Source organism: Lithobates pipiens, unplaced genomic scaffold (assembly GCF_037356315.1).
Source record: "Lithobates pipiens isolate NorthernLeopardFrog02 unplaced genomic scaffold, aLitPip1_a1.2 Scaffold_13, whole genome shotgun sequence".
NCBI classification, from domain to species: Eukaryota; Metazoa; Chordata; class Amphibia; order Anura; family Ranidae; genus Lithobates; species Lithobates pipiens.
In genome coordinates, this window is record NW_027507718.1 from 423,001,621 (window position 1) to 423,073,709 (window position 72,089).

Here is a 72,089-nt window from a genome sequence, read left to right on the forward strand (position 1 = left end):
ACTAGTATTCGTGCAGTTACGCCTAAGCCTGAGGAATTGTCCACGTGGAATGGATCTAAGCCATTGACGATGGTGACAACTATCAACGGGAATATATCCGTTTCGGTCTGTTGGCTTAAAAAAAGTTCTCAGGACTAGGCGTTTCTGCACCACTGTGACTTCTAAATCAAGAAAATGGATGTTAGTTGTGCTGGCCTCGAAGGTGAGCTGAATACCACGATCATTACTATTGAGGGTTGCCATGAAGGCATCTAAGGATGGTCGACTGCCCCTCCACAGGAGGAGGATGTCGTCTATATACCTGGCCCACAGCACCAATTCCGGCCTGTCAAGGGCATAGACGACATCCTCCTCCCACTGGGCCATAAACAAATTGGCCAGGCTGGGTGCATATTTTGCCCCCATGGCAACCCCTCTGGTCTGGGTATAGAAGGTGCCCTGAAACCAAAAGTAATTGTGAGACATGGCAAATTCTAATAATTGCATGAGGAAATTTCTATGTATCACAGGGAGTGTGGGATCCCTGGAAAGAAATGATTCAACAGCTCCTAGACCTAAATCCTGTGGAATAGAAGTATACAACGCAGATACATCCGCTGTGACTAGGATAAGGTCGTCATGATATTGTATATTCTCTAATAGTCGAATTGTATCACCTGTATCCTGTAAATAAGATGGTATATTCCTTACCAAGGGCTGGAGGTAAGTGTCTATGTATTTACCTATTCGCGAGGTAATGGAATCTATACCACTAACAATTGGACGGCCTGGTGGATTCACCAAATCCTTGTGAATCTTGGGGAGTTGGTATATTGTCGGAATGCGTGGTGCCAGTGGAATCATGAATTCCCTCTCTTTTTTGTTTAAGATATTCAGAGAGAAGCCTTCGTCTATAATCTGTGTGAGTTCTTTTTTATATTTGGAGGTAGGATCACCTGGTAAAAGGCTATAGGTAGTAGCATCATTCAGTAACCTGTTCATTTCATTAATGTAACATATTTTGTCTAATACCACTAAACCACCCCCCTTATCTGCAGGGCGGATGATAAGATTTTTTCTTTCACATAAAGATTTAAGACCCTGGGCTATAGAGGGGTCTTGATGTACCTTTTTAATAGGTAACTTGTCCAAATCATTTAAAATGAGGTTTTTGAAAACATTGATCGATGGAGGTAGAATACCTGGGTTGAACAAAGAGGGATTGCTCAATCCGGAATGTCTAACTGATGTAGAGTCAGGAATCGTGTTAATACTGCTAGGTGAGGACAAAAAATGTCTCTGAATGTGTAACTTCCGAATGAATTTCTGCACGTCAATAAATGTATTGAATTTGTTAAGTTTTCTTGGTGGAACAAATTTAAGGCCCTTATCTAAAATGCGTTTTTCACTCGCTGATAATGTTGCTGTACTAAGGTTAAATATACCAGCGCCTACTGTGTCCTCTTTCTTTTTGTGCTGGATGCGCCTCCCCCCTCTGGTGCCTCGTTTGGTTTTAGGTTTCCTCCACGGATAGGGGTATCCCTGTGAAAATCCTGATGGTAAGGGGGCCCTGGTGGATAATTACGGTTATATGGAGGTCTAAATGGAGGCTCATCATTATATGTCATATAGGGAGGAGGGTCGCGTTGGAAATCAAAGTTATCATCATCCCTAAGAGGTAGATAACGATTATAGGTACGGATAGGGGTACTGTGTGAATGGTCATCCCTCCTGTGACTGTATTTATCGTCTCGTCGGGTTCTACTATAATCACGGGGAGTGTATTGATAGCCACCATTGGTATCTCCATGGTGTCTTTCTTGGCCGTGACGCTGATTGTTTCTGCCTCTACCCTTGTTTCGGGGTTTTGAACCTTTACCTTGATGGTTAGGGTATTGTGCTTGGACAGGAGATCTAAATTCATAGTCATTTGTTCTAAGAGAACCCGTGGGCCTGGGCTGGGGTGGAGGGGGTTCATAAATCAACCTTCTTTCCATCTCCATAGCCTCAGGCTGTATATTATCCAATGTTGGATTGTTACCTAGTTCAGAGGCAATTTTTTTCTGCCAATTGAAGACAGAGTTAGATTTATAATCATTAACGTCGCGATTATACTTCTTTTGTTTTTTGGTACGTTGGTCTTTTTCCTCTTTCTCTAGATGATTTTTTAAATTAGAGGATAACGTATTATATTCCGGTGTACCTAATGCTGGTGTGAGTTTTTCTTTGATGTCTTTGATTTCTTTGTCAATGAGGGGTAACCTAACCTGTTTTCTATCTATCAAGAAGTTCAACAGTTTAGTACCCATATCATTAAAATAGTTGAACCAAACATCAAACTTCACCTCTCCTTGTTGGGGATGTATATCCCAACGCAATCCCCGTGGGACCATCTTTTCTTTAATATATTGCCTCAAAAAGGCGATGTCCCATTGGAGATGGATCTCCGAGACCATCACATTTTTGAGTCTAATAAAGAGACCACTGACTTCGGTGTTAGTGGAGTTAGATGTAAAAACACCATCTGTGTTGAGGGATCTAGAAGTTCTATATTCAAAAATATCCATTTCAGAATAAAACAATAAGAAAAAAGCTGCAGTGAATAGTGAGTCACAAAATAGAAAAAATAGGGGGAAAAACACTGCGCTAGAATCAAGTGTATACAAAAAACACAGCAGCCAACACTTAAACAAACAAAGTTGAACAGGCAAAAAGTAAAAAATAGTGTAGCGCTTCTTAAGTGATAAATGTAATCAACATGTGTTAGGAGAATGATCATATAACAAAGATCGTATAAATAATAAATATGAGCAAATTAAAGTCCAAGAAATGGGTGTAAGCTTCCGTGATAAAGCTGGCACGAAGATGGTCAGACCGTATCAAAGTAAGAGGCAAATCCTACTAAACGAATATGTCCATGTACATCAGCTTGTCTGGAAAACATTTAAGAAAAGTAGATAGATACTTCTTACCAACTATGTTGGACTCACACAGTCGTATGACAGTTGAGTCAGTAAGGCTTGGGGTCTCAATCTGGGACCGAGGAGTAGATCAGGAAGGTCCGTCAACTTGGTGGGGAAACTCCAAAAGACTGTATGCCCAATGATGAGTCTCACCGATGGAACTTCAGAATGGTTTGGAAATCCAGCTCAGATGCGGCCCATTACACACCGATACTCCAAATACCCCAAGATGAAGGGGAAAGTATTTTGGGGGTTTTTAAACCAAAAAAGAAAAAAGGAAGAAAGAGCTCCACATGGTGCGGGTCAGGCGGTAAAAATGATAATTTATTAAAAGTCAAAAGAATTAATAATGACTTAGTGATCACAAAGCGAATAGAATAAAAATGAAAATAAAAGCAATGTGGGGTGCCAACAGCTAGCCCGACGCGTTTCGACACATATGTTTTCGACAGGGGCATGTTGGGACCCACCACATTGCTAACACATATATAGGGTGTCTGAAAACGGTTCCACCTATAAGGGGGCAGGAACTCGTATCTCAGACAACCCCTTACAAATAAGATAAACAGTCTAATCAAATCAGGGTAGACATGTTCAAACATAGTAAACAAATACAAATATCGTGCAGAATGTACGTCACCCGCCACAAAGCGTGGCGAGCGGCATAACAGCCAATCAGGACGATCGGAGGCGTGACGGCAATGCGCATGCGTCATAGCCCACGATGTAGGCACGTCGCGTCATGCGCCATAAGAGACTCGCTATACCCGGAACAGGCAGAAGAGGAGACATAGCCACGTCACGCCGCAACGAACGTCAAGTTGCAACGTGACCATGGCAACCGCAACTCATCACCTTAAGTTAGAAAAACAAAACATCAAAAGGGGAAGACAAAGGAGGGGGGGGGAAACTTGGACACCCCTCCAAAGCTGACACTTAGGGAATTGTTACTAGGAAAATGGTCTCAAAAACAAAAAATAAGATAAATAAAATAATCAAATCCTGTGCGTTCCAATTACGCACCGACTAGCAAAAAAGGGCCCTAGGGCTCTTAGGGCTTAAAAATAAGTCTATGTATATTTCCCAAGGAACATCTGTCCAAGGTCACAAAAGGTTATAAAAAATAACCATGTAGTCACACATGTCTGAATTATAACATGGGACAGGGATTGGAAATAAACATGAACAATACTGAAAATAAATAAGTGACGTGCAGAAACGGGGGCACCCGAGCAGTATAAAGTGTGTACCGTGAGCATAGAAAGATACGTAATTGATATGTAAACAAGACAATGGATGAAAAATAAAAGTGAATAGGGAAACATAGCGAAAGTGGGGTGTGATTGTGATGATCTGAGGCTGAATAAATTAGGCCTGGTTAATGAAACTGTTAATGTCCCAGTCTGTGTTCATGCCAAAGGGGGAGTAGCACCTCAATTCATAAATCCAAAACGTCTCGAGGCGCGACACCCCCCGTAGGCATGAATCTCCCCTCCAGCTCGGGACAAATTTGTCAATGATTTGGAAGCGTGTACCCGTGGGGTCCCTATTATGTTTTTCAAGGTAGTGTCTCGGGACTGTGTGCTTGTCACAGCCTTTTTTGATTTTACTGAGGTGTTCGTTGACTCTAATTGAGAAGTTACGAATAGTGCGGCCAACATATTGTTGATTGCACGGACAGGTGATCAAATAAACAATATACCTGGTGGTACAGGTGGTAAAGTGTTTCATCAAGTACCTACGTGAGGTGGCTGTAGATGTAAAAGAGTCACTTTTCCCCCTACCCAACGTGTTATGTATGCATACGTTGCATTTTCTACAGGGAAAATATCCCTTACTCTGTGGGAAAAATTGTATAGGTCTAGGGATGTCAATTACATTGGGGGAGATATCGTTTTGTATCGATCGGGCTCCCCTGTAAATAATTCCGGCTTTCTCAGGAATTATTCCACCTAGGATTTTGTCACTAGATAACACCTTCCAATGCCTATTAATGATTCTCTTTATCTCAGTGTGTTGTGTAGAGAAGGTGGTAAAGAAAGACCATTTGAATTTATCATTTGTTCTTGATTTGACTTTCTTCTGAATAAGGGAAGCCCTATCTGTATGTAGGGCTGCTTGGATGTCGGCATCAAGGGCGCATGGATCATAGCCCTTGTCTAGGAACCTCTTACGGATGGTATAGGATTGGGAGATGAAGTCACTAGTATTCGTGCAGTTACGCCTAAGCCTGAGGAATTGTCCACGTGGAATGGATCTAAGCCATTGACGATGGTGACAACTATCAACGGGAATATATCCGTTTCGGTCTGTTGGCTTAAAAAAAGTTCTCAGGACTAGGCGTTTCTGCACCACTGTGACTTCTAAATCAAGAAAATGGATGTTAGTTGTGCTGGCCTCGAAGGTGAGCTGAATACCACGATCATTACTATTGAGGGTTGCCATGAAGGCATCTAAGGATGGTCGACTGCCCCTCCACAGGAGGAGGATGTCGTCTATATACCTGGCCCACAGCACCAATTCTGGCCTGTCAAGGGCATAGACGACATCCTCCTCCCACTGGGCCATAAACAAATTGGCCAGGCTGGGTGCATATTTTGCCCCCATGGCAACCCCTCTGGTCTGGGTATAGAAGGTGCCCTGAAACCAAAAGTAATTGTGAGACATGGCAAATTCTAATAATTGCATGAGGAAATTTCTATGTATCACAGGGAGTGTGGGATCCCTGGAAAGAAATGATTCAACAGCTCCTAGACCTAAATCCTGTGGAATAGAAGTATACAACGCAGATACATCCGCTGTGACTAGGATAAGGTCGTCATGATATTGTATATTCTCTAATAGTCGAATTGTATCACCTGTATCCTGTAAATAAGATGGTATATTCCTTACCAAGGGCTGGAGGTAAGTGTCTATGTATTTACCTATTCGCGAGGTAATGGAATCTATACCACTAACAATTGGCCTTTTTTGCTAGTCGGTGCGTAATTGGAACGCACAGGATTTGATTATTTTATTTATCTTATTTTTTGTTTTTGAGACCATTTTCCTAGTAACAATTCCCCAAGTGTCAGCTTTGGAGGGGTGTCCAAGTTTCCCCCCCCCTCCTTTGTCTTCCCCTTTTGATGTTTTGTTTTTCTAACTTAAGGTGATGAGTTGCGGTTGCCATGGTCACGTTGCAACTTGACGTTCGTTGCGGCGTGACGTGGCTATGTCTCCTCTTCTGCCTGTTCCGGGTATAGCGAGTCTCTTATGGCGCATGACTCGACGTGCCTACATCGTGGGCTATGACGCATGCGCATTGCCGTCACGCCTCCGATCGTCCTGATTGGCTGTTATGCCGCTCGCCACGCTTTGTGGCGGGTGACGTACATCGTGCGGCAAATGGCGCCAAACTCTGACGCCCCTCCCCTTTCCTACACCCGTACGTCCATGCATGCACCTTTCTCCCTCGTGGACGCACGCCCTTCTCAACCCCTCCCATGTTTGGTCATGTGACGCACATGTTTGGTGATTGGTGGAGGTTTCCCTGTCATACTATACGTCACCACGTTTTTTAGTCACCTGATCGTACTTTCGTACAATAGGATAACATGTAGCAACAGTTACCATGACTATATAGACACATCTTTCGGCTGTATAACGCCAGTAAATCAATAATGAACATCCAACCTGCACAATGACCGATCGCCATCAGACATTACCATCCTGACCTGTTAAGATCTACTGTGACACAATACAAAAGGGAACAAGTCTCTTCAGGTGATGGCTTTACAATACACTTTACATGTTATTATTATTACATGGTTGATTATCCTACATGAGTGTTAGATGCAATCTTACATATGTTCTATCTGTTGATTGGTCATCCCTGGAGGTTTGAGGAGGTCCAGATTAACATATGTGATCTATCTATGTTTACGGCTGTTTATCCATTTTTTACTGTTACCAAATTCAACTTAACTGCTCTTATCAGTAGTAAGGTCATATTCTGCACGATATTTGTATTTGTTTACTATGTTTGAACATGTCTACCCTGATTTGATTAGACTGTTTATCTTATTTGTAAGGGGTTGTCTGAGATACGAGTTCCCGCCCCCTTATAGGTGGAACCGTTTTCAGACACCCTATATATTTGTTAGCAATGTGGTGGGTCCCAACATGCCCCTGTCGAAGACATATGTGTCAAAACGCGTCGGGCTAGCTGTTGGCACCCCACATTGCTTTTATTTTCATTTTTATTCTATTCGCTTTGTGATCACTAAGTCATTATTAATTCTTTTGACTTTTAATAAATTATCATTTTTACCGCCTGACCCGCACCATGTGGAGCTCTTTCTTCCTTTTTTCTTTTTTGGTTTAAAAACCCCCAAAATACTTTCCCCTTCATCTTGGGGTATTTGGAGTATCGGTGTGTAATGGGCCGCATCTGAGCTGGATTTCCAAACCATTCTGAAGTTCCATCGGTGAGACTCATCATTGGGCATACAGTCTTTTGGAGTTTCCCCACCAAGTTGACGGACCTTCCTGATCTACTCCTCGGTCCCAGATTGAGACCCCAAGCCTTACTGACTCAACTGCCATACGACTGTGTGAGTCCAACATAGTTGGTAAGAAGTATCTATCTACTTTTCTTAAATGTTTTCCAGACAAGCTGATGTACATGGACATATTCGTTTAGTAGGATTTGCCTCTTACTTTGATACGGTCTGACCATCTTCGTGCCAGCTTTATCACGGAAGCTTACACCCATTTCTTGGACTTTAATTTGCTCATATTTATTATTTATACGATCTTTGTTATATGCGAGTCTCTTATGGCGCATGACTCGACGTGCCTACATTGTGGGCTATGACGCATGCGCATTGCCGTCACGCCTCCGATCGTCCTGATTGGCTGTTATGCCGCTCGCCACGCTTTGTGGCGGGTGACGTACATCGTGCGGCAAATGGCGCCAAACTCTGACGCCCCTCCCCTTTCCTACACCCGTACGTCCATGCATGCACCTTTCTCCCTCGTGGACGCACGCCCTTCTCAACCCCTCCCATGTTTGGTCATGTGACGCACATGTTTGGTGATTGGTGGAGGTTTCCCTGTCATACTATACGTCACCACGTTTTTTAGTCACCTGATCGTACTTTCGTACAATAGGATAACATGTAGCAACAGTTACCATGACTATATAGACACATCTTTCGGCTGTATAACGCCAGTAAATCAATAATGAACATCCAACCTGCACAATGACCGATCGCCATCAGACATTACCATCCTGACCTGTTAAGATCTACTGTGACACAATACAAAAGGGAACAAGTCTCTTCAGGTGATGGCTTTACAATACACTTTACATGTTATTATTATTACATGGTTGATTATCCTACATGAGTGTTAGATGCAATCTTACATATGTTCTATCTGTTGATTGGTCCTCCCTGGAGGTTTGAGGAGGTCCAGATTAACATATGTGATCTATCTATGTTTACGGCTGTTTATCCATTTTTTACTGTTACCAAATTCAACTTAACTGCTCTTATCAGTAGTAAGGTCATATTCTGCACGATATTTGTATTTGTTTACTATGTTTGAACATGTCTACCCTGATTTGATTAGACTGTTTATCTTATTTGTAAGGGGTTGTCTGAGATACGAGTTCCCGCCCCCTTATAGGTGGAACCGTTTTCAGACACCCTATATATTTGTTAGCAATGTGGTGGGTCCCAACATGCCCCTGTCGAAGACATATGTGTCAAAACGCGTCGGGCTAGCTGTTGGCACCCCACATTGCTTTTATTTTCATTTTTATTCTATTCGCTTTGTGATCACTAAGTCATTATTAATTCTTTTGACTTTTAATAAATTATCATTTTTACCGCCTGACCCGCACCATGTGGAGCTCTTTCTTCCTTTTTTCTTTTTTGGTTTAAAAACCCCCAAAATACTTTCCCCTTCATCTTGGGGTATTTGGAGTATCGGTGTGTAATGGGCCGCATCTGAGCTGGATTTCCAAACCATTCTGAAGTTCCATCGGTGAGACTCATCATTGGGCATACAGTCTTTTGGAGTTTCCCCACCAAGTTGACGGACCTTCCTGATCTACTCCTCGGTCCCAGATTGAGACCCCAAGCCTTACTGACTCAACTGTCATACGACTGTGTGAGTCCAACATAGTTGGTAAGAAGTATCTATCTACTTTTCTTAAATGTTTTCCAGACAAGCTGATGTACATGGACATATTCGTTTAGTAGGATTTGCCTCTTACTTTGATACGGCCTGACCATCTTCGTGCCAGCTTTATCACGGAAGCTTACACCCATTTCTTGGACTTTAATTTGCTCATATTTATTATTTATACGATCTTTGTTATATGATCATTCTCCTAACACATGTTGATTACATTTATCACTTAAGAAGCGCTACACTATTTTTTACTTTTTGCCTGTTCAACTTTGTTTGTTTAAGTGTTGGCTGCTGTGTTTTTTGTATACACTTGATTCTAGCGCAGTGTTTTTCCCCCTATTTTTTCTATGATTTTGAAAGACAGCTCTGTCTCTAGCAATGACCAATATAGTTCACAGTGACTCTGGCAGTGATCATTGTAATGTCACTGAGTCCCAAAAATGTATCCGTGAGGATGACTATAGCCTACTGTAACCTCAGTCTCCCCAGCTGAGATAGGAAAAGGTCATCCAGTACCCAACTGTGCCTGCTCCCCCCTCTCACGTGGGGATTTTGGGAAAATAGTGGCATGCAAAGCAAAATACTGTATCTGTATATGCATATACTGTATATTTGCAATATGTAAGAGTTTAAAACTGGTGCACACATAAGGGGCTATCAGTAGTAAGGAAGAAAAATAACCCTGCATTGGTGGTGTCACTGGATGGAAAAAATGACCCTGTATCATGGTGTCATTAGCTGGAAAAAATTTCCCTGTGTCAACGGTGTAGCTAATAGGAAAACGGTGCTGCATCAGTGTCAGTGGGGATAAACTACAGCCAATCAGTGAAGGGGAGATATCGGCGCGTGCATGTACATTGTAGTACACACGCACAGATTACTTTATAGTGCAGAGCCCAGGGCCATGAGACATGGTGGTTATCATGCAGCTTCCAGGGGCAGTCTCCTGAAATTGAGAACTGGCCCCATGTCACCAAAATCATCCTAATATATACACAGATTTTGAAAAAAATCCCTACTCTCTAATTTAAGCCCCTTTCACACTGGGGCAGTGGGTGTGTCGGCAGTAAAACCCTGCTAGTTTTAGCGGCGCTTAACCACCAATTTCGTGGCGCTATTCGGCTGCTAGCAAGGAGCTTTTACCCCCTAGCGCCCGAGGAAGGGTTAAAACCTGCAGCGCTTTGCCAGCGGTATAGCTGTGCTGCCTCATTGATTTCAATGGGCAGGAGCGGTGTATACACCACTCCTTCACCGCTCCAAAGATGCTGCTAGCAGGACTTTTTGTAGTGTCCTGCAAGCGCACCACTATGTTTAATATGAGATTAATTCTCAGTGAAACCACTGTACTAGTCCAGACAAGCAATTGCTATGATCCATCTGTTATGACCAGTCTCCTGAAATTGTGAACCGCCCCCGGGGAAACTGAAGATGACACCCTAATGCTCCCATCTGATCACCCTAATATATACACCGTTTTTTCTTCTAAATCTCTACTCTCTAATTTATAGTAGCCAGCATATACTACAACTTTGTATGCTCAATATATCAGTGTGTCTTTGTTAATATGCCTTGAAATCAATTTGGATATATTGATAAAATACAATTTAAGCCCTCACTATCTCATATTTAAAAAAAATAAATATACATATACACTGTCACCTGGATTAGAACCTTTAACTTCACATATATAAGCCTACTTCTCTAACCACTATACTCTCAGTTAAAGTGGTTGTAAACCCTTACAACACACTTTGACCTACAGGTAAGCCTAGATTAACCTACATGGTTTAGGAGATATTTACTGAAAGACAGACACCGATGTCTACGGCGCAGGGGCACTGAGTGTGGCACTGTCAACGGCGAATATGCCACGCGTGGCGGCTACCGTGGGCATGCGCTGGAGTGACGTCATCGCGGCTTCGCTGAATGACAGTGGCGGAGCAGCGAAGACCCACCGAGAAGATGGATGCGCCGGACTACACGGGACAGCAGTGACATCGCTGGCTCCTGTGTTAGGTAAGTGACACATAATGGACTACTATGCGAGGCATAGTAGTCCATTATGCTTTACCTTTGCAGGGAATGAAAGAGGAAGTAAACTCATCAGGGTTTACTTCCTCTTTAATTGAGCTTGCTTTTATGTTCAATATGAGGTTAATTGTTTGTGAAACAACTCTGTTAGTTCACACAAGTAATTGCCATTATCAATCCGTTATGACCATAAAACACATTGTCCTGCTGCCTTCTAGCCTTTCACAATTCCCTCATGTAGGGACAATAGTGCAATGTTTCCTACAAGTTGGGGTGCAGAGCTGTGCTGGCCATTGTGTTTTGTTATCTATGGAAGCTGTGTCGCCCCACTCACACACAATACACACGTTTTCAGCATGGCTCTTCTTGTTGGAGCAGATGACAGAGAAGGAGGATAAGACAGCAAAAAGAGGAAACTATTCAGTGGCGGCCCGTCCATAGTGTGAGGATCAAGGTATAAGAAACCAAGATGGTTGACAGTATGTTTCACTAAATGCTTATATCGTCTGTTTTATTTTCAGTAACTTAAAGACACATCATCCTTAAGTCCGGATGGGTGCAGTCACGTACACATAAGAGGAAACCATGTCGTAAGGGTCATCTGCCACATCAACTCTAAAAGCAGAAGACACTTAGAAATTGCCTTTTATGGAAGTTGTTTTGTTTCAACATTTTTAACGCCTGTCTTTTTTAGTGTATAAAAAGAGCTGTGTTAATAAAGGACCTCAGAGTTGGGTGCGATCTTCTGAGCAGATATACTGAGAACTTCTTTCCGTGTCTCATTGCTTAGATAAGAACTCTAATAACAATTGGGAAACGGTAACATAACTTGATGAATAGGTGACTTGCAGTAGTCACACCTAACATTCTGGCGCACGAACAGGGACATCGCTAAAGAAACTACAAGAGGCGAACGAACATAAGGACGGAACGAAGAGGTCGGGCACATCAGGAACCACAGACAAAACCTGCGCAGGTAAGAAAAGCTTTATTTTCTTATAAACTCTGTGCTTCTTAGATTTGTGCCTACCCGATCTGTCTGTATTGTTCTTCAGGTAATACCAACCTCTGTAGTAAGCGAGTCTTGAATTTAATATTTGACTTATGTTACCGTTGTTTCTTGTCTGTCTCCTTGTCATCTGTCTGTTGTGACTGAGATAAGCCCTGTTTGTATGGTGTGAATTGAAACATATATCATCCCAATGAGTAACGGAATGCGCCCTTAACTCGTAAGAGTACTTGGGGGGTCCGACACTTAAGTTTGATATACGCTTTTTGATTCATGAGCCTAAAAACGGGTTGAAAGTATAAGTCCTGACTGCCTCAATAAAGCAGGAATAAGAAACGATTGCTGAGAAATTCCATGTTAAAGGGAAGGGAATAAGGTCTCCACAAAGTCCCGGAGATCTAGTCATATGTGTTTGGCCACCTACAGGTGATGATTGTGATTATTGTTTCTGTTGTATTAGTAGTCGCATTTATCTGGTTGGGGTGTAAAAGTAGTTCGGTTTCAGAATAAGTACCCCAGACAAAGTTTTAGTATTTTGGCACCCTAGGAGGAGAAGGCAACGAGACACTTAGTAAGTGATCCAAACGCCACCTAGGCAGGACTGTCAAAATGGGCCAGACACATGGTAAACCCCAGGAGGAATCTCAGAAATGTTATGCTGTTAAAGACATAATTACAATGTTGTATGGGAAGGACAAGGCACAGGGCACGAATAGGGTTCTCAAGAAATTTGGAATGGATGGAGAAAATGGGCTAAGTGTAGAAGGTTGGGAGAATATAAAGAGAGACAGACAGGGAGAGGTCCTGCAGAACAGATGGGTATCACAAATACAATGTTTAATTAAGGTTTCCAACAGGGCTAAAGAGGAGGGATGGAAGTATTGTCATGAACAGGGTGGATGGGACATGAAGGTCCGACGCAAGAGTCTCCCTTCTGCTCCCGAGGATGGAGTAAAAACGGAAGGTACTCCACCTCCTTATACCACTACCACACCGGGTAACGAAAGACCAAAACTTTATCCTTACTTAAGAGGAAGAGGATGGGTATGCCGAGTATGCGGTACCCAAAATACAGACTGGGCACAGGAATGTGTACATTGCGGAGCTCAAAGACCAGAGTCCGTAGCTCCAGTCCACAGTCGGACTAGGGTAATACAAGTAAATAATCCAAATGCGGGTCAAGCAGGACAGCCACCTACAGTGACTCAACAAGTCGTTCTGAGGACATGGACACCTTGGTCGGCTGACACTCTTATGGCATTAATACAGAATGCTCCTGATCCCGTAGCAAAACCTGCCGCATTCTGTAGATTCGTGACACAATTACTAGACACACATGAAGCAGCTTGGCAAGATGGGGAAGATTTGTGTAGACATAAAATGACACTAACAATGTTTAATCAATTTATGAATGAAATTGCTCCACATAGACCACAAGGGGATCCAGCGACAAATCCACCAGGAGTACACCCCCGTCATATAGACTCTAGACCCCTGTTTATTAATCAGTTACGAGAATTTTGCCAAAGGAAACAGCAGGAAAGGGGTTCGACAGCGCCCATAAAACAGGCCCCAGGTCAGACTGTTACAGAATTTTACCTCAACATGGAAAGCATGATGGCTGACGAAGGTCTAGATTTAGCCTTACCCGTCACCATTAGGGCTTTCAATCGACAGTTTATGGAAGGACTAGTACCCCAAATAGGTGACAAACTGAAGGCATGTACTCCCGAATGGAGAGCCATACGGGACAGAGGAACATTGTTGCAGAAAGCACAAGGCATAGAGGCTGATTTAGCAGAAACTAAACCCAGAAGGACACCGGGAATTAACACTGTTGCCCGGGTCAATGAAGGAGGGAATTCCTCCCGTAAACCTCTTACCTGTTATTACTGCAACAAGGTGGGACATATAAAAAGAGACTGTAGGAAAAGAATAAAAGACGAACAGGAAGGAAACACGGACAGAGACACGAGGGACAACAGACAGAGGCGTACCAACGATAGGGACGATCCGACCGCATGACTTGCCCCAGTCCTAGCTGAATCAGAGAATAAAATGCTCCACATGTTGATGAAGGTGGAAGGTAAACATATTCCTTGTTTAGTTGACACAGGAGCATCACGCAGCTTATTATCTGATTCAGTAGTCCCTCCACACATGACCTCCCGTGACACCATACCCATAAGTGGTTATGACGGTCTTTTGTCCGATGCCCCACTGACTAAACCTTTAAAAGTAAAAATAGGGAATCACATGTTTTTGTCACGCTTTTTGATTTCCAGAGGAGCCCCTACTAATTTATTAGGAGCAGATATTCTTCAGAAAATAGGAGCAAACATTACCTATCATCCAGATGGTATGGTCACCCTAGCAATAGGAGATGACCCAGAGGGTATAGAAATCTGTAATAAAATACAATGCTTGGAAGAAGAACCAGAACCGTCCAATACACCCTCGCCGGAAATAGATCAAATTCTGTCTAGCCTTCCGGGAGGGCTATGGGAAACACATCCAGCAGACGTTGGGCTTTTGCCCATACCCCCGGTTACTCTACAGCTGATTCCAGGAGCAGTTCTCCCCCAGCAGAAACAGTACCCACTCAGTGCGCCCCAGGAAGCAGCTATAGAACTACAAGTGGAGGCTCTACTCAAAAGTGGAGCATTAAAAGAAATACAGTCACCAGCCAATACCCCATTGTATCCAGTCAAGAAAAAGACATTGGGGGATGGCCCAGTAAAGTATAGAATGGTACAAGACCTAAGGGCGGTAAACAAAATATTGGCCCCAATAACGCCACTAGTACCAAACCCGCATACTTTACTTTCAGAAGTACCATCAGATAGCTCCTCATTTACTGTTATAGACTTGGCTAATGCTTTCTTTTCTGTACCCCTGGCGGAGGAATGTCAACCGTGGTTTGCGTTCCGTCTCAAAAACCGCCAGTTGACCTGGACACGCCTACCGCAAGGGATGGCGCATTCGCCAACTCTATACTCGCAAGCCCTACAGACAGTGTTGAGGGAATGGCAACCACCTGACACTTGTGTATTGTTGCAATATGTAGATGACCTATTGTTATGTTGTCCGGATAACGATACTTGTTTAAAAGCCACTCTATCATTGTTACAATTCCTGGCTGAAAAAGGGTGCAAAGTGAATAGAACTAAGTTACAGGTATGCCAGAAAAAGGTTGTCTTTTTGGGCCACTGTATATCCCAGGGTACCCGACACCTCACTGAAGAACGAGTCCAGGCCATAAGACAAATGAATGTCCCACGCAACTTTAAGCAACTTCGTATGTTTCTGGGAATAGTATCATATTGTAGACAATGGATACCACATGCCAGTTCTCTGATGCAGCCATTATATGATTGCTTGAAAATAGTACCCTATGTACTCACAGAAGCAGGTCATAAGTCTTTTAGCACCTTAAGAAAGTTACTAATTTCGGCACCTGCGATCGGGATCCCTGACTATACCAAAACATTTCATTTGTACATTGCTGAAATCACGGGACACGCAACAGGGGTGTTGACACAACAACACATCAAACAAAGGCCGGTAGCATATTTCTCAGCGGCTCTCGATCCTGTCTCTAGAGGATCACCGTCCTGTGTACGAGCAGTCGCAGCAGTGTCAATTATCATTGACAAATCCTCAGAAATTGTCTTAGACAATCCTGTAGTGGTACATACCACACATGACATACACGCCATCTTGTCACAAATTCAGCCAAAACACATATCAATGGCGAGGCAGCTGCGTCTGCAATGCACCTTGCTCCTACCTCCCAATGTTACCTTCCAGCGATGCACTTCCTTTAACTTAGCACAACTTTTACCCTTACAGACAGATTTGACAGGGGGGAGTAATGGTGAAGACACAGCACAAGAAACTCAGGATTCTGACACACTTTCATTTCATGACATAACATCTGATGAACACGATTGTTTTCAACTTATGGAACAAGAGACCACGGGGTTCCCACATGTCACAGACACACCCATTGCAAATGCAGAACACACACTGTACATAGATGGTAGTAGATTTGCCGATGACAAAGGTAAATATCACACAGGTTATGCTGTGGTAACGGACACACAGGTAATTGAGGCAAAGTCACTACCAGCACACATGTCTGCACAGGAAGCGGAACTAACAGCTTTAGAAAAAGCCTTAGAACACTTAGAGGGACAAGAAGGGAACATTTACACTGATTCTGCATACGCCTACAGTGTTGCACATGATTATGGTCACATATGGAAAGCTAGAGGTTACCTTACAGCTGCAGGCACACCTGTTAAACATGGTGAAGGAATCAAAAGAGTCCTGAACAATCTTCAAAAAGTTAGAAGAGTAGCCATTATGAAGATAGCGGCACACACGAGCGCAAAAACAACTGAGGCAAAAGGAAACGCATTTGCAGATTTAGCTGCAAAGAAGGCAGCTCTAGGGGAAGTAAGCCCTGAGACCTTAGCCACGGTACAGGTGAGTATGCCCGAAACCACATGGCAGCAGCTGATCGAACTACAGGAACAAGCAGGGACTACTGAGAAGGACCGTTGGGTTAAGGAGGGAGCTGCACCAGGCCTTGACAATGTATGGAGAGAGGGAGACAAAATATGTCTACCCGCCTCTCTATACCCCGCAATGGCAGCGGCTGTCCACTTGCCCACTCATGTCAGCTCCAATTCTATGTATAGGATTGTAAGCCAAGGATGGCTAGCCCCTGGATTCAGTAGTACTGCAAGGAACTACTGTGCTGCATGCCAAATCTGTCTGTTAAATAACCCAGGACAGAGAGTGAAAACCCCACGTAAACATCAGGTTCGGGCCCAGTATCCCTTTCAGAGACTGCAAATTGACTATATCCAAATGCCTAAGAGCGGCCCATTTGAATTTTGTCTCGTGTGCATCTGCTTATTTTCAGGCTGGCCAGAAAGTTATCCAGTGAAATCAGCTACAGCGAAAGCCACAGCGAAGAAACTGATCACAGAGTTAATACCTAGGTTTGGTCTTCCTGAAACCATAGAATCAGATAGGGGAACACACTTTACAGGAGAAATCATGCAGAATGTAATGGCTATGTTAGGGGTTCAACAAAGTTTCCACACCCCTTACCACCCACAGAGTTCAGGATCAGTAGAAAGAGTAAATGGGACAATAAAGTTAAAAATACAAAAAGCTATGCAGGAGTTAAATAAACCATGGCCTGAATGCCTACCCTTAGCTTTGTTCTCCATAAGGTATACTCCAACGGGAAAAACAGGGTTATCCCCATATGAAATACTTTTTGGGAATGCACCCAGACTAGGTTTATACTTTCCACAGAGTATGCAATTGCAATGTGATAGTTTGACTGCATATGTGATACAATTACAACAGCATCTAACTAAGATCCACAAAAGTGTGTATTCTTCTCTTCCAGACCCTAACTCAATAGCAGGCACTCATTCGCTGAGCCCCGGAGATTGGGTCTATGTAAAGAAACATACCAGAAAAGCTTTAGAGCCACGGTTTGAAGGACCATATCAAGTACTGCTGACCACTCCCACATCGGTCAAGTTGGAGGGTAAAGCAGCCTGGATCCACGCTTCACACTGTAAAAAGGAGCCAGTTGGCAAATGACAACATGTATCTTTTTATTCTTTTTGTTTCAGTAATCCTGACCAATAGTTTGGTTACCTCACAGAATGAAATTCACAAGGATGAAGGATTTTCTAAAAAAATGTTATTACTGAAGTTTAAATATGCTTATGCTCGGAAGTCAGGATATGAGAAATGTTGGATTTGCAGTAAATTACACCCCAGTACAGCAAACATACCACTGATGGCAGTTCCTATAAATTATACTGACCTTGCTAACAGTAGCATTAACATAACTGGAACAAATACCAGCAAGACAGTAATGTTTAAATCAAATGGTCTCGCCTTTCCCCCTGCCTGGTGTTTCAACTTAGGGAACACAACGGGAGGAAATAGAGAATGCCAAGACAGCAAGTTTAATTTGTCCATTGTCGTATTAAATGGAAGCTTCTACCCCAGTAATTCCAGCACACACCAAACATTATCTGACTTCCTCACTAACATTGTGGATAATAATGTTAGGTGGTTAGTATCCAACTTATCCCTCTATGGATACACCTCTCGTTATAGAAATAATATCAGTTCAAGATCAGTACCTCTAGGAAACAATATATACATCTGTTGTGGGGATAAGTGTTATACCTGGATACCTAGAAGGGCTCAGGGATGGTGCTACCTCGCAAGTTTGGTACCAGTAATGAGAGTAGTGGGTGATGAACGAGGTGATCACCTACTAGAAGCTAGTATGCACCCCAGATATCCCCTCAGATATCGTAGCAAGAGAGAAATATTCTTAGAGCAGGACATGGCATGGGCTTGGTTCCCGTCCTGGACAGGATGGGGTATAGACTTAATGAAGCGACTAAATAACTATACTGGAATAATTAATGATATTTTGGAGAAAAACTCTGATGACATTACTAAGTTAAATCTAGAGACCAGAGCCATCACAAAACAAATAGAATTACATGAGTTAGCAATTGAAAGTATGAGTGCAGCATTAACAGGACTCTGTGAGGCTACAGAAGACTATGAATGTTGTACTTGGATACATAACACCAGCATCGAGATACCCGACTATTATGACATCATTGCACGACACCGCACGGAAGTAAAGGATCTACAGGAGAAGGCCCGTAATATTGGCCGTGACTGGGATCCGTTTGATGGAACTTTTAGCTTCTCAGGGTTATTCTCTTGGCTTAAGAAGGCAGCGATGACAATTATAGTGGTGCTTTTATTTGTATTTCTTCTTTATGCGTGCTTTAAACTGCTCATGTGCTTTTGCAAGAAAGCCAAGGTAAATGCTGTAGAAAAGATGGAACTTTTGTAAGTTGATAAGTTGGATAAGATAGGTGGATTTGGTTCCTTGACATCACCCATCTGTCAGAAAAGCCACTCTTCCTGAATTTTAGATGTTGGTACTATCCAGGGGGATGGGTGTATACCCCTCTGACAACTCGCGGTCAGGGAGAGTACTTTGGACATAGGCCGACTAGAACTTGTTCAGGTGGACCCAGGGTAAGAGGGAGGGGTGATGTCAAAGGGGGAAATTGTGAGGATCAAGGTATAAGAAACCAAGATGGTTGACAGTATGTTTCACTAAATGCTTATATCGTCTGTTTTATTTTCAGTAACTTAAAGACACATCATCCTTAAGTCCGGATGGGTGCAGTCACGTACACATAGGAGGAAACCATGTCGTAAGGGTCATCTGCCACATCAACTCTAAAAGCAGAACACTTAGAAATTGCCTTTTATGGAAGTTGTTTTGTTTCAACATTTTTAACGCCTGTCTTTTTTAGTGTATAAAAAGAGCTGTGTTAATAAAGGACCTCAGAGTTGGGTGCGATCTTCTGAGCAGATATACTGAGAACTTCTTTCCGTGTCTCATTGCTTAGATAAGAACTCTAATAACAATTGGGAAACGGTAACATAACTTGATGAATAGGTGACTTGCAGTAGTCACACCTAACAATAGCTAGTGACAAAATAAATAAATAAATAAAAAGGGCCCTTTAAAAAAAAAAAAAGTTCTTCAAGTTCACTGTGCATGGGCGCCGGCCATAGTGCACTATGGAAGTGTCATGTCACTGCAATCCAGTGATTGCAGGCAAGATGCTACATTTGCAGGGTTATGTGTTGCTTTGTGGCGCACAGCTAAGCGCCTCTCCACTATCATTGGGGCAGCCTTCTGTCTCTCTGCCTAGCTGACCATTAGCACTGCCGTAGAACTTGGGCGGTGCTGTCCCCTGGCAGCTGTGTTACCTTCGGTTTCTGTGCCAGTGGAAAGGAGGCTCCATGAAGCAAGAGCAAGGTAATGTAATCTGACACTCTGCTCTGCCAGTGTCTTTCCTCCACATATCTTGTACTGTATTCCCCTGTTGTGACCTGTGATCAGACAGTGGGGGGAGGGGGTGCCCTGCTCCTTTAGTGTCTTTCCTCCACATACCTTGTACTGTATTACCCCCGCTGTGATCTGTGAGTGGAGGGAGGGGGAGGGGGTGCTCTGCTTCTTCTGTGCCATTCACCCAGCAATCTGCAGGAGCATTTATGTGTGCCATGAGGGGTCCCACCTACAGCCATCATATGCAGTATCCTCACCTTCCCCAGGTCTCTATCTCTCTCCCTCTCTCTATCTATTATCCACCTATCTATCTATTAATCTATCTGTCTATCTGTCTGTCTATCTATCTATCTAGCTGTCTATCTATCTATTATTTTAAAAGCTCCCCAATAGCGCTCGAAAAACGCTGGTAAAGCGCTGCTAGTCGGACGCTGACATTGCGAAAGGGCTCTTAAAGCACTTGGACTTTCACATTGGGATTGCAGATGAGGCTTCTTACAAGCGCTTTACAGGCGCTTTTTTTAATGCTAAAGCGCCTGAAAAACGCCCCAGTGTGAAAGGAGTCTAAAACTGCATACACATACAGTAGTTCGGAAATAAATAAGATGTAAAGCAGCTGCTTCCATTTTTTTTTTTTAACCTATTTTGTTGGCAGAAATGGAAAGTTACACAGCTCTGGCTGTAATCCCAGAGTTAAACCCGAAACACAAAACCAGGAATAATTGCAGGTTGTGTAACTGGATCCAAAAGTTAAAATGCTATAAGAGACATGCTAAGACATTACAATGACAGCTTTGGGAAGCTGTTAGAGTGTGTATTTTTTTAAAATTTAGGTACAAATACTTTTGAAGCTCACAGAGTGTGAGAAGTATCGTGCAGCATAATTAAATATTATACTTATAAAGGACATAAGATTGTATACATAGCAAAATATTTAAGTCAGATAGAAGATCTGGGTAATGATTAAGTCCAGTCCAAACTGTTACATTTGGTACAGTATTTATTACCTCTGTGTTGGAAATAAAAAGATAAGGGCACTGATAAATTAAAAACCAGGATCTTGGTTGCCTCAACTGAAAGAAAGTAAATATGTAAAGTAGAAATTGCACTGAAAGGCTCTTTCCAGTGCTAAGCCAGGAATGTCACCTCTGGCTGAATTCTGAATTACCTTGCAATGGGCAATTTTCCTTGCACATTTTGCTTAGGTACAGATTAATAAGGGGATATAATTATTCTATCCCTCACTTCAGTAGGCTCCCTCCTCTTTTTGAGATCAGTACCTCAGTCACAGCAGATCACATCACCCCATACATTGCAGGGCAGGCATTCCAGAGAATGCCATGGGCCCATTCATATTTCACAGTGTTGGGCTACAGATAAGAGTGCCGGTTGCTGAGGTAGCGAGGGATAATGTAAGTACATCACCTTATTCATTATCATCTAGTTAAAAATGAGCAGTTTACCTTTGCAGTGGGAAAGGGGCCCTGTTTTTTCACATTATTATGCAAGCAGCATAAGATTGTTGTGCAGACATCTGCAGCATCTCTACACTTTTTCGCACAGCACCCCAGTTCTCTATCTCTGAATTTCAGTGTATAGAAATAAATAAAATATCACTTTGTGAGATTTCTATAAAGTCAATGAGAAAAAGAAAAAAGTGCACTGCAACCCCCCCCCCCCCCCCTTCCAAAGGCCAACAGGACACTACCCATCATTTTCCTGTATGGGTAGTATGAATGAGCTCTTAGACTACTGTATCTTTTTTTCATGAGAAGTATGAAATATGGCTGCTATCTAATAACATTGCTCTTCAGAATTTTTTTTTTTATGATAACCACATAATTTTATACAGCCAAGCCTGGTCACCATTCATCATCCTTATGCTTTTAGTGCTCTAAGGCTTCCAAACCACAGTTTATAAGAATGCCATTAAAATTCATAAATGTGTATGTTTAATTCTTCATTATCTGTACAAAACATTATTTAGTCTTTTTAATACAGGCAATTATATGGCCAAACGATCTTGTTCATTGTTACAGCTCTTCTTTACAGGTTATGTCCATCAGTCTCTCTATGGTTGTTAAGTTCTGTCTCCTCTTCAAATAACTCCCCCTCTGGAACAGGAAGGTCTATTTGAATTGCTCCCCTGAGGTTAGCCCAAAACAGGCCTTGTTTGGCTCTCTCCTTTGGCCACTCCATGTAAGTCCTTTCCTTCATTAGTGCTTTTAATCTACTGTATTTGTCAGGAATAAGATATTGGGGTATTGGTTCTAGTAAAATGAGTATTAGGTTGTCTGATGTCTTGCCAAATAATGAATGCTGTGCAAAGTATAATTCATAATGACACCATTCGCTTTGAAGAAAATTTGGAGAAAGGACAAAGATAGACTTGAAGCTTTTTTCTATGCAGCAGATGATATTTTCAACAATTGCTTTGCCTGGGATGAAGTCTCTTTCATGGAGACAAATTCTTATTGAGCTATCATCCTTTTCAAGGTTGGACATCAAAAAGTTTCTTACCCAGTCGCTGTCTTTTTGGCTATATGAGACAAAGGCATGAAAATGTTTGCTGTTCTGGATCTCTGCTACATTAACCTGCCGTATCTTATATTTTCTTCTCAGCCACTGGAAAATCATTTTCAAATACCAAGGTACATCAAAATATTTACACGTAAAAATTATGGAAAATACCACAATCAATACTGAACCTACAACAATGCCTATTAAAAGGTATACATTACATGATACCTCAGAAAGATGGAAGTCATTAAGAATGATTCCTCTAAATTCTTCAGGAATTTCACAATTATAGGATGATGGCCACCCCAACATTTCTCCTTTAAATTCCTGGATAGCGCTAACAAATGCCCGCATTTCACAATTACAAACAAATTTATTGTTTATAGCACTCACTGTTTTTACATTTCGACAGCTCTGGAAGAAATCAGTCGATGGAGAGAATATAACATTGTTATCTATGTTTAGGACCCTCAAATTCTTGCTTATGTATCTACAATCTGGTATATTGCTTAGCTGGTTTAATGCAAGATTTATTTCTTTTAATGCTCTTAACAATGTAATGTCTTTAGAAATACTTTTTATCTGGTTTCGGGAAAGATCCAGTATTTCAATATTATTTGGCAGGCATTTGAAAACTGAATCTGCTAGCTTGTTTCTGGACAGATTTAGGAAGACCAGACTTTCTGACCATTCACAGTGTACATTCTGATCATAATAAAGAAAATTAAAGCTCACATCTAGATGTAGCAGAGAATCCATAGCTGAAGTCATTGAGCTTAAGCTCTGAAGCCTCTCTAGTCGGTTATTGTGTAAGTTAAGATACTGCAAAACTAAAAGAGATCTACATTGTTGAAAAATACCATCGGTAATTCCATTATTTGAAAAGTTTAGGAACTGGAAAATGCTAGGTAATTTTGGACAAAAGAAGTATGTAAGATCTGCATTGGATAGAGTCAAATTGCTGACAAACATTTCTGAAAAAATGGGCAATGGATGTTCATAAAATTCAAACACTAGAGATATAACATTTTCAATGTGTAAAGATTCTATTGAACCTTTCGAGACATCAATAGGTTCATACTCAAAATCCTCTATGACTGTGTATCCATAAATGAAGAGATGTTTAACTGAGGACTTCCAGAAACCTTCCAGAAACCTACTCATGGCACTCCATGGCATTGTAAAATTGCTAAGAATTAGAGTTGATACGTTTGAGTTTTTGGTAATTAAAGCCATCTGCCCCACAGGGCACTGTATACATCTAATCTGAGAGATTTCCAGAGTTATTGTGGAATTAAAGGCATCATTCAGTAAAAATAGTTGAAGATGAAAAGAGTTGCTAATTTGAGAGGGGATAATTTGAGGTAAAATGATATGTATCTTCTCAGTCTTCAGTAGCCTTAGACTACCAGGATAATATTCTTGCAATTCTTCAAGTGCCAGAAACACACTTTTAAATACATGGAGTGCAATATTTGCAAAATCATTTATTTTAATCCTTTTACTGCTCAATCCAATGTGTTCCAACTTTGTCAAGTATCCAAATTCCTTGCAAAGATCCATTGTTTCAAAATTATTGTAGGGCATATTTAGATGTTTTATGTCTTTAATAAATTGTATTGAGCTACAGTTTATAATGTGTAGTCTGTTGTGTGAGATGTCTAGATGTTCTAGAATGGTATTAAACTTGAACACTGAAAAGTCTATCTCTTCTAGAAGGTTATGAGAGAGATCCACTGTCTGTAAATTGGTGTGTAATTTGAAATCACTTTCTTGAAGGTTGCGAATATTGCACTGACGTAAATCCAGCTGGGTGACCAAAGATGGATTGATGTGTGGTTGGGATCCAGTACATACATTACCAAAGTTGCTGGGCAGAAACAGGAATGTCAGAAGCAAAGACAGGCAGAACACTTTTGATGTTATTGCGCTCTTTTTCATTATGTTGGTTGTTCCTCGTTCTAGAACCTGTGAACCTGTGAAGAATTAATCCATCAGTATTTGTGGAAAACAGTGATCCTTATGTAATTAGAGTTGAAATATTGGTCTATAATGGCAACAGTGATAGTCTTGATTCTTTTGGACACCGCATTGCCAGAAGTGCCCTGAGCTGATTTGTATCTATGCCCTTTCTGCCTAAAGCCCCATACACACTATCAGATTTTCTGCTGAGTTTTTCCATCAGATTTACCAAAACCATATAATATGAGGTCAAATCTTAGGAGTTTCAATGTGTATGTAATCAGGCAGGCCCTTGCACTACATGTTTTTGGTAAATCTGAAGGTGTGTATGGGGCTTTAGATGTCATTCTGCAGAAGCTGAATTTTCTACCTATTTGTGAATTCTACATTACTGAAAATCTAGGTTGTATGCAATGATATAGGGAATTTTGATGACGACTTTTAAGTGATATTAGATAACATAATTCAATTAAACTCTAAAGTATCCATAAATAACTGACATTTAGGTCGACTACAGTGGTAATTTTGACATAAAATTTTGATTTAATTCTAGTCATGGTCTTTTGACTAAAAAGCCGTATTTTAGATTTAGTCGTGTTTTAGTCATCTGAATTGTTTTAGTTTCAATCGTATTTTAGTTTACTAAAATCTCCTACATTTTAGTCAACTAAATTCATTTTAGTCAACTAAAATCTAAAGGATTTAGTTAAATTGTAATACACTATTTAAGTATGTCTCTAGAATTTCCAAACTCATTATATACTAGACATGTGCATTCGTTTTCATCCGAATGCATTTTCGTCTGAATTTCAGCTATTTTCGTTTTCGCTTTGACAAACGATAACGAAAGCACAGAATCCGAAAAATGAAAGATCCGACATAAATAAATGCTTTATTTTCATTTTCATTGTTACAACAGTTCGATATAGAATAGGAGATTCGACATGACTCTGACAATAACAAGCTGTCTATAGAACCTGTGGTCGAATGTGCCTAACCTTACCTCTATTAGTCCAAGATTATATAGAGAAAATATTCGACAGAGAAACAAGATTTGACAGAGAGAAAAGATTCTGCAAGTTACTGTCCTAAAAAGTGTTTGGGGACCCGGGTCCTGCCCCAGGGGACATGTATCAATGCAAAAAAAAGTTTTAAAAACGGCCGTTTTTTCGGGAGCAGTGATTTTAATGATTAAAGTGAAACAATAAAAGTGTAATATTCCTTTAAATTTCGTAGGGGGGGGGGGGTTGTCTATAGTATGCCTGTGAAGGGGCTCATGTTTCTGGTGCTTAGAACTGTCCCTGCACATAGTGTCATTTATGCAGGAAAAAAAGTTCTTTAAAATCACTCGCAGCTATTATGAATTGTCGGCTCCGTAATACAGAGAACACTCATTGAAAGTCATTGATAAAAAAATAAATAAATAAATAAAGCGTGGGGGTCCCCCAAATTCAATTACCAGGCCCTTCAGGTCTGGTATGGATATTAAGGGGAACCCTGCCTCAAATTTAAGAAAAAATTTGACGTGGGGTTCCCCCTAAATATCCATAACCAGACCCTTCAGGTCTGGTATGGATATTAAGGGGAACCCCGCGTCAAATGTAAAAAAAAATTGACGTGGGGGTCCCCCTAAAAATCCATACCAGACCCTTTATCCGAGCACGCAACCTGGCAGGCCGCAGGAAAAGAGGGGGGGACGAGAGAGCGGCCCCCCCTCCCTCCTGAACCGTTCCAGGCCACATGCCCTCAACATTGGGAGGATGCTTTGGGGGTCTGTGACCCCTCAAAGCACCTTGTCCCCATGTTGATGAGGACAAGGGCCTCATCCTCACAACCCTGGCAGGTGGTTGTGAGGGTCTGCGGGCGGGGGGCTTATCAGAATCTGGAAGCCCCCTTTAACAAGGGGACCCCCAGATCCCGGGCCCCCCCCTGTTTGAAATGGTAAGGGGGTACCCTACCATTTCACAAAGAAAGTGTAAAAAATAGTTAAATAAGACAAACACACTTTTGAAAAATTCCTTTATTAAAAATAAAAAAAAGATTCCAGCGGTGGTAATCCACTCTTGCTATCCATCGACGGACGGTCATCTCTCCAGCGATGGCTCATCTCATCCAGCGCAGCGTATCCATCCTTCTTCTGTCTCCGAGGTGGAGACACTGCAAGGATTCCAGCGGCCTGACGTTTCTTATATACGGAGGGTGGGGCCACCCGTCACCTGACCCCGCCCCCTCTGACGCAAGGGGAAACCCGGGGGTTCCCTGTGACGTATGGGTGACCCCGCACCCCTCTGATGTAACACAGGCAGGTTTCCGTTTCCAAGAGTGGATTACCACCGCTGGAATCTTTTTTTTATTTTTTTTTATTTTTAATAAAGGAATTTTTCAAAAGTGTGTTTGTCTTATTTAACTATTTTTTACACTTTCTTTGTGAAATGGTAGGGGTACTTTTGTACCCCCTTACCATTTCAAACAGGGGGGGGGGCGGGATATGGGGGTCCCCTTGTTAAAGGGGGCTTCCAGATTCTGATAAGCCCCCCGCCTGCAGACCCTCACAACTACCAGCCAGGGTTGTGAGGATGAGGCCCTTGTCCTCATCAACATGGGGACAAGGTGCTTTGAGGGGTCACAGACCCCCAAAGCATCCTCCCAATGTTGAGGGCATGTGGCCTGGTACGGTTCAGGAGGGAGGGGGGGCCGCTCTCTCGTCCCCCCTCTTTTCCTGCGGCCTGCCAGGTTGCGTGCTCAGGTAAAGGGTCTGGTATGGATTTTTAGGGGGACCCCACGTCAATTTTTTTTACATTTGACGTGGGGTTCCCCTTAATATCCATACCAGACCTGAAGGGTCTGGTTATGGATATTTAGGGGGAACCCCACGTCAAATTTTTTATTAAATTTGAGGCAGGGTTCCCCTTAATATCCATACCAGACCTGAAGGGCCTGGTAATTGAATTTGGGAGACCCCCACGCTTTTTTTATTTATTTATTTTTTTATCAATGACTTTCAATGAGTGTTCTCTGTATTACGGAGCCGACAATTCATAATAGCTGCGAGTGATTTTAAAGGACTTTTTTTCCTGCATAAATGACACTTTGTGCAGGGACAGTTGTAAGCACCAGAAACATGAGCCCCTTCACAGGCATACTATAGACAACCCCCCCTACGAAATTTAAAGGAATATTACACTTTTATTGTTTCACTTTAATCATTATTAAAATCACTGCTCCCGAAAAAACTGCAGTTTTTAAAACTTTTTTTTGCATTGATACATGACCCCTGGGGCAGGACCCGGGTCCCCAAACACTTTTTAGGACAGTAACTTGCAAATTAGTCTTTACAATTAGCACTTTCGATTTTGAACGTTGGAGTCCCATAGACTTTAATAGGGTTCTAAAGTATGCTGTATACTAGCTCCATCGAATCTTCTTTATACATTCGACAGACACCATAAGCCTTCAAAGACAGATTCGATCGTAATTCATGTGGATTTTCGGACGAATGCAATTTTTGAACGAAAAACGAAATAAATAAAAACGAATTTCGGGAGTAACTAAATAAATTAAGTTTTCGGACGAAAACGAAATTACGAAACAAAATATTTTACTTTGCACATGTCTATTATATACTCCTGGAATAAAAATCTACTAAAAAGTTATTATTGGTGCCCATGCGCGGTATCTCGGGGAAGGACACGCTCTGAACAAGCTCCACACGCTCTGACCCAAAAGAGCTATATACATCACAGGCATTGGGGACAAACCACAGGAGACATAACAATATACACCCCAAGGTGGTAATGAACTGGAGGGCCACAGGTCAGCCCAAGAAAAGGCAATACAAACAGCCTATTACCAATGGCCCTCCCCCGGACACAGGCCGCAATCAAAGATGGCACCGAAATGGGGAGAAACACGAGGCAACACAGGCACAGAAACAGGAATGGACAAATCTCAGAGGAAAGATGCTAAACAAATTCTGCCTGAGCAAGTCAGGGACCCCTTCTCCTCTCAATCATCCGGAGACTTGAATGCAGACTAACAGTGTGAGTCCCTATCAGAGCCCCCATCACCGGCCATATATAGGGACATACAAGAGCCTGCAGATTCGCCCAATGTCCTCCATGTATAGGAACATGGTGGAAATGACTGATGTCTTCTTTAGTCAATCCAGCCTTGACATTTCTGCACCACATCTGGCACACTATGCTGGAGATGCAGTGTTATACTTGCACACTTTTCTACAATGCTGCAGCAGGAGCTGTCTAAAGCATGTGCCATAATTATCACTGACCTCAAACGGGACATACAAAGTATAGGCGAAAGATTTGAGATGATTGAAACCAAGATGGACAGCACAGTCAAGAAGGTTAATCAGAATTCCAATATGATTAAGCACAGTCAAGAAGGTTAATCAGAATTCCAATATGATTACTGATCACCAGGATAGGCTGGAAAAGGCATACACTAAAATTGAACATTTGGAAAACCGGTCTCGCAGATACAATGTGCGTATACGAGGCCTCCCTGAAACCCATACTGACTTAGAAGGAGCCATGCGAGAACTAATGATAGAACTGATTCCTGATATAAACACGCACCAAATGGAGATTGATCAAATTCATCAAGTCATAACAGCCCAGAAGCAGGATGGCTTACCACGCAATATCATAGTCAAGCTTCACTATTACCACATAAAGGAGAAGTTGATGTTTGCTGCACGCAATATACAGGACTTGTCCTTATTTGGAGCACCTGTTCAACTCTTCACTGATCTAGCCCCTTCTACGGTGCAAAAACAGAGCAACCTGAAGCCTTTACTACAACAGCTCTTGAGGAATCAGATAAAATACAGATGGGCTTTTCCCTTCAAGTTGTCTTTCACATATAAAGGAATATCCCATTCTTTCACAACATTTCAAGATGGGGAAGACCTACTGTTGAACCTGGGGATCATCACACAGGACTCACATCCTCCCTTCTCCTCCCACCAAGCGAATCGTCCCCTCTCGCCGTTGTGGCAGGACCGAAAGAACATGCAGGCCAGAAAATCTTCTCAAATTACCTGAACATGGTAGCCACCACTTCCCCTGAATGGGGAGTGCTAAATTTTCTCCAAGTTTGACTGGTTAAAGTCTACAAAGGACAGTAGATTCAACTCAGTCACCCCTGTTGCACAAGAACAGTGCAGTTCACCGCACAACTTGATCTATAACTTGAATGATTAAAGTTTGTTGTTCATTACTTGCCGCTAGTTTTATTATGAGATGGCAAGGTACTGTACCCGCCCCCCCTGGGGGGATAAAAAAGCTCTCCGGGGCCAGTGATGCGGGGCAGGTGTAACTGATGGGGAACCCACCTGCCCTAGACTCACGGCCCTTGAGAGTGGGGGGAGGCCGGTGCAGGCCATCCAAACTTTTTTACATGATTATAGTAGTAATAGTATAGTACCTGTTTGTCTACTTATAGGTAACTTTTATTTGGGTCAGGGCGGCCACACATGCCACCCATTTGCGAGATTACCATCCTCTTAGGATCAGGGTACCCTGGCACACACATCTCCGGATGTTTCATCCGGGCGGGGTTGAGCCCCAGAATAATGCTAACGTAGTAGTGTTTATTAAGAGAGAATATTTGGACCTAAGGCCGAATGTTCAACTTTCTTTTATTCAACTAGTCTTTTTTCTCCCCTTTCTCTCCTAATCTCTCCCCTCATCCTGAGTCCTGGCTCCAAGGTCAAATATCACAACTTGGTCCTGGTTGATATGGAAGCTGATTGTGCCTATCCTAGAAGCTCTATCAATTCCTTATGTGACACAAGGTAAGAGTGTTCTGCCCTACCACGATGGGTAAGATATACTCCACTGATTACTCAGTCATCACCCATAATGTTTATGGTTTTAATTCCCCAACTAAAAGAACCAAAGCTTTCCAATTTTATCATGCACAAAGAGATGATGTGCTTTTACTGCAGGAGACATCAGTCTCCTGATATCTGAATAGCAAATATCTGCAATATTACATGGCCTCTGGACGGGAAAAAAAGGAGGGGTGGCGGTTTGTTTTTCAAAGCGGCCCCTTTTACGCAAGTCACTATAGGTAAAGATAAAGACGGCCGATATATTATGACAGTTGGACACCTTCATGACCAACTGGTGTCCTTCATTTCATATTATGCCCCTAATTCTGGACAGTTTTTCGGCAAAATGCTTAGGATATTGATGCCCAGAGTTCAGGCACAGGTGATTATGAGGGGGAAGCAACATACCATTAGACAGGATTATGGATAAATCAGACCCCACCAAAATGCTTCTCAAACGACCACCAACTGTCAAGCTAGGTGATCAGTTTCAGGTATGCCCATCCCCCCTTTCCCCTCTTTTCCCACCATTTCACTTTGGGTCATGCTGGATACAGCACGTGAGGTGCTTTATCCTATAAATGAAAATGCAACCCTGACTGGATACAATGGTTCCTAATTCACAAACCCCCTTGTGGTTGGGGTATAATTTGATGAAATCATATGAGGCTAGATATCTAAATGTATCAGAGGCTTTTTCTACGCATGTAACCCAACGCCCCTTATTGTTGTTCCTTTCATTTCTTTTGTCAGTTTTGTTGCTCTCTGTTTTTCTTGTAATCTGCTATTCTGAAAATATAAAATAAAGATTATACATCTTTATTTGGATATTCACTTAAAGACTGTTTTTGTGCATTATTCACATTTTATTGGATGTCACATATTTGGACTTTTTATTATTGGAATTTTTTTCCCTTCTAAGATGAAAATGATAAAGTCCCCTATAAACCATAAGGGACTTTATAATTTTCACCATATATGTCACTATATACGTTTGTCTATTTTCAGATATTTGTATACACATTCACTTCACGTTTAGCGCTGCACTTTGTTTTACAAATACGCATATGGTACCGGCCAGACTAGCCACTTTTATGCCCAGAGCCACCCCGGGGTGCTTTCGGGGATGCGGCCAGGTGGGAACAGCATATCATATATGGTGGACATGCCCCAAGGTCAGGAGATTTTGGATCAGGGTCTACAACTTTATATACACCCTCACCCAGATTAACCTGGCAAAGTCCGCGAAGCACGCACTCCTGGGTGGCAGGGTAGCTGAAGCCTCAAAGCACCAAAGAAAGCTTCTTACATTCATATTCATATCAGCTAAAAACAATAGCAAGAAACTGGAGGTCTGCAACCCTACCATTTGACCAACTTAAACACAAAATGTCATGGCTTATGTTAAATGAAAGACTAACAGCAATTGTACACGATAAAATTAAATTGTTTAATAAAGTGTGGGATCCATTAATCAGATACCTGGAATAACTCTCAGCACTCCCCCTTTCCTTTCTTCTATGATCTACTCCCTATCTTCTCTCAGATCTAATGAGGTCTGGATGAAGCCCCCCTCGACCTGGAAAGCCAGACTCACCCAATAGTCGGATGGGAAGTTGGTGTTTCCCAATGGGCGGGCTGTATTCCGAGACCCATGATATAGGGCATGCACATGGCGATAGGCTATGATATGATGTATACGGTAGGGGAACCACAGTAGGATATGTCATATACACCACAAACACCAGAACAAATAAGGTTCAGTTTACATCAGAAAATTATTATTATTATTATTATTATTATTGAAATCACAAGAGGTAGATTCCTCATGCATTTTGTATGTATAATGTACTGTGGCTATTGTGCAATGCTCAATGAAATGTTGAGATCTTTGTTATTTGTTCTATGACAAAGTTTTTTTTTTTTTCAAATATATACTTTATTTATTTAAACAATGCCCAACCTGGGTGCACATATAACATAAACATACAGTTGGGATACATGGGGGGAAGGAAGGGAAAGTGCCCAGTGAGTACAATACAGAGATAGAGGGGGAGGCGGACATAGCCTACATACAGTACATCTGAAATTAACATGAGTTCCCGTAAGGTCACGTTCATCATCATGCCGGCTACCACCGCCCATTCGGGCCGGGGCACCTTGCGCGAAGTAACCATGGACTCACTAGACACCCAATTCTCAGCCGCCTCCCCCACACCAGAACCCCATTGCCCCGGTAAACAAACAAACGTCCGAAGTCAGAGTCTGACAGCAATGGGGACAAGGACACACAAGAAAGGAAGGCTGGGGGAGGCTAGGGGAGAGAGAGAGAGAGAGAGAGAGGGAGATGGGGAAAAAAAAAAAAAAGGGGGGGGGGGAGAGAGAGATCTGGTTGAGTCCGGAATACCGCGTCATACACTTGGAACAGGTTACAAACTATCTCACAGGGTTCTCAGGGAAACTCCTTCAGGGGAGAAAATAAACTGATGCCAGAGAGCCCACGTGGTTTTAAATCTTTCCTGCTGTTGCCTCCCAGATAGCACCAGGTCCTCTAGCTTACTAACGTCCTCCACCCTTCTAATCCAGGACGCCACCGACGGTGGAGCCTGGCTTTTCCAGTGAAGCGGAATGCAGGCCCTGGCAGCATTCACCAGGTGACACAGAATGGACTTTTTGTATTTTTTAATAGACATGGTATTATCATGTAGGAGAAAAAAGGCCGGGTCATCGGGGACGTGGTATTCTGTGAATTTTTGGGTAATGGACCTGACTGTAGACCAGAAATGGGACAACTTCGGACATGACCAAAATATGTGCAACAATGTGCCCTGCCCCAGACCACACCTCCAGCAAAGTGCCGGGGTGTTCGGATAGAAGGAGTGCAATACCTGAGGGGTTAAGTACCACCTCGTCAGGAGTTTGTAGTTAGTTTCCTGTATTTTGGTGCAAATGGTAGATTGTAGGGCAAAGGTTAACATACGTTGAGTCTGGCCCGAAGTAAATGTGCAGTTCAGCTCCCTCCCCCATTTAGTCAAGAAGGTTAAATGAGTGTCATCGACCGGGGCGATAAGGAGGTTGTACATGGTTGACAATGTCCTCGGGAGTGCCCCGCAGCCCGAACAGTGCTCCTCAAATGTAGTCAGAGGTACACCAAACTGCTGCGGAGACGGGAGGGCCCGAAGAAAATGTCTAAGCTGGACTGCCGTCCAGAAAGCCAGTTTGTAGGGCCCCGACTCGTCACATAGCATCTCTATAGAAGGCCAGTCACCAGTCGTCTGGAAATGCCTCGCTTGTGTGCAGTTCCTAGTAAACATAGCCGACAAAATTTGGCGGTCCATTCCTGGAGGGAATCGAGGGTTCCCCAGAATGGGATAGAGCGGAGAATTCGACGTGGATATCGGCCCGTCTGAACAGTACTTTGATCCCACCCGCAGCGTTACCCCTATCAGGGGATGATTTTTCATATTCTTAGGGAGGTGTGCATAGCACCAGATAGCTCCCTGTAGTGGCACCTGCGTTTGGGCTTGTTCTAACTGGGTCCACAGCTTGAAATCTCGGTGGCGACCCCAGTCAATAATCCTACCGAGATGAACCGCATGGTAATATTTCTTCACATCCGGGACTGCGAGACCCCCGTGGAGTTTGGGTAGGGATAGTAGAGTCCGTGCCAGTCTCGGTTTTTTATTTGCCCAGATAAATCTAGTAAACATCCCATGTACCTGTCGAAAGAACGAGGCGGGGACCAGGACGGGTAGTGCATGCAGTAAATATAAAAATTTGGGTAGAATGCACATCTTGATGAGGTTGCACCTGCCAAACCAAGAGTGTAGGCCTTTATGCCAGGACTCCAGCAGGGCGCGGGCTCTAGTTAACAGGGGTGGAAAATTAAGCGTAAAGACATGGTCAAGATTCGCAGGAATCAAGGTCCCCAAATATGTCAGTGCCACGGTTGTCCATTTAAAATTAAAACTGGAGTGGAGTGTATGCATGGCGGCTTGCGGGAGTGCTACTCCCATAGCCTCCGATTTAGTGTAGTTAATTTTCAGGTTAGAGATCCGTCCGTACTCCTCAAATTCCCTGAGGAGATTTGGGAGGGATATTGCCGGGTTCGAAAGGGAAAACATCAAGTCGTCCGCATAAGCGGAGACCTTGTATTGGACACCCCCCGCTATCAGGCCTTGGATATCAGGATTGTTCCTAATTTTGCATAAGAAAGGTTCCAGGGAAAGGGCAAAGAGAAGGGGGGACATGGGGCAGCCCTGTCTAGTTCCATTTTTAATAGAAAGGGGGTCTGACAGGACCCCATTCACTTTAATTTGTGCTGTCGGGGCAGTATATATCTGGGTAATCCAATTAATCATTTTTTCACCCAGTCCCACATGCCGGAGAACCGCGAACAGGTACTCCCAGTTAACCCTATCAAAGGCTTTTTCTGCATCAGTGTTTAAAAATACGGAAGGTGTGCTGGTTTGATTAGCAATATGTATTAAATTCGTTCTATGACAAAGTTTAATAAAAATTATTTAAACATAATAACTTATTATTTATGGTATTAAAGTTATAATTATTATAAATTAATACCTTCTCATCCCTTTTTTATAAGTGATCACATTCCCTCTATTCTCAGCTGCATAAGAGCTGGGGGTGGGAAGGCAGCAGCAAACTGAGCTGAACTGAGAGAACTGACTGGTGTGCTATCCTGCTTAGTGTGGTCAGGAAAGCAGAGGGACTGGCAGGAACACCGGTAATTTCACACAAAGGAAGCAATACAAAGAGAACAGCAAACTTTTTCATACAAGTACATGGTAACGCAGGCACATATCAGGAATCTGAAATGTTGGGATAACAAACGCTTTAACCACTTCAGCCCTGGGCCATTTTGCTGGCCAAAGACCAGACCACTTTTTGCGATTCGGCACTGTGTTGCTTTAACTGACAATTGCGCGGTCGTGCGACGTGGCTCTCAAACAAAATTGACGTCCTTTTTTTTCCACAAATAGAGCTTTCTTTTGGTGCTATTTGATCACCCCTGCGGTTTTTATTTTTTGCGCTATAAACACAAATAGAGCGACAATTTTGAAAAAAATTCATTATTTTTTACTTTTTGTTTATATAAAAAAAAATGTTTTTTCCCTCAGTTTAGGCCGATACGTATTCTTCTACATATTTTTGGTAAAGAAAATTGCAATAAGCGATTATTGATTGGTTTGCGCAAAAGTTATAGTGTTTACAAAATATGAGATGGTTTTATGGCATTTTTATTAATAATTTTTTTTTTACTAGTAATGGCGGTGATCAGCGATTTTTATTGGGACTGCGACATTATGGCGGACACATCGGACATTTTTGACACATTTTTGGGACCATTGTCCTTTATACAGCAATCAATGCTATACAAATGCAGTGATTCCTGTGTAAATGACACTGGCAGTGAAGGGGTTAACCAGTGGGTGGCAGTGTAGGGGTTAAGTGTTCCTAAGGGTGTGTTACTAACTGTTGGGGGCTGGGCTTTCATTTAGTGAACACTGATCTCTGCTCCAATCACATGGAGCAGAGATCAGCGTCACTTGTTGCTAGGCAGAACGGGGAGATGCTGTTTACAACGGCATCTCTCCGTTCAGCTGCCCCGTGAGACGGTCGCGGGTATACCCACAGCGATCGAGTCCGCGGGACACGTGACCAGACTCACGGGGGTCCCGACCAGCACGCAAGCAGGGCAGCATTAAAGATTGGACGTACCTGTATACCAATATGCCTGCCTGTGCCATTCTGCCGACGTACAACGGCGTGCGCTGGTCGGGAACTGGTTAAAGGAGAAGTCCAACCTAAGCTCTTTTGGCTGGGCTTCTGCTGTAACCCCTTTTCAGCAGAGAGCGGTCTGAAGTCTGCTCTCTGCTGACATGACAGAAATCAGTCCAGGCACCGCGTCATCCCAACAATGGGAGTCTGGATCCTCCAGGTGCCTGAACCGATACCCGTCTCAGCCTCTCAGCGAGCTGCTGACAGTCTGAGATGGTCGCTTCCCACCCCTGTACAGCTCAGCGCTTCAGTGAGCGTGGAGGAGCAGAGGGGAGAGCTGCTGATTGACAGTCAGCATCTCTCTACTTGAGGAGCTGTGAGAACCGAGCCATCGGTGATGTTTGAACGCTCCGTTCTCAGTGCAGAGGCGCTGGGGGACAGATGCAGCATCTGACTGATGCTGCATCCACCTAGGTAAGTAAAATGGATGAAAAACCCCTAAACCCATACTTCTATTTTAAGGTTTGAACATGCACTAAAGACACAGATTGAACCACTGTGATATATAACCAGTGTTAATTTTGACATCAAAATTCGATTTTGTTTTGGTCATAGACTTTTGACTAAAATGGCATTTTAGTTTTAGTCGTATTTCAGTCATTGGAATTGTTGAAATTTTAGTCATATTTTAGTCAACTAAAATAGTGTTAATTTTGCACAGCAAGAAAACCATAGTAGATTTTTGCATGCATCTACTGTAAATTAATTAAACTGCTCTTCAGGCAGATGTGAAGAACCCCAGTTAATGCAGATATGAATTTGTTATAACTAGTATAGGTACCTGAATGTGTCTTGGCATTGACCTCTTGGAATCCCTTGTTTAGCAGCACTTCCTCCAAAACTGAAGGACTACAAGTCCCAGCATATACCCCTGATATCTAAGGATGTAACCCCTTAGATCTCACGGGTTCATGCTGGGATCTGCATTCCTTCACTAGTTGGGGGGGGGCAGCGGGGTGTCACATGCTCAGCTCTGTGGGGTTAATGCTGAGACCTGTAGTCCTTCACCTTTGGGGGGTCACATCCCCCGAAGGTGAAGGACTACAAGTCCCAGCATGAACCCCTCCTCTTTGTATGGGTCTCTACAGTGCCCCGGCTCCCTCATAACACACATGTTTTCAATCCAGCCCTGGCACCCGGCATCACCTCAGAGCTGCTCTCAACTGAGTCCTGGCAGTACCCTTCCCTCCCCTCTAAGCATGCTGTGTCACCAGAGAAGATGGAGGAGGTGGGTGGAGCTAAAGGACTAAGTGCGGAGCGGTGGAGGAGGAAGTTAAAGTGGAGTTCCAGGGCTATTAAAAGTCAGCAGCTACAAAAAGTGTAGTTGCTGACTTTTAATAAACAGACACACACCTGTTCCATGGTCCAGCGATGCAGCCGAACGGGGTGTCGCTCCTCTCCCCCTCCTCTCCGCCGGTGCCTCCATTGCACTCTGGGCACTGGGCCGCGACAGCTTTCGGCTTCATGGCCGGGCACGCACGGCGCATGCGCGAGTCGCGATGCACTCCCTGAGTGGATAGGCGATCTCTTGGGATTTGTTGCATGTCCCAGGAGATTGCCTAGAGGGAGGGGCCGCCTAAGGCGAAAGGAGGATTTCCTTGGTGGTCCCTGGGCGGAAGGAGGAATTGGGACAGGAAGTCCCCCTCCTAACGAAGCCCCCACTCCCCCCCCAAAAAAATGACATGCCAAATGTGGCATGTAAGGGGGTGAGGAGTGCTTAAAGGGGAAGTTCCATTTTTGGGTGGAACTCCACTTTAAATCCTCCTCCACTTTGAATGCTGGGGCCTCGGCAGGGATTAGGGCAGGGGCGTGACATCACTGACTTGTAGACACCAGGAGCCACAGCCATAGCAGCCATAGCAACTTCCATAGCAACAGTAGAGCCAGTGGTGGAGCAAGCTACGGGTCTCGGACGGCCAGGATTAATACTGTCAGTTAGTAAAGTGGCACTGTCTGCGGTGGCCTTTTTTGGGCCATCAGATTGGTAGCCCAGTCCACCCCTGTTCTCTTCTGTCCTCACTAGTGTCCCATCTGCCTGGGAGGTTGGCGCCCCCCCCCCCCCCCTTAAAATGCCGCTCAAGGCAAACACTTTGTTTGCCTCACAGAAGATGGACACAGGTGCTGCTGTTTGTAGGTAGAGAGAAGAATCCTATGACGTAGGTTCATGATGGTTACTTTTGTGAACAAGAGAGAAATAGGGACAGAGATATGCCAAAATAATCAGAAGGTCTTACTAGCAAAGTGTTTATGGTTATTTTTTGGAGCTGCCAGGATTAAGACTTCTAAAGACTGTTTCTGTAAGCCCTTGTACACACGGTCGCACATTTCGATGGAAAATGTCCGATTGGACCGTGTTGTTGGATAATCCGACCATCTATGGGCTCCATCGGACTGTTTCCGTCGGAATATCCGACCGACAAAGTTTTAAAGCTTTGCTATAAAATTTTCCGACAACATGATCTGATCGGACTTTGTCCGATCGTTTGTAGAGAATTCCGATCAGACAAAGTGCCACGCATGCTCAGATCAAATTCCTCCACCAAAGCTATTGGCTACTAGCCTGAACGTAGTCCCGTCGTAACGAAATAACGTCATCACGTTACGAACGATTGGATTTTCCCACAACTTTGTCCGACCATGTGTATGCAACACCAGTTTCGGACAAAATCCGTCGGACAAAATCCGACAGATTTTGTTGTCGAAATGTCCGACCATGTGTACAAGGGCTTAGGAATAATACGGCTATTTTATTTGTTCCTAAGATGAATATGTCCAGCTATAGCCTAGTGTTTATGTATCTTGATTATGGTGCTCAGTAATAAAGTAAAGGATTTTTCCCAAGCAACTAATTTGCAACTCACTTGCATGGTGTTATTTTCCATACACATTTCCATGGGTGAAGAGGAATTAACACTTTTACTTCATCTTCTTTAGGTATACTGGAAATAATGATTTTGTCATTAAATTCTCTGTTTAGTTGGCAACCTGCTAAACCTCGTCCTATAGTCTTTAGTCTTTATTATTGGGTCAAATTAGTTGTGGCCTGATGGCTTTTATTTTTTCTATTTACTTCTTAACACTTAATTATAAAAAAAAAAAAGAATGCCTTCCCCCTTCAACCTGTGATGTAAACTGCCAAAAGACCACTTGCCTGTTTACTACCACACTGTTCCATGGTCATTTGCAGGCCTGTTGGGAAGAATAATGGTAGATTAGAACAAATGAGTTCATAGTTTATAATTCACTTTTTAAAATAATAAAAAAGATTAAACATTTTTTGAAACAGAAGCAGTGCTGGTGAGCTCAGATAGATTTCAGACTTCAAAGTTGTGGTTTCTGTTCCTTTTTTGTAGCATTTGTGGAGTTTGTACTCACATCCTGTTTGGTCGCCAAGACACAAAGGGGTTGATTTACCGAAACTGGAGAATGCAAAATCTGGTGCTGCACTGCATAGAAAGCAGCTTCCAGATTTTATTGCCAAAGCTTAATTAACCACTAGCCCTGTATGGGTACAGGAGTTCAGGATCAGGTAAGTAAAACTACTCTACCCAGTGCCCTAGACATAGACAATCTGCGCAGTGCAGATGCAGCCCCACTGCAAGGGAGGACTTTTAGGTTTCCTGGAGTATAACCACATAGTCCCACTTGCAGCTGAAAACAAACCCCCTTTCATCCCTCCTTCCTACAACCCTCTGGCTGCATGCTGGAATGCAAAAAATAAATATAATTTCTACTTACCTAAACACGTGGTCATGTAGCTTTCGGGTTCCAATCCTTCACTCCTCTTCTGTATTCTTTTGGCAGGGGTCCTTCTTCAAGATGCCTGAAGGATGTCAACACTTTCCACTAACTGACCCTGTCCAGGATCTAGAAGAGGGGGCATCTCAAGGAGACGGTATGAGACTATCCCTATTTGAAAAAAACTCCCTATTTTAAAAAACTCCCCCCTTCCTGTTTTGTCACCTGCATGAGTAGTGAAGGGAAATCGCTCCAAAAGGGTCTCCTCTACTCTAACTAAAGCCATAAAAATATGTTTTAGCTTGAGTTAAGCTGTACTAATTTTTGTGCAGAATAACAACCTATATTAGATTTTTATTAACAATTTTCAAAACCCTGGACTTAAAACGGCATAAAGGGACATAATAGACTGATGCATTAAGGAGGTAGCAATGGTGAACTGGAACACTGAGAAGGGACATGTAGTAGTTAACAACTTGGCTAATTAAAACTAGTGCATAAATGGAAATAGAAAGATAACTCTGACGTTTGGATCCAGGGAAGAACAAAATATGGCATATTCAGGATTATTGTATTATATATAATTAAGTCATTTGTTACTCTGTGTATAAACGTACACAGAGCACTTACTTCTGATTACGTTTCTAAATAAAAAAATTTCAATGCAGGTTTAGTGCATTAGTGCAGTAAGCACCACAACATGCCCACACGTACCTTTAATTGTGTCCTTGCCTATCTGTGCGCAGTGTGCTACCCCATTCTGCAATAAAGAGCCTCTGACTCCCAATTAGTCTGCTTTTAACATTACAGTTTCCATTGAGAAATCTTAGCAGCTAAAAAAGGAACCATTTGGATATTTTATCTTGTTCCAGTGGCAACTCAGGTTTTTGGAAGTACCATTCCTTTATGCATAGCTCTTAACTTTCTGAGATAGGAATGAGGGACACCTATTAACAAATGTTTGTAGGCATAGGACACACCCCCTGCCACACACCCTTAAAAGTGAATTGTAGAAAAAATGATTAGTTAAACCCACAAGTGCTTTTTTTACTACTACTTTATATTGGCTTTTGGAATTTACAAATGCAGCAATTCAGAAATTGGATGAAAGGTTTACCACTAGAAAACACTTTTTGATAGATAAGTACAGGGGCGGACTGACCATTCAGCCATTTGGGCACTGCCCGAGGACCCCCGGGCCACTAGGGGGCCCCATCAGGTTTGCCAGCCTCAGTAAAACTAGGGACAGTATGTTTTTTTCTGTCATCTGTCTCTGAAATGTCCCTTACCGACATCCTTTTGGTCTAAAAATCCTGAGATTATAGCTGCCCCACCTCTCCAGTACCTTCTCAGCTAATAGAAACATGTATGTGTATACTGTGTGATTGTATACTATGTGTGTGTATACTGTGTAACCCCATAATCTCTGATTGCCTGGGGGCCCCATAATATCCTATTGACCGGGGGCCCCATGAGTTGTCAGTCCGCCCCTGTATAAGTAATGCATTTTAAATACAACTATATGGATCAGACCAAAATGAAGGACAAATGAGGAGGAAAGAGAGACAGTGGGAATTTGTTGCAAATCAGGGACAGTCTTTCAAAATCAGGGATAGTTGGGAGCTATGCTTTATATACTAAATAAAACTGAGCCAGGACAAAGGGATGTTAAATCTCCCCAGCGGAGGTACAGGTAGCTAAGAAAAAAAAAAGGTTCTAACTATTCCCTTCTCTATCTAAAACAAGAAAATCAGTTTTGAGATACACATTAACATTTAAACCAGTAATAATGTAACCCTTCCTGTTGCAGAACTAAGCACAGTATTGAGGAATTGAGGATCACTGTCCTGATACAGAGTTTTAAGAAGCAGATGGAAAGGTATATAGACATGCATGCATACATACACACTGCATACAACATACACACACCCTGCATACACAGTGCACACTGCATACAACATACATACACACTGCATGCAACATATATGCAGTATGCATACACTTGCATACAATATATACCCACGCATACAAACATACACTCATGCAACATACATACACATGCATGTACAGCGAAAGGTGAGGGAAAAAAGTATTTAATCCCCTGCTGATTTTGTACGTTTGCCCATTGACAAAGAAATGATCAGTCTATAATTTTAATTGTAGGTTTATTTTAACACTGAGAGACAGAATAACAACAAAAATATCCAAAAAGAAAACACATTTCAAAAAAGTTCTAAATTGATTTGCATTTTAAAATGGGTATCTGACCCCTTCGCAAAACATGACTTAGTACTTGGTGGCAAAATCATTGTTGGCAATCACAGAGGTAAGACGTTTCGTGTAGTTGGCTCCCAGGTTTGCACACATCTCAGGAAGGATTTTGTCCCACTCCTCTTTGCACATCCTTTCCAAGTCATTAAGGTTTAGAGGCTGATGTTTGGTAACTTGCACCTTCAGCTCCCTCCACATATTTTCTATGGGATTAAAGTCTGAAGACGGGATAAGCCACTCCAGGACCTTAATGTGCTTCTTTCTGAGCCACTCCTTTGTTGCCTTGGCCATGTGTTTTGGGTCGATGTCATGCTGGAATACCCATCCACGAACCATGTTCAATGCTCTGGCTGAGGAAAGGAGATTCTCACCCAAGATTTGATGGTACATGGGCCCTGTCCATCGCTCCTTTGATGCGGTGAAGCTGTCCTGTCCCCTTAGCAGAAACCCCCCCCAAAGCATAATGTTTGTACCTTCATTCATGTTTGATGGTGGGGAATGTGTTCTTGTAGTCATAGACAGTATTCCTCCTCCTCCAAACATGGCGAGTTGAGTTGATACCAAAGAGCTTGATTTTGGTCTCATCTGACCACAACACTTTCACCCAGTTCTCCTCTGAATCATTCAGATGTTCATTAGCAAGCTTCAGACGGGCCTGTACATGAGCTTTCTTGAGTAGGGGGAACTTGCAGGCTACAGGATTTCAGTCCTTCACACCATAGTGTTACCAATTGTTTTCTTGGTGACTATGGTTCCAGCTGCTTTGAGATCATTGAGATTCTTCTGTATAATTCAACGCTGATTCCTCACCGTTCTCATGATCATTGAAACTACACGAGATCTTGCATGGAGGCCCAGACCGAGGGAGATTGACAGTTATATTTTGTTTCTCCAATTTGCAAATAATCGTACCAACTGTTGTCACCCTCTTATCAAGCTATCTTGCGATGATTTTGTAGCCCATTCCAGCCTTGTGTAGGTCTACAATCTTGTCCCTGACATCCTTGGGCAGCTCTTTGGTCTTGGCCATTGTGGAGAGATTGGAATCTGATTGAATGATTGCTTCTGTGGAGAGGTGTCTTTTATACAGGCAACATGCTGAGATTAGGAGCACTCCCTTTAAGAGAGTGCCCCTAATCTCAGCTCATTACCTGTGTAGAAGACACCTGGGAGCCAGGAATCTTCCTGATTGGTTGGGGATAAAACACTTATTTCACTCATTAAAATGCAAATAAATGTATAACTTTTTTGAAATGCATTTTTCTGGATATTTTTGTTTTTATTCTGTCTCTCACTGTTAAAATAAACTTACCATTAAAATTATATACTGATCATTTCTTTGTTAGTAAGCAAACATACAAAATCAGTAGGGGATCAAATACTTTTTTCCTTCACTGTAACATACATGTTTACATAATTTATAAGGTTGAAAAAAGACACAGGTATGATTTTTATTTTCTAACAATTCCCCTAGCCCTGTATATTCTGTCTCTGAGGAAGACATCATAGGCCTCCTTCAATTGGGCGGCTGTTCTGCCGCTGTTAAAACAAGCATGTTTTAGGCACAGCGTTCACTTGTAGTTGTACATTGCGATTAGCATCGTTTACGTGCATTTACATACAGCTGCGTTTAGCTGCAGTAGAATTTATTTTTTCTAACACAAAAAACGTACAAAACCCCAGGTAACGAAACCGTCGCTAAATACAGCGTGTGAATGGGGTCATAGGAAAGCATTCTGTGAGTTTAGGTGCGGTAGATAACTTCATCTATCCGCAGCTAAAAGTGTATGAAAGGGGCCTAAACATTTTTGGAAGTTGTCAACACTCTCAGCTAGTAACACTTCTAATAAACTTACAAATCATTCATTTTTTTAAAATAGAAACTCTTCCAATACATTTTCTATGCACTGTCTATGTTCACGAGTTCACCTCATTACAGACCCTCTCTGAGCCCACCCCCCTCAATATAGACCCCCCCCAGTACAGATCCCCTCCCCCCTCAGTATTGAACCCTTCCCTCAATACAGACCCCCCTGCAGTATAGACTTCCTTCCCTCAGTACAGACACCCTCTGAGCCCACCCCCCTTAATATAGACTCTCCCTCAGTACAGCTCCCCTCCCCCTCAGTATTGAACCTCCTTCCCTCAGTACAGACAGGGACCCCCATTCCTGAGTTCAGACCCCCTCTCTCCTCAAGTATACACCCCCCCCCCCAGTACAGACCCCCCTCTTCAGTACAGATCCCCTACCTCAGTAAAAGGATGCATTACCTTTTCTTACCCTATCCATAATTAAAAATGTTTTGTCTATACATATATGTTAACATTTGAAACTTAAAAGAGCAGTAGTAGTAGATTAAAAAGAATTGCAGTGTCTGATAAGCTGAGGGATGAGTGTGCTGCTTTTCCTTTGTGTTAGATTGGTAAGTAAGGTTGTGTTCCTGACCAGACTGTGTTGCTGCTCTAATGCCCCGTACACACAATCAGAATTTCCGCCAGCAAAAGACTGATGAGAGCTTTTGGTTGGAAAATGCGATCGTGTGTATGTTCCATCGGACTTCTGCTGGCAGAATTTCGGCCAGTAAAAGATTGAGAGCATGTTCTCAATTTTTCCAGTCGGAAGAAGTTCCTATCCGAAAATGCGTATGCAATTCCAACTCGCAAAAACTCACGCATACGAGACGGACGTTATTGGCTACTGGTTATTGAACTACCTTTTTCTAGTCCTGTCCTACGTGTTGTACATCACCGCATTTTTGACGGTCGGAATTTGGTGTGACCGTGTGTATGCAAGAAAGCTTGAGCGAAATCCCGTCGGAATTCCGTTGGGAAAACCATCAGAGCTTTTTCCAACCAAAATTCTGATTGTGTGTACAGTGGTGGCTAAGGATCTGGTTCTGTTGCTTGAGGATCTGGTTCTCGCTCATCCACACTATATTCCTAAACGTATTGGGCCACCCCTCCAAATCACTTGATGGAGGAGGGATTATGGTGTGGGGTTGGGCTTGGCACCTTTGTTTCAGTGAAGGGAACTCTTAGGGCGTCAGCATACCAAGACATTTTGGATAATTTCATGCTCCCAACTTTGTAGGAACAGTTTGGGGATGGCCCCTTCCTGTTCCAACATGACTACGCACCAGTGCACAAACAAGGTCCATAAAGACTTGGATGAGCGAGTTTGGGTAGGAGGAATTTGACTGCCCTACACAGAGTCCTGACCTCAACCTGACAGAACACCTTTTGGGATGAATTAGAGCAGAGACTGTGAGCCAGGACACCTTGTCCAACATGAGTGCCTGACCTCACAAATGCACTTCTGGAAGAATGGTCAAAGATTCCCAAAGACACATTCCTAAACCTTGTGGACAGCCTTCCCAGAAGAGTTGAAGCCGTTATAGCTGCAAAGGGTGGGCCAACTCAATATTGAATCCTACGGACTAAGACTGGGATGGCATTACAGTTCATGTTTGTGTAAAGGCAGGGGTCACAATACTTTTGGCAATATAGTGTATATATACTGTGTATACATTATCTCACAAAAGTGAGTACACCCCTCACATTTTTGTAAATATTTTATTATATCTTTTCATGTGACAACACTGAAGAAATTACAGTTTGCTACAATGTAAATTAGTGAGCGTACAGCTTGCATAATAGTGTAAATTTGCTCTCCCCTCAAAATAACTCAACACACAGCCATTAAAGTCTAAACCGCTGGCAACAAAAGTGAGTACACCCCTAAGTGAAAATGTCCAAATTGGTCTCAATTAGCCATTTTCCCTCCCCGGTCATGTGACTCGTTAGTGTTACAAGGTCTCAGGTGTGAATGGGGAGGAAATTTGGTGTTATCGCTCTCACTTAGGGATGGGCGAACGGTTTGGCCGAGCATAAGTTCGGGCCGAACTTTCTTTATTCAGACATTCAGCGAACAGCCGAAGAAACGCTTTGTTCGATGGTTTGCTCCCCCCGTACCGAGCACAAGGCATTGTGGCGCTGATCAGTGCATTGTAAGCCCTGATTGGCTGAGGCAGTGAAAACTTTAGCCAATCAGGGCGCAGAGCACTGTCAGAGTCATGGTTGGACACTGTCATCATGACTTTATCTAATCATGGCTCATTCCTGCCCCACAGTATAAAAGTATTCTTTCAATAGCAGCCATTTTCAGTGTGATTTTGGCGTGGAGAGAAATAGAACGGGTCTCTGTTCAGTGCTATTAGATAGTGTGCTATACTCTGCTATTTTGCTTCAATTGTCAGTGTAGAATATTAGTTTAGTGTTAGTCTAGGGATAGTGTGAGTATAGTGAGGAGGACCATCATTCAGATTTGCATAGTGTGCAGCTAGATTAGGGACAGCTCAGATAGTTTAACTGTAGTGTATTGAGAACCTGTCATTCATACATACATTAGTGTAGAGTAGGGACAGCTCAGATAATTTCAGTGTAGTGTAGTGAGACAGTGAAAAAGAATTGTTGCTCTACATAAGATGGCCTAGGCTATAAGAAGATTGCTAAGATTCTGAAACTGAGCTGCAGCATGGAGGCCAAGACCATACAGTGGTTTAACAGCGCAGGTTTCACTCAGAACAGGCCTCGCCATGGTCGGCAAAAGAAGTTGAGTGCACCTGCTCAGCATCAAATCCAGAGGTTGTCTTTGGGAAATAGACGAATGAGTGCTGCCAGCAGTGCTTCAGCGGTTGAAGGGGTGGGGGTCAGCGTGTCAGTGCTCAGACCATACTCTGAAACTGCATCAAATTAGTCTGCATGGCTGTCGTCCCAGTAGGAAGCCTCTTCTAAAGATGATGCACAAGAAAGACCGCAAACAGTTTGCTGAAGACAAGCAGACTAAGAACATGGATTACTGGAACCATGTCCTGTGGTCTGATGAGACCAAGATAACCGTATTTGGTTCAGATGGTGTCAAGCATGTGTGGCGGCAACAAAGGTGAAGAGTACAAAGACAAGTGTGTCTTGCCTACAGTCGAGCATGGTGGTGGGAGTGTCATGGTCTGGGGCTGCATGAGTGCTGCTGGCACTGGGGAGCTACAGTTCATTGAGGGAAACATGAATGCCAACATGTACTGTGACACACTGAAGCAGAGCATGATCCCCTCACTTCAGAGACTGGGCAGTATTCCAACATGATAATGACCCCAAACACACCTCCAAGTTGGCCAATGCCTTGCTAAAGAAGCTAAGGGTAAAGGTGATGGACTGGCCAAGCATGTCTTTAGACCTGTTGAGCATCTGTGGGGCATCCTCAAATGGAAGGTGGAGGAGCGCAAGCTCTCTAACATCCTCCAGCTCTGTGATGTCATCATGGAGGAGTGGAAGAGGACTTCAGTGGCAACCTGTGAAGCTCTGGTGAACTCCATGCCCAAGAGAGTTAAGGTAGTGCTGAAAAATAATGGTGGCCACACAAAATATTGACACTTTGGGCCCAATTTGGACATTTTCATTTAGGAGTGTACTCACTTTAGTTGCCAATGAGAATCAGCTAAGGCTATGCATTTACATAGAGTCAGAATCGGCTAAGGCTATGTATATAGTGAATAAAGAAAAGTGAAATGAGTAACCTATTAAAAAGCAATAATAAAAATCAAAGCTGTTTACAGTAAAACCTGTCACTAAACCCACATCATAAAAAATAGCAATAAATGGTGTATTACATGCTGTTCATACTCAGTCACTATGGGATTTGTTTTCTGTTTTCTGCACAAAAAAAAACTTGTTGATCTTGTTGCCCTCTATCACCACTTTCTGTTCATGTCTCCAATTCAGCTAGGGATTTTGCAGCTGTGGTGGCAACTCTGCATGTGCTGAGTTCTCAGTGAGCTTCTATGCTGCGCATTTCCTCCCTATCACACCTTTGCAGCCCATGTGACTATAGAGTCACACATGTAGGCATATACACAGTGTTAAATGGCAGCCCACTCTCACCCTCCTCCATGCGCACTAACCAGCTAAACACAATGGGGGCGGGATATTACACCTTGATTGATGGTGGCTTTACCTCCCTCTTATTTTAAGACATAGGCTAGAGGGATGTGACACAGGGTGAGACTGCGACTAGCAGAAACCACCTGCACCATGTTATTTCCACATAATAATAAAGATTTGATTTCAAAAATATTTTTTCGTATACCAAATTAAAACAGTTTATTGATGTTATTTATTTATTTTTACTCTGTAATCCAAAGGCTTTTTTTTTCAACCTATGACCAGCAGCAGAGGACTAGAAGCTCTTCCTGCTTATGTTTCCCTGCAGACAGGCTGGGAGAGAGCTGGGTCATGTGACAGCTGTATATTGATCAGCTAAAAGGTATTTAGATTTTTATTTTTTTTTTATAAAATAATTACAATGCCATCATCCACATACAGAAATAGAAGGGACAATGTAAATGAACCACTTAAAGATCGCCCACCACATATATATTGCTGCAGGGCAACTCTATTGCGCAAAACAACATGTAGATACCGTGGGTGCACTCCACTCGTGATCACTCCACAGAGAGTCAGAAGGGGGCTCTGCCTATGTAAACAAGGCAGATCCCCGTTCTTACAGGGAAGTACACAGAGATCTTCTGTTCCTTGTAAGCAGGAACACGGATCTCTGTATTCTTCCTGTCAGTCCACCCCCCACACAGTTAGAAAACACTGCCAGGGAACACACTTAACCCTTTTATTGCCCCTGATGTTAACCCCTTCCCTGCCAGTGTCATTTATACAGTAACGGTGCATTTTTTTTTTATAGTACTGATCACAGTATTGATGTCACTGGTCCCCAAAAAGTGTCGCTTAGTGTCGGATTTGTCTGCCACAATGTCACAATCCCACTAAAAATAGCTGATCGCAACTATTACTAGTAAAACCACGAAAAAAAATGAAAAGTCCATAAATCTATCCCATAGTTTGTAGAACGTATAACTTTTGCGCAAACCAAACAATTTCCCCTTATTGGGATTTGTTTTACCAAAAATATGTAGAAGAATACATATTGGCCACATTGATGAAGAAATTAGATTTTTACCAATTTTTTGGGAAATGTATTATAGCAGAAAGTAAAAATTATAGTTTTAGTTTATAGAAAAGGAGAGCTATGGGACTTTAAATGAGGTGACCGCCATGTCAGATATGGGCAAAAACAACATAAAATTGAAGTTACAGTGCATGATTTATTATTACATTGAAGACAAGTATTGTATCAAATAGATAGGTAGTCACATAACTTACACTAACTATGCTGCTACATAGCATGCAATACCAATATGAATTAGACATAATAAATGTACATGATAAGATAAATGGGTTAAAAAACATATATTATAGGAACAAGTAACTTTGGGCATCTAGTGGCACTCAACGTGTTTCCTGGCATTACAGCCATTCATCAGGAGTGTTGAGAAGTAATATACTGGAAAGGAAATGGACAGGGGTTAATAGTGATGCCCTTAAAATAAGGGAGGACAGAGAGATTATATCCCAACAAGGTGGAGATAAATTGGGATACTTACTAACAGCCTCAAGGCCAGTTCCAGTATCAGCCAAGGAAGACGGGGGTAACAGTTATGTCTCCCCTGCGGTTGAGATGGAGGAACCCTCCAAGGATAGAGAACAAAGCCCGGAGCCCAACACGGTGGTCACAGCATGATCCAATAGACTGTGTCGAGGCATGACGAAAAAGTGCATAGTGCTCCTGGAAAAATTTATCAAAAAGGGATTGATTAAATGTGTGTATAAAAATAATGTGTCAAAATATCTATGTGTTCCCAAAAGGGGACTACATGAGGGAGTGTATGTGAAATAAGTAGAGGGAGGAAAAAACATGCCAAAAAAGGATGGCTGATCTCCCAGTGAAGGAGGTAACCTGTGTGTGGGATCAATGTGTGCTTCCTTATGATTGAGTCAAGCAAATGAACCACCGGCTGCTCCAAGGCTACTATATACTCCCATTCCCAGGGAGGGGCCCCGTCAACGTCATGCCTGATTGGCCAGTCTACACAAGAGAATTGGGAAGGGGATTCCCAGCTGCATGTGGAGGAGCCATCAGCAGTGGGTCTCCACCCATCTCGTGTGTGGCCAAAGATGGAAAAAAAACATAAAATCAAAGTCGATGACACCGCTGATTGCTGCTTCGAGGCATGACGCTGATGAGCAGGAGACCAAGCCCTGCCCCCACCAACCCCGGCGACAGAGAAAACACCCGATCCCCCTCAAACCAAAACTGAGCCGGACAAGGGATTGGGAAGTGATCTAGAAAGGATACTGAGTCGAAGGTAATACATAGGGAAATATTAACATAAGGATCTAATGGGTATAAGGAATAAATCTAATATCAAATTGCTGAACACTGTTATGGCCCAATATAAGGGCAATAAACAGAAGTTTATAAAGTATGTTAGGTGTGACAGGTCACTGGGAGCGGGTGTCTTCCACATAATATTTGTCAAACAGTGAATTGGATGTGGCCTGGCACACACATTATAGCGCACATGGCGACCTCCATCCCTAAACAAATTTATAGAAAAGGAGAGCTATGGGACTTTAAATGAGCCTACCGTCATGTATGTATTCTTCTACATATTTTTGGTAAAAAAAATTGCAATAAGCATATATTGATTGGTTTGCGCAAAAGTTATAGCGTCTACAACATAGGGGATAGATTTATGGCATTTTTATAATTTTTTTACTAGTAATGGCGGTGATCAGCGATTTTTATTGGGACTGCGATATTGCAGCGGACACATCGGACACTTTTGACACATTTTTGGGACCAGTGACAATTATACAGCGATCAGTGCTATAAAAATGCACTGATTACTGTACAAATGTCACTGGCAGGGAAGGGGTTTACACTAGGGGGCAATCAGGGGGTTAATTGTGTTCCCTATTGTGTGTTCTAACTATGGGGGGACTGGGACTGACTAGGAGGAGACAGAGATCGGTGTTCATACATAGTGTGAACACAGGATCTGTCTTCTCTTCCTGAGAGAACCAGTTCTTGCTCTGTCACAAGCAATCGCGGGTGCTCGGCAGTCATCGTGCCTGCTGGGCACTCAGATCGGCTCCAGAGGCGAGCCGCACATGCGCCTGTGCTTTCGGCAGCATGCACCCTAGTGGAAAAAAGGCAAAGCAATGTAAGGTAACGTTGTTTTGCCCAGGGGTGCCAACCTGCTGCAGTACAACTGAGACGGCTGGTCGGGAAGGGGTTAAAGTTTTGGAATGGCCCAGCCAGAGGCCAGACCTGAATCCCATTGAAAATCTGTGTGGTGATCTAAAGAGGGCAGTGCACAGGAGATGCCCAATTTGACAGATTTGGAATGTTTTTGCAAAGAAGAGGGGGCAGATATTGCCAAGTCAAGATGTGCCACGCTGATAGACTCATACCCAAAAAGACTGAATGCTGTAATAAAATCAAAAGACACTTTAACAAAGTAATAGTTTGCAACCATATTATTTTCGTTTTTTTATTTTTACTTCCCTCCACCAAAAGAATTTCAGTTTGTTGTTCAATTGAGTTGTACAGTCTTTAGGTCACATTAAAGGTGGAAAAAGTTCTGAAATTATTTATCTTTGTCTCATTTTTTTACATCACAGAAACTTGACATTTTAACAGGGGTGTGCAGACTTTTTATATCCACTGCACTAAGCCTATAAGGTGAGGGAACAACCGGTGGAGAGTACATCAAGATTTTCTTCATATGCACAAAGGTGGATCAGTGTGGAGATATTGTGTTTATATGAACTGCTTACATGAATCACATAATGGACTGTCACGCTGTCTGCACTATTGATTGAATACTATAAGGACACTGTGTGGTGAATTAAACACATTGCACTTTATTGCTATTTTTTGTCTGTTTACTTATATTTATTAATCTTTGGCGATATTTTCACTGATATACATTTTTGGTATATAGATATAGACTATTGCACTTTATATTTATATTTACATTGGATGTTTATGATGTTCACTTAGCGCAGCACTTATTTAATTTTACTCAATGCAGCTCAGCTTGTTTGACTGTCCCTCACTGGTCCAATTGGGAGGCATATTTGACAGTGGGAGGGGACTTGACAAGTGGGTGCACATGCTTTGTTACAGCCCTGGCAATTGGCCGAGAAGTGCTGCATTGCATGCTATGGAACTGTATTAAAGCCCCGGGCACATGTGCTCAGAGTTGTTGAGCCGGGGAACAGAGTCCAGTAGGGAGGGGGCAGCTTTGGTTGGTCGACCCAAGGGCCTAGAGAAAAAGAAGCTAAAACCCAGAGGTCCTGCAGAGCTGACTGGAAAGGAAACACCAGGAAGGATCTGATTCTGCCTACTGTGAGTACAGATCTGTGTCTTTGGGGCCTGTTGAGTGAGGGCCACCCCCTTCAGCTAGAAGAGTCAGTGGACGGGTGTCAATAAAGGGGATGCTAGAGAGTATCCTGAAGATAATATAGTGCATCAAGTCTGTTGCTAGTGAGAGCAAGAAGACTTAATTCCTCTATACATGTGGCTGCATGGTTAAAGCAATGTGACTGCTTCCACAAATAATCCGGTGAGGCCAAGTGAGAGTTGTCCTTAGCCATTGTGAATAGGTCCAGTTGGAGTATCCCACTAATCCCTTCTCCCATCCAAGTTCCGAAATAAAATACAAAAACCCAAATACCCTGTACTAATCATTGAGTAATGGGCAAGCGGGAGTAAGAGTGGGACAAGTGGAAACCCTAGCAACCAAGTGGAGCTTATGAGCAACCAGCTGCAGGTAACCAGGGACAGGCCTATTAAGTTAACACTCAGCAAGCCCTATGGGGACATTGCTACAAATAAAAAATGTTTCTTGATAAATGTAGGTCAAAGTGTATTCTGCTACATTTCTTTAGTGAAAATAACCCAAATCAGTGTAGATTATTTAGTCTGTAAGAAACTATGTGATATATCTGAAAACTGATCAATACTGATGTACTGATAGCCTATCTTCTTTCTCGAGGTCCCGAAAACTCCAGGACAGTACAAATACCCTCCAAATTATTCTTTTTGAAAAGTGGAAATTCCAAGGTATTTAGTAAGAGGCATGGTGAGTTTTTTGAAAAGGTGGAAATTAAAAAAAAAAAAAAAAAAAAAAAAGTTTTTTTTAACATATTGCCACTAGTGCAGTACAGCATTATCATATAACGGGTGTGTCGGCAATCGGTGACACGGACTGGTGACAGTACAAAAAAAAAATGTAATAATTATTTTATTTTATTTTTATTTTATTTTATTAAACCGGAGTTCTGTGTAAAAAAAATTAAATAAATTAAAAGTCAGCAGCTACAAATACTGCAGCTGCTGACTTTTAATAATCAGACACTTACCTGTCCCAGGGTCCAGTGATGAGGAGGAACGAAGCCCCGCTCGTCTCCCCCTCCTCTCTGCGGCACTGGCATTGTAACTGTGGGTGCCCAGCTGTGGCTTCACAGCCGGGGCACCCACTGCGCATGCACAAGCCACGCGCACGCTCCATGACTGGCCAGGCAGGGAGGGGGAGGTGATCTTCCTTCCGGTGCTGCGGTGCGCCGGGAGGAAGTCAGAGCTGGGACCCTCTCAAAAAGAGGGTACCTGCTCCCCCCCCAAAAAAAATGATATGCCAAATGTGGCATGTCAGGGGGTCACCTCCCTTAAAGTGGAAGTTCCATTTTTGGGTGGAACTCTGCTTTAAATTTTTTTCTTTTTTTACGATTATTTTATTAACACACTGTGACTAGAGCAATTTAATGTTACCATAGTAACATTGTACTACTCTGCGGAAGTGGTCAGGATTTTTTTTTTATCCGCATTTTACTGAATTAAACTAATTCTAAGTCTGTTTTGTTTTGATTAGCTTTGATTGGCCAGAGCTAATCACATGGTACAGATGGGCTGTGATTGGCCCTGTCTGTACCATGTGATCACACTGACCAATCACAACTAGCAACACAGCTGTAATTCAATGGATTGCATGAAAGGAAGCCATCTATTGTTTTCAACTGTCATGTGACCTGCTGTGATACATCACAGCAATTATATGGTACCGGCAGCGAGCTGGTACTCGAATCGCTCATCGGCTGTGTTCCGTGGTCATGCTATTGTGATCCCTGTAGCTCGGGATCAACACCGTTTGGTAAGCGGCCATCTTCTCTAAAGGAGCACATCTGTGCAATTTAGTATTTTCTTTGAGAAGTTATTGAGCACTGAGCACTTTTCATCACCATCACATATATATTGACTTGTATCAACAAGAATTTTCATTGGTGTTTATAAATTTTTACCATACGTTATTTTTTTTGGAAAATATTGTTTCACACATTTTTTTATTACTATATTCAATTGTACATGTGTGGCACTTAAGGTCCATATATTGCTGAAATGCACAAATTTTTCTTGTTTTTTGAGCACTTTGAAACTACTTTAGTAAATAATTCATTGTTTATTAAAGAGACAGCACACTATTTTTTTGTTTTGAATTTGATATTGGCCCAGTTTGGGTTTGCAGCGGTCCAGTATATAAAACATACATACAATATCACAGAAGATCACTGGAAGTAATATTTAGTACCCTATACTGGTGCTATATCAAAGAAAACAGGCACCAAACCAAGTAGTATAGGAAAACCTAATATATTGTCACCCATTATGGTTAGTAACTAGGCAAGCATAAAATGGATTACCAATGGTAACAACACAAAGTGATTAACAGTAAAGACTAGGCATAAGATGACATTTGACGTCTAGATCAGCATAAACAAATTTCCTAAGTGGTGCTTATTGTCAAAAAATGAGGATGTCTAGCCCACATCTCTAAACTGAATAAATTGCAAACTAGGAGTTTCCTCTAACTGGGACTGTAAAGGGCAGTGCTCCTCTACAGATCAAAACCGTAATTATAAAAAAGTATTATTTTATTAGAAAAAAGTTAAAAAATACGATATACAATACGCAGGATATGCAAGATGCAGATACAGAGCTAGGCATTGATAAAAGTACAGTTGAAATCAAACACTACTCTGTTAGGAAAGATAGGGCAACAGAGATTAATTGAATTAAACAGTTTATGTAGAACAACTCACCATACAACTTGCATAGAAAATCAAAGATCTTGCATCCAGATTAAAATATTGGGAAATGCTGCAGCCTTAAGCCAACCAGTTTGGATCCAGAGAGAAATAGATGCACACAGAAGAGCAACCCAAGGCCCAAAATAGTCACTCACAAAGGGCGCTCCAAATCGGCCCCAATGGGATCCCACATATGACCCAGAGCGACAAATATCGCTGGGGACAAAAAAGAAAATGAATCTAATATTAAAGCCAGAGAAAGGAAAATTTACACTAAGATGACTCTATAAATGTCTAGAAAGAAAGAGGAGAAGGAGTGGTGAGAAATATTATTGAAAATTATAATATGAAAGGACTAGAATACAATCGCTTGTATACCAGTTGTTAAACTGCGAGGGCCTGATTAGTCATTTACCATTGGGATCTTTCATTAGGGTCATTTGGTTACCATTCAGACCCCCTGAGGTAAAACCCTCCAGAAAGGGTCTGAAGGAGATGGATCCGTTTAAGCCAGGTCGGTTTGGTTGCATTGAGGTGGAAGATCCACCTTTGTTCATGCTGTAGTAAAGTCATGTTCCAATCCCCTCCCCGTATACATGGATCTATACGGTTGGGGATTAGGAAGGAGATCCTAGGGAAAACCCCATCATGTATGTTAGTTACCTGTCTACCAAGGGGAAGACCTGGATTGTAGGTCCTCATTGAGGTAATATGGCTATAAGCTCTTCACCAAAATTCTTGTATCGTCTTCCCAACATAGGAGCACAGTCACAGAGGAGGAGATACACCACAACGGGTGTTTGGCAATTAGCGTAGTGTTTCAGTCTGTAGCGTTCAGCATAAACAGTATCAAGGCTACCTCAAGTACAGCAGTGAGCAGTAGTAAAGTTTAATCTACCGAATACTAAAACTATACTGCCAGAGCACATTTATGTTGGTGATGCTAGTCCTAAACCAATTATCTCTTATATCTCTGCTGCCTGCCTGTGATTTAAGCATACTTTATGTAAAGATCAATGACATGTATTGTCACAATTAACACTGCTGCCTGTTACAGTGAAAGTTAGCCAGAGGGCCCCATGAAAATGTTGCTATTGGGTTCCATGCTTTATAGTTACGTCCTTGTAATAACCTTTGAAAACTGACTTTAACATCGACTTTATCTTAACAATAAATACAATAATAGCACTATAATAGAACTATAATAGCACACCACTATTTAAAGAGCACACTAAAGTACAACTAAGGGTGAGAAACATTGAAGGCACACATCAAAACCCAGGCTTAGTATACTAGCATACAAGTGTATCAGGTACCTTCCCGTGCAGTCTCGTTCCCGTGGTTAAATCTGCATTCTTCAGAAGCAATAACACTTCCCTGAGTTCAGTATTTGTATTCAAAAAACCTGTTTCTATTCATTTTGTGGCGTTACATTCCTGTGCTGCGTGAGTTTCAGACTTTCACATCCTCTGCCAGTCCTCAGTAAACGTCTCACGATCTTTCGAAAAACACTCCCTTTGCAAAATATCCCTCCTGTGTATGTGAAACCCAACCAAACCTCAGTGAGAACTTCCTGGTGTTTTGTAAAGCCTTGCCGTTCTAGTTACAGTATAAGATTACATCTCACTATTACCTGAAGTCAGAACATTATGCAATGTATTTTTAATACCCAAGTCATCTGTTAACTGGCTTCTTATAGTAAATACATGACCTTTTCACAATCGAGGCATTTTCCAGGTTCACAGGCATGTCTGGATTTTTGCAAAACTCTTTATAGGTCATGGTCTAAGGCTGCAAAGCTGTCAAGGCGACACACCTCCATATCATACTGATGAATATCTTTAACACATTGCGATGCATGATAAATGTTTCAAGCTGCCAAAATCTGACTGAGTTCTCATTCTTACTGGCGCAGTACAGTATGTGTATTTCTGTTGGTGGAATACCGCGTGCTACAAGTAGATGTAAGCCCTAACTTGCTAAAGCACTATATATCATATTATGGACTGCAGAGCCATCCACACTGCAACCCAAAGTGTTTCCCTTCCACAGTAACCTGCAAAGTTCTCCAGCCCTTGGCAGAGCCCTCAGCCCTCCACAGTGTCCCCAGGCTGTAGCCTCCAGCAGAGCCCATAGTGCCTCCAACTTCCCACAATACTGCCCAGCCTCGTGCATATTCCTTAGAAGCCCACAATACACCCTAACCTATAGCTGTCCCATTCCTGTGACATTTTATAGAGGATTGTTGATGGTTACACTAACATCCTGACAGAAATATTTACATCTCCCTTTGTCATTTCATATTTTCCATTATTGCACAGTGTACCCATCTGCCCAAGTAACTTCAAAGAGGCTTTTCTTTCTTTTTTGTTTTTTTTTTTACATTGAATTACAAGTGTAGCGGTACCCCCGCAGGAGCTGCTGGATATTGTGGTTCACCCGTCACCTTGCCCAGCCCAGCATTCACTTCTCAGACACTCAGAGAAATCGAACAGTCAGAGAACTTTTTTTTTTTTTTTTTATTGAGGGGATTGAACTTGAACTGGGTAAGGGAAATATGAGATGTCCAGTAGAATTGGTAGAACAATTGGGACACCTATATACAGTCCAGTGTATACACTCCATTTCTCCTCCTGCACATCACTTCCTCTCTAATCTTCAGGTCTTTCTCCTCATGCACATCACGTCCTCTGTTATCTTCAGGTACAGCTAGCACAACGTGGTTAAGCCTGACAGTGACTCAGCCAGGCCTTAGCAATTGCCCTTTGCAGGCAGTGTTGTAAAATAGAAAGTCTCTGGTGCAAGCTGTCCTACATGCAATTTCTGAACCCAGTAACCCATCTTCAGGCCCTGCCAGCCCTCCTGGCTGCAGCTGCCTCCTTCCACTGCCCCTTCCACCACAGTCCACACTTCTGGTTCTGCACCCATCTCAGACTGCAAGCTCTCAGTCCTCTCAGGCGTGCCTCCCCAGTCCTCCTGACTGTGCCTCACTCACCAGCCCTACCGGCTGTGACTCCCTGGAGTCTCTCAGCAGTACTGTCCTCTCTTTGCTTTCTCTTTTGCCTCCGGTCCAGGACCTCTTCATATCTTCATGAAGTCGGTCCCGATTGCACCCGAGCCCAGGCCCAAGGTCACCGACCCCCCGGACAAACAGGCCTGATGGCCAGCCAGGCCTGCCTAAATTTACCTGTCCACAAAAATCCTACCTCTAGCTAGCACCTACCTATTTAGAGGGTGCTACATAAGGACTGTACTTAGTAGTTGTCACAGCACTCCTTCTTGTTAGGTGAGGATCTATTTACAGGTTGCACACTTGAAGGGTGGCATTACACAGGTTTCTCATAAGGCTGCAGGTGTGCTTATCTTGTGTGAATGCTGAGCCAAGAGTACAGATATGTATGCTCTGATTGGGAGGGGACAGTCCTTATTATGAATGGCAGAGCTTATCCATGGTTGTGGTGATGGGGTAACATTTGAAGTTCTAGCATCAAGTATGGTATTTTCTCTTGGAATACAAAAGCCACATTGCTGTTTTGATAAAGAGTTTATATTATTTTTGATCATGCCTGCAATTTTAAAAGGGCTAGCTACACAGGCTACATAATGGAAGCAGTTCTCAGCAAATCTGCACTACACTACAGAACACAAATCACTATAATAATGGATTATATCTTATACTTAATGGGCTCTGATGACCTATTTTATTCCCTCTTATTAGTCATACACTTGTAGGGTAGAGCATAGAGGTGGCCTGTCGTAATTCCCTCTTGGACCACTGGATGTCCCCATAGCCATACGTTAGTGATGGCTCAAGAGTTGTTTGGGTGCTGCCCCTGCACCTTTTACCTGGGGTAAAGGTATATTAGGAAGACAGAGAGCTTCCTTGATTAGTTGCCTTGAAGAGAGTAAATACCTCTGTGGTTGGAGAGATAAACGAAAAGGCCCCACTGACTACATTGCTGATCTTCCCCTGATGGGGGCAGCCTGAAACAGTAAAATTACTGTATACCTTTTATGGGATAGTCACAGCATGCTCTGGGGCATCTCTTTTGCCCCTGCACCTTTTACCTGGGGTAAAGGTATATTAGGAAGACAGAGAGCTTCCTTGATTAGTTGCCTTGAAGAGAGTAAATACCTCTGTGGTTGGAGAGATAAACGAAAAGGCCCAACTGACTACATTGCTGATCTTCCCCTGATGGGGGCAGCCTGAAACAGTAAAATTACTGTATACCTTTTATGGGGATAGTCACAGCATGCTCTGGGGCATCTCTTTTGTTAATACCGGCAGTGGGTCTCTCATCTTTCTTTTCATGCTTCAACTCTCTGGACTATACCAGACAGTTTATAGCTTAAAGGCTAAGTTAACCTTTTGGGGAAAAAATGCACTTTTCATGCTACAACTCTCTGAACTATACCAGACAGTTTATAGCTTAAAGGCTAAGTTAACCTTTTTGCGGGGAAAAAATGTACATATTTCTGCAGGAAAAAAAATTGCATTTATAATTTTTTTCCCCCAGCATCCAACCCATGATTAGTAAAAAATGCCAGGCTCCTGCAGACTCAAACTACAAGCCACTATCAGCCACAATGGAAGACAGTAGTTGTAGATCATTCATTCACAGAACTCTGAATGAAGGATGCAGCTGTTTGGGACCAGGCCATGCTGTTTTTAACCTGTGACAGTGGGTGCGGGGAGACCCCCCCCCCCCCCCGCTGTCACAGGCGGAGGACTGAGGGGGTGCAGGAACCGCAATCGATATGCCTCTGTGGTATGAAGACAGACACACAGATGGAGCTGTCGGCATCTATGGCTGTCCTGCATGAACATCATATCACAGCAACACAAGCATCTATGGGAATGAGCAAGCAGCAACATGCTTCAGGCAAGGACCCTTGCCCCTTTGTCATGCTGCCCTGCATGCGGATGAAAGGATAACAATAAGTGTACTGCAGTGTAGAATAGTACAGCTATACCAAAGAAAATGTGAGCTGTGGACTGTCTGTAACTACATGTAAGGGCCAAAGAAGAGGATAGAGAGTAAGAACATAGAAATAGAAGCAAAGAACTAGAGACAGTAGGAAGAAAAGGAGGACAGGTAAGTTGGGGTGCCCCAATGACATTACCGTGATACAAGAAATGCATATACTACTTCAAACAAAAGAACTGCTGCTAGTCAGGGCTAGGGATCTCTTGTGGGCTTTCACCCATGGGCTTTAAACTTGTGCAGAAGGAGTCCAACAGGTGACAGAGGGGAGCTGCAAACGATCCATTAAAAATCAGATGCTGATCATTCAGACATGGGCGTCCGCAGAACTTTTTTCAAGGGGGGGCATAATTTTAGGATCACCCATGCACCGCCCCTTTTCGACAATGTCATTATCAGATTATCATGGTCAGAGACTGCAGACTTAGTACAGTCCCTAGGATAAGTAATGGATAATGGTCAACAGGCCCTCTTACCAGACCCAGCGAAACAACACCAGTGATCCCTCCGGCTGGACGATCGCTCACGCGCCCTGGGGGTGACTCTGGTCAGTAGTGTAGCATGTCTGTACCCTGGCAGTGACTCAGTCTTTCTCTCTCTGGCGGTGCTGGGCAGCATGGCTCTCTCTGGTGGTGCTGGACAGCATGGCTCTCTCTGATGGTGTGGGGCAGTGTAGTTCTCTCTCTGGTGGCGCTGGGCAGCGTGGCTCTCTCTCTCTGGCTTCTGCCCAGCACAATCCTTGTTCTTTTTCCTGTAGCACTCTCTCCCTCAGCTTTTTTTCCCAGGCTACAGTCTCTCAATCTCTCGATCGAGCTGTATCCTCCTCCCTGTGGAAAATGGGGCCGCCAATCTTTGGGACTACATGTCCTATGATTCTCTCCTAGTCTCCTTTGATTGGCCCTCAGTTATGGCCAATAGAGAAGGAACAGAGCGGGCAGGAAGCTGGGCGAGGAACCTGGTGAGAGCCGTCGTCTCTTCTCCCTGACAGGAGAAAGGGGGGGGGGGTGACCCTGGGAAACCTGATAGCACCGCCACCAAGTTCTCTGCTGGACTGAGCACGGAAAAGAGCCCGCAGTCACACTACACTGATAGGGGGGCTTGGCAGAACCTTGATGGTGTCACCCCACTGGCGGGTTGCACATGGGAGTGGACTGCCCGCACCCCGATAGGGATGGAACTGTGTTGAATTTAAGATCTCATCCCTGATTCCAGGGGGGGGTACTTGACCCCCCTTGCCCCTACCTGCGGACGCCCATGCATTCAGATGGTGTCAAGACACAGAGCTCTGTAACATGCTATTTCACCGTTATGTAATGTGACGAGGAATTGGATTCTGTATCTCGAAAACTGATCTTCTACCTGATCTTCTCCAGTTTTACTTGTCTTCTGCCTGCTCTGGCTTCTTGCCTGAATAGAGCTATGATTCTTCCTCATTGATTGGTAATATACTTGGTTCTGTCTCACTGTCAGCAAGGCAGTTTCGTTTGGGTGTAGCTTCAGAGTTATCCTGTAAACAAACCAGTCCTTTCCGTCAGGGGCTCTGGTAAAGACCAGGCATTTCTAGAGCAGGAAGTTCCTGGCGACACATTGGGGTGTATTTTCTAAAGGCAAATAGACTGTTCATTTTGCAAGTGTAGTTGCACTCATTGTCACCAGGGCTGAGCAAATGTGGCATAGCTGCATTTTGTAAAGAATTCCCAATTAGGTGCAAGAACAATGTATTTTTGCGTGCACATGATTGAAAGCTGGAAATCAGCAGAGCATTGTCACATTTAATAAGCTCTGGGGAAAATGAGTGCAACCAAACTTGAAAAGTGCAGTCTATTTTCCTTTTGTAAACCCACCCAATTATTTACAACCTAATCCATGAAATCTATGCTGAGGAGAGGGCTTGGAAAATATTGCATTACATATACAAAATATAGGGCATTCTGCAAGTAGTCCTTGGGGTGGATTTACGACAGGCAAATAGACACTTTGGAAGTGCAGTAGCTCCAAAACGTAGCAAATGAGGGGGAGTTCCATCATTCAATTGAGTGCAAGTAAAAATGTTGTTTTTTTTAAAAAAATTCCTTGCATGTGATTGGGTAGTTTTTGCAAAAATGTAAGCTTTACCTCCATTACTAAGCTCAGTCTACTTGCCCTTAGTAAATTCACCCCAGTATATCAGTGTTAAATAAGGCTTAAGAAGCAGAAATTTCAGCTTTAACCACTTGCCGACCGCCACCTGCACATTTAGGTCAACAGAATGGCACGGCTGTGCAAATGGGCGTACCTGTATGTTCCTTTGAATTTGCTACCGTTCCATCGCGTATGCGCCGGCATGCATGCACCAGCCCCCACTATGCACCCACCGCGAGCATTATGAGTAGGATCGCGGGTCCAGCGGACTCGATGTCCCGTGATCGTCTCACGGAGAGGAAGAACGGGGAGATGCTAATGTAAACAAGCATCTCCCCATTCTGCCTAGTGACACTGTCACTGATCACAGCTCCCTGTGATTGGGAGAGGTGATCAGTTAGAATCATTCGCTAGGACACACTTAACCCCTTCCTAGCCAGCTAGTGGTTAACCCCTTCACTGCCAGTGTAATTTTTACAGTAATCTTGGCAATTTTATAGCACTGATCGCTGTAAAAATGACAATGGTCCCAAAAATAGTAACTCAGAATGGAATACTGGGTTACGGGGAGGGTGTTTTTTCTTTTTTTTGCCCCCTCTCTCTTACCTCTCCTTTGGGCAAGTGGAATGAGTAAAGAGAACTGTTCAGAATATATAAAGATCAGTAATGGCAGCTCCAATAAACATAATATCATATAATATTAGAGGGTTAAAGTCAGCCCAGAAAAGAGGTCGCCTATGGCAGGAAATGCGTCACCACGTGGCAGATGTGTTTTTTCTACAAGAAAGACATTTTATGAAGGGGGATATACCAAATATGCCATTACATGTATTTAATCAGTGGTTCCATGCACTATCCCCGATTGCAAGGGCAAGAGGGGTAACAATAACATTTATAAAGACATTATATAATACACATAAAGGGCAAGGGAAAAGAAGGGGAGAACTGGGGATTTTTATGCGGTGCTAGATGTAACAAAGGATCCTATCACGATATAATAAAAATTCATAGAAAAATATTTATTGGTATACATTGAAAAAGCATAACATCAACACATACAGTGTGTGAAATTAATAAAAACACTATACACAATGTTTACTGAGCGGATGAGATCCCAAGGATACTGGTTAACAGGCTTTCAGCACTTATTCCCAGGGAATACCAATAAATATTTTTCTATGAATTTTTATTATATCGTGATAGGATCCTTTGTTACATCTAGCACCGCATAAAAATCCCCAGTTCTCCCCTTCTTTTCCCTTGCCCTTTATGTGTATTATATAACTTCTTTTGGGGATGAGGTGCCTATTGTTGTAGGTGTCACTAGGTAGTTTGGACCATACCTTTATCATTTATAAAGACATGTCTGATAATAGTTGTATCCACACAGATAGACCCAGAAGGTTGTTACCTCTTTGTAAAGGTTAGATTAAATTGCTATTGCTACACTTTTGCCTCAGTATATGCACCAAATACAGGAACGGTGAATTTTTTGATAAAGACCTTGAAACTGTTAGCCCTTGTACACACGGTCGGAAATTCCGACCACGAAATCCGTCTGATTTTTTCCAATGGATTTTGTCCGAAACTGGTGTTGCATACACACAGTTGGACAAAGTTGTCGGAACGCGATGACGTTCGTTCGTTCTGACGGAACCACGTTCAGCCTAGTAGTCAATAGCTTTGCTCTCGTACATTGATCTGAGCATGCGTGGCACTTTGTCCGATCGGAATTCTCTACAAACCAATTGGATCATGTTGTCGGAAAATTTTATATCCAGCTCTCAAACTTTGTTGGTCGGACATTCCGACAGAAAAAGTCTGATGGAGCCCACGCACGGTCGGAGTATCTGACAACACGGTCCGATTGGACATTTTCCGTCGGAATGTCCGACCGTGTGTACAAGGGCTTAGAGAAATATAGAGAGGGATTTCTGATTTTGGGGGGAGATTTTAATTTAGTATTAGACCCAAATATACATAAATTAACGGGCAAAACCCATATATCCTTTAAAGCTTTAAAACATATAAAACAGCTTTTACGGTCCTCTCATCTGGTAGATGGATGGCGTGTAATGCATAATGGTATAAGGGACTATAGCTATTATTCTAAAACACACAATATGTACTTGCGCTTGGATCTTCTCCTGGTGGACCAGTTCTACCTGGAAAGAATTCGATCATGTACAATAGAATCAATAACGATTTCGGACCATGCTCCTATAACTATGACCATATACCCAGTTTCAATGGCCCATCTGGAACGAACATGGCGGTTAAATGAGACATTGTTGGACAATAGTCGCATAGTGGAGACATTGAACCTTAAAATAAAAACATATTTTGAAATGAACGTGCCTGGAGAAACTTCTGAACAAGCAGTATGGGAAGCCCATAAGTCGGTGATTAGGGGCGAGCTGATAGCACATGGGTCAAGGATTAAAAAATAAAAACAAAAATAAATAATAGATTTACTGGAGGAGATTAATGATTTAGAGAAAAAACATAAAAGACATCTAGACCCAGCCGATGCTAGGCGACTGGAACCTGCGTGGTGTAAACTGACACAATGTTTAGATTGCAAAATTAAAAATAAATCTAGGTTTTATGCACACAGATTTTACGAACGGGGAAACAAATGCGGTCCTCTCCTAGCAAGGCAGCTTAAAAAAACAACAGGTTTTCAGACACGTTCATAAATTAACAGTACAAAATAAAAATATAGTGGACACCCAGGCTATAGCGGCAGAGTTCCATAGACTTTATGAAGCCCTGTATAATATTCATCCAGACCCAACGAGCGTCGCGCACGAGAAGCGATTGGCGGAGATTAACAGGCCAATTACGGTTGAAGAAGTGAACGGAGTAATAGCAAATTTGGCAATGGGGAAAAGCCCAGGGCCAGATGGTTTCACAAATTCATACTATAAGAAATTTGTTTCGCACCTGGGAACCCCAATATGCAACTACTTTAATGCAATTAATACGTCAAACCCCCTCTCTCCAGAAGCTTTATTGGCCTATATTAAAGTGCTTCCTAAGTCAGGAAAGGACCCCCAAACAATGTGCGAAATTATAGGCCAATTTCCCCTTTGAACTCAGATACCAAACTCTTAGCAAACATTCTAGCTCTTAGGCAACAAGATCATATTGTAAAAATAGTTAATCCTGACCAAATAGGCTTTATGAAGGGCCGTGAGGCCAGAGATAATACCATATGAGCTTTGCATATCCTACATTGGATGAAATATGGCTCTGATAGAGCTCTTAGAGTGATAGTATCAATGGACGCCGAAAAGGCATTCGACAGGGTAAATTGGGTATTCATGACCGAGGTTCTAAAGGATGAAGGTGGGAGACTGTGTAATGGGTTAGGTATCAGCGTTATATGCAGCCCCGAGAGCAAGAGTGAAAATGAATGGTACGTTGTCAAATTATTTTCAAATACACAACGGAACGAGACAAGGGTGTCCCTTGTCTCCTCTATTGTTCACTATGATATCAGAACCCTTTCTATGTAAGAAAAAACATTGAGATTCGGGGGACGCATATAGGAACACACAAACATAAGGTCTCGGCATAAGCGGATGATTTACTATTTTACCTGTCATCACCACGGACCTCACTATCGACCTTGATGGTATAAGTATCCAAATTTAGAGTTTTATCCAATTTTAAGATTAACTTTGAAAAGTCTGTAATCCTACCTTGCCATGTCCCTTTAGAAATGATAAAGATTTTGAAAAGCGCCTACCCCTTTATGTGGAATAAAAAATCTCTTGTTTATTTAGGAACACATATAACACCAGATCTTAAACTTTTATATGATTTGAACTATAAGGCCCTAATAGAGGGGGTAATAGAGCACCTGAGGAAGTGAAAAGGGCAGTTAATAACATGATTTGGAAGGGTAAGCGCAATAAAGATGAGTATATTGCCTACAAATATTTACATACTATATGCAGTCCCAATTCCACTTCCTCAGAGTTTCTTTAGAAATATACAGAGAGCCTTTACATCTTTTGCATGGAATAATAAACGCCCCAGAATTGCTTATGATATATTATGTAGAGGGAAGTCAGGAGGAGGTATAGGGCTACCAGATGTAAAGCTATACTATAGGGCAATGACCTTAGTACGTGCCGTAAATTGGAGTCATGATCAATCAAAAAAATATGGGTATCCCTAGAACAAACAATGGCAGGAAGGATGCTGGCAGGAACACCTTGGATCCCGAAGGTAAATAAGGGCCTTTCAAAATGGACGTCACCCCTAACTCAGAATACCTTAAAGATATGGGATCAAATTAATCAATTAGGAGATTATACCCCCCAGACATCCCCGTTAAGAAGTGGGATCGATGGGGAATTGGGGAATAGATGGGGATACGACATGTGGTAAATTTGCCCCGAATGGAACATTACTATCACTAATAGAACTGGTGTGGAAGTTGGGAACAGTACCAATGGTTGAATGGAAGTACCATCAGTTAGTGGGCTTTTTTAATAAATTGAAAGCCTCGATGAGACCTTTGAATTCACTTACCATGTTTGAATCTAAATGTGTGAAGATGACGAAGACAAGACATCTACTGTCCCAAATGTATATATTAGTCCTTGGGACTAGAAAAAATACAACACCTTATTAAATCAGAGAATGGGAAGGGGAACTAAATTACAGCTTAACTACGTCACAAATTAAAGACCTTTTCGATTCTATATATTATACATCGAAAAGTTCATAAACTCAAGAAATTTCATACAAATTTTTGACCAGGTGGTACCGAACGCCAGTGAAACTGGCACAGATGTACCAGATGGCAGATGATAGGTGTTGGAGAGGATGTGGGCAGAGGGGCACTCTTCTTCACTTATGGTAGTCATGCCCCATGATTAGAAGGTTCTGGCAAGAAATTGTCCCATGGATTGAAAGGTTGTCTTGTGGAAAGATGGAACTAACAACTTTAAACTTTCTATTCCATGGGTCAGTGATGTCACGTAGACTATACATGAATAGCATTATGCCACATTTATTAAATGCAGCAAAATTATTGATACCTAGATTAAGGAAACAGACGAAATGCCCAACTTTACTCAACTGAAAGAAGGAAGTTAACTTAATAATGAATGCCGAAAGATGGATACATAAAATTAAAAATAGAAAGGAGAGGTTTGTGCAAATTTGGACAAAATGGGAACTCTGCTCAACAGAGATTGAATAATAAATAGAACAGTAAGGACTTCTTGTAAAATGGCCAAAGGGAGGGGAAGTGGGAGAGGGGAGGTTCTAGAAAAGAGGAAAAGGGGAGGACTTTTTTTTCCTTTTTTCTTCTTCTCTTTCCTTCTTTCAGGAAGTTTTTTACAGCTCAACTCTTCCCCATAAGTTATATGGGATGTGGAAACTGAAACACTTAGGTTATGGTAATAAGGAAGGTGTTATGGGGGGTGGGAAAAGAGGGGGAAGGTTAAAAGGGAATAATATGGTTTTTAGAAGCCTCATACACTAAGTTTTGGGGTGTTATATATATATATATTTTTTTTTTTTCTTCTTCTCTCTCACATATTTATTGCCTTTTGTAAATGAAGGGGGTGGGGCTTTAAGGGGGATTTTTTCTTCATGGAAATGGCAAGATTTAAAGGTGGGTGTAATGGAAGGGGAGAGGGATAAAACACATTTATTATTTAAGGAAGGGAAGGGGAAGGAGAGGGAAGAGGAGAGGGAATTCAAAGAAAAGGGAAAGCTGGGAGGTAGCTGGGAGGGGGGATGGGGGGAATATAGGATATGGATAAAGATGTTTAAACATTTAGATATGTGATATATTGGGGATTTTAAATGGAAATGTTAAAAAAACTAATAAAATTTGATAATAATAAAAAAAAAAATTATAGCACTGATCGCTGTAAAAATGACAATGTGTCAAAATTGTCTGATGTGTCCGTCATAAAATCGCAGATCACCACCATTACTAGAAAATAAAATTATTAATAAAAATTACGTAAAACGAACCCCTATTTTGTAGACACTATAACTTTTGCGCAAAGCAATCAATAAATGCTTATTGCATTTTTATTTTACAAAAAATATGTAGAAGAATACGTATCGGCCTAAACTGAGCGAAAAAATAGTTTTTTTATATATACCTACCCCCGCCGAATTGTTGGCGGGGGTAGGCGCCATCTGTGAGCCCGTATCACGCCTGGAAGAGGAAGACGCCAAGCCTCCAAAAGAATGTCAGAGTATCAGAAGAAGCGGGAGCGTCACATCCGCAGCAGGGAGTGCATCAGTGAAGAGGCGGCGCATCCCTCGCTGTATACACTCCCCTTCTCCACCTCGAGCTGCCAGGAGAATGTCCTCTTCGGAATGAAGCAGAGCATCGGGAGGCGTGACCAGAGGCAATGCTAGAACCTCGGCAAGCACCAGGGTAAGAGGTAGCTTCGGCCGGAGGTGTGTCCAGAGGAGTATCCAGAGGCGGGTCTAGAGGAGGAGCCTCGGTGCAGACCACATCCCATCAGGATGAGTCATCGCCATGGCAACACTTAACACAGCCTGAGGTCAGTATGAGGTCTGTCTATGAACTGTCCAGCGGCTCAGCTCCTGTGGTAACAAGCAGAGGAATTGAGGAAGCTGTTTTGGATGGATCTCAGGCTGGTCAGCATGTACAAATTCAGGGAGGTGAGTCAAATGCTACCCCTAATTTAGCTTATATAGCAGAATTACTTTATAAGCTAGCTAAAGATATTCATTCAGCCACTAATCATTCTCAGGTGCCAGCACAAGATACAGTTATGGGAGCCTGGGTGCCATCTAGTGGATTATTAACAAATGACAGACAGTCTTTACAAAATAACTCTGATTTAGCTGTTTCAACTTATCAATTAGCTAGATCACAGAATTTGCCTGAAACCTGTCTGAAGGAATCCATAGCTTGTGAAATTTCTCCATTAGGATATCATTTATTTCTATGCGTAAAAGAAAAAATCTGGAGAGGAGAGTTTTTAGATATTTTATCCCTACTACCTTCTGCTAAAGAATTTATTGGTAAAGAAAAGAAAGAGAAGGAAGACTGTAAGGCTGCTAACCAGGTCTTTTAACAACTGGCGTCAGGCTTTCTGCATTTTTTCTGGAATTTTAAGTGAAAAATTTCCGGAAAAAAGCACTGGCCTTTTTCAGCACTTAGACATTATTCTTGAGGCATTTAAGAGTTTTTAGGCGGCACCGCTTGGTTTAACTATGATGAGGCTATTCACCAAAAATTGTCTGTACATCCTTCATTACATTGGGGAGTGAAGGATGTGAGCCTTTGGCTCAATCTTTTTCTCCCTCAAGGAACAAGTTATTCCAAGCAGAACCAGAATTCTTAACCTGCCCATACCATATATAAGAAAGGAATCTGTTTCAACTTTAATGATGGTCAATGCAAATGGCTAAATTCATGCAAATATCATCACAAATGCGCCTTTTGAGCAGGAACACACTCAGTGTCTTAGTGTTTTAAAAAAATGTCTGCATCTAACCAGCAGTCAGGGAATGTTCAAAAAGGCATTTACACCTGTGAAATGGTGAGATATGCTCCCATGGCTCCAAATGTTTCCAGACAAACTGAGGGCCCAGCTGCTAATTGAGGGCTTTTGGGATGTTTTTTTTGTTACCATCTTTTTCAGGTGAAGGTTGCATTTTTGTGAACAATTTAAAATCTGTCGATCAATTTTTAGATATAGTTTATGAGAAGATTTTAAAAGAAATTGAGGAAGATAGGATAGCAGGTCCTTTCAGATTCCTCCTTTTCATAATTTCAGAATTTTCCCTTTAGGAATTGTGCCTAAAAAAGAAAAAAAATGCTTTAGACTAATTCACCATTTATCGTTTCCAAAAGGTCAATCTCTTAACGATCAAATCAAAGATAACCTTTCGTCAGTTACTTATGCTTCTTTTGAAGATGCTCTGAAGAAGCTTAGAATATTAGGTAAAGGGGCCCTCATGGCAAAAGGGTCATGGTTATGCAATAGAGTTCGTCTGCTTACCTGTCTCCATGTGTTCATTTCTAGAGACCAGCCGACCCTCACCTGACTGCTTTTATAATCCATCCTCTGGCATGGCTCCACCCTAGCTCCTATCAGAGAACTCTATATTAACCTGTGCACTGCTAGCCAACCCTGCTGATCAACCTTTGTGTGTTAGCTTCCTGTTACCTGCCGTGTGCTCTTCTATTGTTTTCTGTTACCGATTTTGGCGTGTCCTTGACTATCCCTGTTTGCCTGTGATCCTGACCTTTTGGCGTGTCCCCGACTTTTCCTGTCTGCTTGTGGCCCCGACCTTGGCTTTGTCCCTCACCATCCCTATCCTCCTGTTGCCTACTGTGGGTGTGAGCTGGGGGACCCTGGGGGTCGCGACCTGGAGCCAGTTGCAACCAAGTCCATCCTCACCACTCGAGGCTCTGGTGAACACCTGCTGGCTCTTAGACTCCGCGCCCCGGGGAATCTTACGCTCTAACCCCGATGGGATCCATCTTGGTGTTCTGGCGGCCCTTCCTTCCTATCACCTTGACCCCCGTCCGCAGCAGTAAGCCGTAGGGTCCACAACCTTGCGGTGCACTCCTTATCCATACGGTGTGCATCTGTCACCTGGACTCAAGGTGACCTGACAGTTTGATCAGCCATGGACCTGGCTGAGGTGCCGCTCCCTGCAGTCGATCCTTTGCAGGGCATAGTTCGGAGACTTGAAACCCAGGGATCTAATCAGACTCAGGTGATGCGATTCCTTCAAGATCTGGCTTCCCGCTTCGAGCAGCTGCAGGCTTCCTTGGGGACCCTGAACCTGCAGCCTCAAGTACAGTCTGCAACTGCACCTATCGCACCAGTCGCATCCACGCATTCATTAGTACTGCCAGCTCCGTCCCGTTTCTCTGGGGACTGCAAGGCCTGCAGGGGTTTCCTCAGCCAATGCACCATTCATTTTGAGCTCCAGCCTCAAAACTTTCTGTCTGATCGGGCAAAGGTAGCCTATATAATTTCCCTCCTCTCCGGTGAAGCTTTAGCCTGGGCTGCTCCCCTGTGGGAGAAAAATAATCCAGTGGTTTTCAGCCTGTCCAACTTCTTGAAGCTCTTTCGTAATATCTTTGAGGAGGCAGCTCGGGTTTCTTCTGCGGCCAGTGCCCTTTTACGCCTTCGCCAAGAATCTTGTTCAGTGGGACAATATGCACTTCAGTTCCGTATACAGCGGAATTGAGCTGGAACAATGAGGCCCTGGTCGCGACCTTTTTACATGGCCTCTCTGACCGAGTGAAGGACGAATTAGCTGGAAGAGCTATCCCCGCCGGTCTGGACGATGTAATTTCCTTATGCAATCAGATTGACATTCGTTTCCAGGAGAGGTCCTTAGAAAAAAGACGCCAGCACCCCTTAGGTCCTAGTCAGCCTGAGCTTTATTCCCATCGCCCTGTGGAGCATCCTCTGTCTGCTGAGGAACCCATGCAGCTGGACCGGACCAGACTAACCCCCAAAGAACGTGCTAGACGCAGAACTCTGGGCTTGTGACTTTATTGTGGGGGCAAGGGTCATTTTCGTGACTCCTGCTCGCTTCGTCCGGGAAACGCTGGGGTCTAATACATTTGGAAGGTGGAGTATTGGACCCAGAAACATCACCTTCTCATCTTCTTCTTCAGGTGTTCCTCCATGTAGGCACT

General features: G+C 42.7%; 1 protein-coding gene across 3 annotated transcripts; it reads right to left on the reverse strand.

Moving 5' to 3' along the window:
• Positions 1–22,027: 22,027 nt before the first annotated feature.
• Positions 22,028–56,875, reverse strand: LOC143975333 (toll-like receptor 1). Of its 3 annotated transcripts, XM_077477641.1 has the most exons (4): positions 56,618–56,875; positions 55,314–55,517; positions 39,385–39,422; positions 22,028–24,594 (listed from the first exon to the last, which is right to left on the reverse strand). In XM_077477641.1, the coding sequence occupies exon 4, from the start codon at positions 24,557–24,559 to the stop codon at positions 22,145–22,147; it is 2,415 nt and encodes an 804-aa protein (XP_077333767.1). In that variant the 5' UTR covers positions 24,560–24,594; positions 39,385–39,422; positions 55,314–55,517; positions 56,618–56,875; the 3' UTR covers positions 22,028–22,144. The 3 variants fall into 3 exon arrangements, with proteins under 3 accessions (XP_077333767.1, XP_077333766.1, XP_077333768.1); XM_077477640.1 differs by lacking the exon at positions 55,314–55,517; XM_077477642.1 differs by lacking the exons at positions 39,385–39,422; positions 55,314–55,517.
• Between the last annotated feature and the right edge of the window lie 15,214 nt (positions 56,876–72,089).

Coding starts and splice junctions, on each gene's coding strand:
- LOC143975333 (XM_077477642.1), bottom strand. CDS start 24,559: ATGAAAAAGAGCGCAATAACATCAAAAGTGTTCTGCCTGTCTTTGCTT.